Source organism: Lathyrus oleraceus, chromosome 4 (genome assembly GCF_024323335.1).
Source record: "Lathyrus oleraceus cultivar Zhongwan6 chromosome 4, CAAS_Psat_ZW6_1.0, whole genome shotgun sequence".
NCBI lineage: Eukaryota > Viridiplantae > Streptophyta > Magnoliopsida > Fabales > Fabaceae > Lathyrus > Lathyrus oleraceus.
The window spans coordinates 391,554,996-391,627,084 of NC_066582.1; the positions used below are offsets into that span (position 1 = coordinate 391,554,996).

The following is a 72,089-nucleotide window of genomic DNA, read 5'->3' on the forward strand; positions in this document are numbered from 1 at the left end:
ACTCAAAACAACGGGAATTGATCCCTATCACATCATCCCTCAGCTAAGTTACATCACTCAGCCTAAACAACCAAAAACTGCACAACAACAGCACAAAAATTCACCAATATCCACTTCTGCACAGCACAGTTCGCGCCGCGCAGCAGGGTTCGCGCCGCGAACGGTGCGTCACAGAACCCTTCTGGAATTTGCCAGTTCGCGCCGCGAACTGGGCTTCGCGCCGCGAATCGCACGCTAGCAGAACCCTCTGCTACAGAACCCAGATTTCAGATCTACAATGGTTTTTCCCTATTACGAAACCTATCCGATCCAACCCTCTACAGTCCAATTTACACCAATTAACCGTCCATATTCTCAACACCATTCATATCTTATTCGATTACACAAAACCTAACACGTTTACATCAAATTCCTACGAATTCTTCTCCATTCTATTCCAATTTCGTTCATCCAAAAAGATTCAAAATTCATCATAATCATCCAATTCAGAGGTAAATTAAAGGTCTATCACTACCCATGACATATTATCATATAATACCCGTTAAATCAACGATAAACCCCCTTACCTGAGTTAATCCGGCAAATTCTGCAGCTTCAAGCTCTTCCTCTTCTCTTGCTCTGCCTTTTGCCCTTTCTCTCTTTCAGCCGCTTCTCCTTTCCTTTTCACGTGAAAACCCTTGTTCCCAAAATTGGGACTTTTTATTCCAACTTATATATTCCAAGAAATAATTATTCCAATAATTATTACTCCAAAATAATAATAATAATAATCCAAATTTCTAATTATTCAATTAAATTAATAAATAAAATATTAATTTAAATAAAATAATTGTCTTATTTTAATTGGGGTGTTACACTAACACCTTCCCTCTATGTAACCAACCCCCTTACCTGTAATCTCTGACATTTTATCAGTTTTGATTTGAAAACTTCTTATTTTTGGGTTTTGTTTGTACTTTTCCCCCTTCCCTTGGAAACAATAAAAGTGTGGTGGCGACTCTGGTTTTATTCATCTCTAGCTTATCCATAGCTTGATGATCACAAATTTACCGCTATAGAAATTAAGCGGCGACTTTGCTGGGGAGTAGTCTCCAGTGGGTTTAGCCTACTTTTTGTGTGTATATATTTGTATATATGTGATGTTTGTATATATGTATGTGTGATATAATCTGCTTGTTGTGCTTGGTGATCTCTGAGTGGTGAGATAAGTTCTAGCCCGAACTTGAGTGCAATTAAGATAGGAGGATGGTATAGTCATGTTCGACTTGTGTGGAGTAGTCCTTAACAAGTTGGCTTGAGATCCATCTGCTCAGTGGAGACTCTTTTGGATTTGGAAATGTCACACAAGTATTTGTGGTTAGACATTACTATCTCTAATTTGGGTCCGAGAAGCTGAGGACCTTAGAACATTTAACCCATCTTAGCCTATTTAGGACGTAGTGCGGAGACTGTTCAAGTGTAGACTTGATAACAGTTATTACGCGGTACTACACTCAGACGAGTTTCTCTTGAGAATATTATGGGTCGATGAGTCAGTCATCTTAACCTGTAATATCCGATAGATGGAATTAAGACTCTGGGAACTTTTTAGAACATGATCTACAGGTTTTTATCCTTAGTTCACTCCTTTGGGATGGTTCTTACCCGGACTCCATGCTCGTGACTTACAACAAACCCTTGATTCTTGGTTGATCCAATTAAGTCTTGTCAATATTAATGGAACTTGGGTGTTGATAAGGTGTAAACCATAATCCACCAAAATGGATGTTTGATCTTGACAATGACTAAATTCATCCCTTGACATTTGTTTGTTTGCCTTATGTGTGGTCCCTTATTTGTGATTGTTGCATTCATGCATTCATGTGCATCATAACATTCATCACACGAAAAAATTCAAGGAACTGAGGTATTATTTGCAAATATTTTTAGACCATGGATTGTGGACGAAGGAACACTAAGAAGTACAGTTTCAGATGTCCCGACTTGAAAGAGTTAAGGAAGATATCATCTTTTGTATTAGATCCCTTGGACTTTAAACAACGTCATGGGAAGATTTTGTCTATCTTGTCTACTGATGTGGTTGAAGGACTTTTGAGTGTGTTGGTGCAGTTCTATGACCCTCTCTACCGCTGTTTCACTTTCCCAGATTTTCAGCTTGTGCCTACCTTGGAGAAGTATTCTCATCTTTAGGGGATACCTGTTTCTAGTAGAGTACCTTTTAGTGGATTGGAGGAGGTTCCTCGATCTAATCTTATTGCTGAAGCTCTTCACTTGAAGAAGTCTGAGATAGAGGCTCATTGGGTGAAGAAAGGAGGATTGTTTGGGTTGCCATCTGATTTCCTCATCAAGGAAGCTACTGCTTTTGCTCAAGCCGGTAGTGTGGATGCTTTCGAAGCTATCTTTGTGTTGCTCATTTATGGATTAGCTTTGTTCCCTAACATTGATAGTTTTGTTGATGTTAACGCCATTAGACTTTTCTTGATTGGGAATCTTGTGCCTACTTTGTAGGGTGATCTGTATTTCTCTTTGCATCTAAGGAATTCTAAGGGTGGTGGAACTATTGTCTGTTACATTCCTCTTCTGTACAAGTGGTTTATTTCGCACTTGCCTCATACGCCTGCTTTTGTGGAGAATAAACAATGTCTATGGTGGTCTCAGAGACTTATGTCTCTCACTAATGATGATATAGTTTGGTATGATATTTCTTTGAGCAGTTTGGAGATTATTGATAATTATGGTGAATTCTTTAATGTGCCTCTCATTGGTACACAAGGAGGAATTAACTACAACCCTTCTTTGGCTCGTCATCAACTTGGGTTCCCCTTGAGAGACAAACCTAATAACACTTTGTTAAAAGGTTTTTTCTATCAAGAGGGTAAAGATCCCCAACATTTGAAGCAGAAGATTGTGCATGCTTGGCATAATGTGCATAGGAAAGGAAGATCTGAGCTTGGCCCGTGCAATTGTGTAGCTTTGGAAGCTTACACCCTTTGGGTAAGAAGTGAGATTTGGAGTCGAAGATGCCTTATGCTTGTGAGAGACCTATGTCTATGGTTGTGGTTGAGCCATTAACTCTCCCTAACCAAGATGTAGAGGAGTTGGTAGATGCGCTCACCAAGATGAAGCAAGAGAAGGACATGTGGGAAGAGCGTTTTCGCGCTTTGAGTAAGAAGCATGAAGAGTTGCAGTTGGGGTCTAAGGATAAAGATGCACTTATTGAGCTACTTGAAGACCGAGTGACAAAGAGACAGAGAGATCCAGAGGTTTCATCTTCTAGCATGCCTCAACCTTCCGTTGCTTGGAAAAAGATTGTTGATCAGCTTGTCCTCGAGAAGACTCAGATGAAGGCTTCTTTTGAAACTGAGATTTGTCGCATTCGAAGGAAGTACGCGCCTTCATCTAGATCTTCTGACATTGTTGTTAGGGATCCTTAGGATGACTAGTCTTCTTTTCTCTTGTATTTTTTCATTTGGTTTATGAAATTGTACTCGGTGTAATCCTTCCAATTGTATAAATGAAAAGAGATTTTTGATCATATAAAAATTATTGCAATTGTTGATATATATATATATATATATATATATATATATATATATATATATATATATATATATATATATATATATATATATATATATATATATATTCAAATGATATAGTAAATTCCTTGAAATAAAAAATAAATAAAACAAATATTGTATTTCATGCATCATGTGCATAAGCAGGTTTCTCTTTTGCCAGATGTCTCATTAGTGTTTCTTCTGTGCTTTAGCCAAGTTGACTCATCGGTACAACACCCGCGCCAATCATCTCAAAATTATGGAGCATCTAGAGCAAGAGAACCGAAAGCTAAAGGACGAGATCGCCCACTTGACTGCCATGATGGAGTCAGTTCTTGCTGCTCAGAGTCAATTTTCTCCAACGCCTGCAACTCCTCTTCCTCATAGGACAATTATTTCAGAGGTGGCTACCTCTACCATGCCTGCTGCTACCGCTCATTTGGCACCCACTATGCATGTCGGATTCCCGTGAGGAATGCCACCAAACTTTATGCCTGAAGGCTTTGCGCCTACATTTGCTTCCATGCCGACATCTAGCCCGGTCATGTCTGTGCCACCTCCCATTGTGCATGCCTTACCTCGTGTAGAGGACACCATTTATCATTCCGAGCCGTCTGAGGGTCCGGATGTTTACGAGAAAATGGATGAAATGAAAGATCAGTTTCTTGAGCTGCGCAAGGAATTGAAGACGCTAAGGGGTAAGGACTTATTTGGAAAGAGTGTTGTTGAGTTGTGTTTAGTGCCCAACGTCAAGATCCCGGTGAAGTTCAAAGTGCTTGACTTTGGAAAGTATAAAGGGAACACTTGTCCACTCAGTCATCTAGTGATGTATGCTCGCAAGATGTCTACTCAGACCGACAACGATCAACTGTTGATTCACTACTTCCAAGATAGTTTGACCGGTGCTACGCTCCGTTGGTATATGGGATTAGACAGTGCACGCGTTCGTACTTTCAATGACTTGGGAGAGGCTTTTGTCAAGCAATATAAGTACAATATGGATATGGCGCCTGATAGAGACCAACTGAGGTTTATGTCTCAGAGGGATAAGGAGACGTTTAAAGAGTATGCGCAGAGATGGAGGGAATTGGCTGCCCAGATCACTCCTCCTTTGGAGGAAAAAGAGATGACAAAGATCTTCCTGAAAACTCTGAGTTCATTTTATTATGAACGCATGATTGCTAGTACCCCCAGTGACTTTACCGAAATTGTAAACATGGGGATGAGGCTTGAGGAAGGAGTCAGAGAGGGACGTTTTTCGAAAGATGAAGCATCGTCAAGTAAGAAGTATGACAACAATTTTGGGAAGAAAAAGGACAATGAAGCGAATGCAATTTCAAGTGGGAGGCAGAGGAGGCCTCAGATCAGAAGGAATCCACCATCCTGTCAACATCGTTATCAAGTATCTTCAGTTATCCCTGTGTTTTCTAATCAACAATCAACACCAGTTCAACAACAACCACAACAACGAGCAAACACCTACAACAACAACAATACCAACAACAATCATCATCAATAAAACTTCGAGAGGAAAAAGGCCTCTTTCGACCCGATTCCTATGTCTTATGCAGAATTATACCCGTCTTTGATTCTCAAGAACCTAATCCAACCAAGAAACTCGCCGCAAATTCCAGAACCACTTCCATGGTGGTACAAGCCTGAGCTCCATTGTGCTTTTCATCAAGGAGCACCCAGACATGATATAGAGAATTGTTATCCGCTCAAGGATGAGGTTCAGAAGCTGATGAAGAGTGGAATGGTGTCCTTCAAGGACCGTGCGCCGAATGTGAAAGCAAATTCGCTACCCGCCCATGAGAACTCTTCTGTGAATATGGTGGACGGTTGTCCTGGAGAGTTTAAGGTTTTTGATATGTGTTTTATCCGAAGATCCTTGATGCAGATGCATAAGGATATTTGATTGGTGAGTGATTGTGAACATGACCATGACAGTTGTGTTATCTGTAGTATTAACCCGAGAGGTTGCGAAGTTGTGTAAAGGGACATCCAGCGACTGATGGATGAAGGCATGATTCAAATTATTCAATCCCGTCATGTAGGTGACGATGTAAATTTCATAGTGCCCATTTTCAAGCAGCTAGAGAGATTGGTAATCTAGTACGATAGCAGCAACAGTAACAATGTCAGTAATAGATCAATATCGTCGTTGGTTATATGGTTAGCGGTCCCCGTCCCGTATTCATTTGATAAAGCTGTGTCGTACCAGTATAATGCTACAATGATAGAAGGTGGTCAAGAGGTCCCGTTGCCTACGACCAGCTTTGTAGTGAGCATTGCTGATGTTACCAAGGTGACCCACAGTGGTCGAGTTTTGGGCCGACGTTCCCAAAGGATAAGGAAGAATCAGTTGTTGGAAAGAAAGTGGAAGTGCCTGTTGTAGATCCAGTTGGTGCTTCAAAGGGTAAGTCTGGTGAATCCAGCAATTTGAAGGCCAACGATGATGATGAAGTACTTCAATTGATCAAAAGGAGTGAGTTTAATATGGTGGAGCAGTTGCTCCAAACCCCCTAAAAAATCTCAGTGTTGTCTCTGCTCATGAATTCTGAAGCACATAGAGAAGCACTGCAGAGAGTTCTTGAACAAGCGTTTGTAGAACATGATGTTATAGTGGATCAATTCGATCATATCGTGGCTAACATCACTTCGTGAAATAATCTTAGTTTATGTGATGAAGAACTCCCTGAGGAGGGCAAAAATCATAATTTGGCTTTGCACAATTCTATGAATTGCAAAGAGGATGCTTTGTAAAATGTGCTTGTTAACACCGGGTCACCACTGAATGTGTTGTCGAAGTCAACTCTGTTAAAGCTATCATACCAAGGAGCGCCTATGAGGTATAGCGGTGTAATCGTCAAAGCTTTTGACGGTTTGCGCAAAACGGTTATTGGTGAAGCGGACCTTCCAGTTAAGATAAGTCCGAGTGATTTTCAAATTACTTTTCAAGTAATGGATATCCACCCGACCTACAGTTGCTTGTTGGGAAGGCCATGGATCCATGAGGCGGGAGCTGTTACCTCCACATTGCACCAGAAGCTCAAATTTGTGAAGAATGGCAAGCTTGTGATTGTTGGTGGGGAGAAAGCGTTGTTGGTTAGGCACCTGACATCTTTATCTTATGTAGAAGCTGAAGATGAGGTTGGAACTCCGTTCCAAGCCTTGTCTGTTGCTGCTGAAAAGAGAGTTGGGGCACCTATGTCCTCATTGAAAGATGCCAATAAGATTGTAGAAGAAGGTAATTTTGATCAGTGGGGGCACACGGTAGAGGTCTCCGACAACAAAGGCATAACTGGTTTGGGGTTCCAGAAAGGATCATCAACTGCAAGGTCTGAAGATATGCAACTTAGCTTCCGTAGCGGAGGGTTCATTCATGGCAATGAACAACACTTAGCTACTGTGCTAGAAGATGACGAAGAGGAAGACTGCACCAATTTTGTGACGCATGGAAAGGCTTGCAACAATTGGACTACTGTTGATATTCCTGTTATTTTGCATTGATCTAAGTAATTGCTTTTATATGTTTTTAAAATCCTTCTCATATGCCTAAGGGAGAAGTGAACATCGTTTGGGCATTTTCAAATTGATCATTAATAAAATTAATTCTATTCATCCACATCTATGATGTTTGTTTTTACTTTTTGCTTTATTCTGAAAATGGTAATCACAAAAAACATAACTAAACAATATAATTGTCCATCTGCATAATATTTGGTCACAAATTCACGTCTCTAAAATCAAAATATCAAATCATTATGCAGGTTGGTTTCCTACCCCATTGAATACAATGATCCTTCTCCTTCTCCAAATTTTGAATTCCCTATATTTCAAGCCGAGGAGGAAAGTGATGTAGAGGTGAGTGATGAATTGTATCGTCTTCTTGAGCAAGATGAAAAGACCATTCAGTCGTTCGAAGAGCAGATTGAGCTAGTCAACTTGGGTTCCGAGGATGATGTGAAGGAAGTCAAGATTGGGTCTCGCCTGTGTCCAGATGTCAAGAAGGGGTTGGTTGATCCTCTTCGAGAGTATTCAGATGTGTTTGCTTGGTCCTATCAAGACATACCTGGTTTGGTTTCTGAGATCGTGGAGCATAGGTTACCGTTGAAGCCAGAGTGCCCGCCAGTCAAGCAAAAGTTGAGAAGAACGCATCCTGATATGACTGTGAAAATCAAAGAGGAAATGCAGAAGCAGATTGACGCCGATTTCCTTGTAACCACTAAATATCCGCAATGGGTGGCCAATATTGTGCCTGTGCCAAAGAAAGATGGAAAGGTCCGCATGTGTGTTGACTATAGAGATTTGAATAAAGCCAGTCTGAAAGATGACTTCCCTCTGCCACACATTGATATGTTGGTAGACAATACTGCTAAATTCAAAGTCTTTTCGTTTATGGATGGATTTTCCGGATATAATCAGATCAAGATTGCACCCGAAGATATGGAGAAGACCACATTCATTACACCTTGGGGAACATTCTGTTATAGAGTGATGCCTTTCGGTTTAAAGAATGCTGGTGCAACTTACCAGAGAGCAATGGCTACTCTTTTTCATGATATGATGCATAAAGAGATTGAAGTTTGTCGATGACATGATTGTTAAATCGATTGATGAAGAGGAACATGTTGAGCATTTGTTGAAGCTATTCCAGCGTTTGAGGATGTATAAACTCCGCTTGAATCCCAATAAGTGTATTTTTGGTGTTCGTTCTGGTAAGTTGTTGGGCTTTATTGTCAGTGAGAAGGGTATTAAAGTTGATCCTGCCAAGGTCAAAGCAATACAAGAGATGCCTGCGCCCAAAACTGAGAAGCAAGTCAGCGGTTTTCTCGGTCGCTTGAATTATATCTCCAGATTCATTTCCCACATGACTGCCACATGTGCACCTATATTCAAGCTTCTTCGGAAAGATCAGTTGTGTGTTATGACTGCCAGAAAGCTTTTAACACTATCAAGGAATATCTGCTTGAACCTCCGATTTTGTCTCCACCTGTTGAAGGAAGACCGTTGATCATGTATTTAACTATGCTTGAAGACAGTATGGGTTGTGTTCTTGGTTAGCAAGATGAGACTGGAAAGAAACAATTTTCAATTTACTACCTCAGTAAGAAGTTCACCGACTGTGAGACTCGGTATTCTATGCTTGAGAAAACTTGTTGCGCATTGGCTTGGGCTGCTAAGCGTTTGCGTCAATATATGTTGAATCATACCACTTGGTTGATATCCAAAATGGATCCGATCAAGTATATATTTGAGAAGCCTGCTTTAACTGGGAGGATTGCCCATTGGCAGATGTTGTTATCAGAGTATGATATTGAATACCGATCTCAGAAAGCGATCAAAGGTAGTATCTTGGCTGACCATTTGACTCACCAACAAATTGAAGATTACCAGTCTGTGCAATATGATTTTCCTGATGAAGAGATTTTGTACTTGAAAATGAAAGATTGTGATGAACCATTTCTTGAAGAAGGGCCAGAACCTGGTTCCCGTTGGGGCATGGTATTTAATGGAGTTGTTAATTAGTATGGTAATAGAATTGGGGAAATGATCATTACTCCTCAAGGCATGCATCTACCATTTATAGCTAGATTGACTTTCAAGTGTACAAATAATATGGCAGAATATGAAGCTTGCATTATGGGGCTTGAAGAGGCCATGAATCTCAGAATCAAGTATTTGGATGTCTTTGGAGATTCAGCTTTGGTTGTGAATCAGATCAAAGGTGAATGGGAGACAAATCAACCCGGTTTAATACCATACAGAGATTATGCGAGGAGGATTTCAACTTTCTATACGAAGGTTGAGTTTCATCATATCCCTCGAGATGAAAACCGGATGGCAGATGCCCTTGCAACATTGGCGTCTATGATTGTAGTAAAGTATTGGAATGAAGTTCCTAACTTGTCTATGATGTGTCTTGATAGGCCAGCCCATGTGTTTGCTGTTTAAGAAATCAAAGACGAGAAGTCGTGGTATTACGACATCAAATGTTTCCTCCAAAGTCAGATTTACCCGCCTGGGCATCTTTGGAAGATAAGAAGACTTTGAGAAGATTAGCCGGTAATTTCTCCTTGAATGGTGATATACTATACAAGAGAAACTTCGACATGGTTTTACTCAGATGCATGGATAGACACAAAGAAAACTTGTTGATGACTGAAGTGCATGAAGGTTCCTGTGGTACTCATTCCAATGGACATGCAATGGCAAAGAAGATGTTACGAGCAGGTTACTATTAGCTGACAATGGAATCTGGTTGTTGCAAATTTGTGAAGAAGTGCCACAAGTGTCAAATTTATGAGGATAAGATTCATGTTCCTCCGACACTGTTGAATGTTATCTCTTCCCATGGCCCTTCTCCATGTGGGGAATTGATATGATTGGGATGATTAAGCCCAAAGCTTCGAATTGACATCGTTTCATTTTAGTGGCAATTGAATACTTCACAAAATGGGTTGAAGTGCCATCGTATGCAAATGTAACCAAGCAAGTTGTGGTAAGGTTTATCAAGAATCAGATCATATACCATTATGGTGTGCTAAGTAAGATCATTACTGACAATGGATCGAACTTGAATAACAATATGGTGGAAGCTCTTTGCAAAGATTTTAAAATTGCACATCATAATTCTTCTCCCTACAGATCCAAGATGAATGGGGTTGTTGAAGTTGCCAATAAGAACATTAAGAAGATTATTCAGAAGATGGTTGTCGCGTATAAGGATTGGCATGAGATGCTCCCGTTTGCTTTACATGGGTATCGTACACCCGTCCGCACTTCAACAGGGGAAACCCCTTTTTCTCTTGTATATGGCATGGAAGCAGTGCTCCCCATAGAGGTTGAGATTCCTTCATTGCGTGTGCTCATGAAAGCCAAGTTGACTGAGGCTGAATGGTGTCAGACCAGGTTTAACCATCTGAATTTAATCGAAGAGAAGAGATTGACTGCCATGTGTCATGGTCAGTTATATCAGCAGAGGATGAAGAAAGCTTTTGATAAGAAGGTCAGACCTCGAGTGTTCAAAGAAGGTTACCTTGTGCTCAAGAAGATCTTGTCGTTCAAACCAGATTCTAGGGAAAATGGACTCCTAATTATGAAGGCACATATGCTATTAAGAGAGCCTTTTCGGGCGGTGCTTTGATTCTTACAACTATGGATGTTGAAGAGTTCACTCGTCCTGTGAATGCAGATGCAGTCAAGGAATACTTCGCCTAAAAAGAAAAGAACAACTCGCTAAGTTGAAAACTCGAAAGGGCGACTTAGGCAAAAAAGAGCGTCTCGGTGGATTGAAAACCCGAAAGGGCGATCCAGGCAAAAATTAGAGACATAAAAACAGAAAATTTTCCAGATAAATACCCCACCTTGGGGCGACTTATGCAAAAATTATGGCAAGTAACTACAGTCTGCTGATCGACCAGTATCGGAAACACCTTAGTTGAGCACGAGGGTTGGCATTGATTCATCATCCCAGTAGTGGTCAAGAGCACAGTTGATATCAAGAGTTGGTAGAAGGATTAAGGATCATTTGTATTCAATGTAACCCTTTTCCATGTAAATTACCATTTTCAACTTTGTAAAAATCTATGGAGTCTTGTCATTTACAGACTACCATCCCATTAAATAAAGTTGAGCTTTTGTCCAATTGTTTCAACTCTTATTTACTTCAGCCAATAGTTTAAATTTTATTATGATCATTTTGGAAATTTAAAATTTTTTAATCAAAATAATGTTTTTCTTAAAACATATAAAAACAAGAATTTTTCAAAGCAATTAAAAGGAAGCATCAACAACACTCCAAAGAGCAGCAAGTCCTTAAGTGCGAAACATCAGAGGTTCCCCAAGCAGTTAACCCTTTGGGTATCCCTAGTTGTTGTGTTGATCCGGTTCCCCTGCAAAATGTTTGTTCCCTAGAAGAGTTCTGATTCTTTTCCCCAGCTAAGTTGGTTGATTCAGTACCTTGCGGCATGTTAATTCCCCGGTAGTGTTTCTGTGTTCCCCAATGGAGATCGCGTTTCTTCAGCAGGGTTGATCTTCAGCAGAGTAAGATGTTTTTCCCAGTAGATCGCATTGGTTTCCCCACCAGTCACCACCCGACTCTCTCCTAGTCAGAGTTTCCTCCTAGTTTCTGAGTAGCTGTTTTGTGTTTATCTTCTGTATGGTTGTCTCCTAATTGATATGGCGTTGACCTAAAATTCCCTGCAGACTCGATAACTTCTCCTCTCCTCAGCAGAACTCCTCCCTCGGCTAGATTTGAGCCTTTGGTTTGGTGATCTCTCTGTTCTCTAGCAGTTGTCTCCCTCTCTTTGTGGATTGACCGAGGATTATATCGATGATTCAAATTCTTTGCGACACCTTTGTATCCTTCGAGATTCATTTTGACAGCATAATCATCATATACATCATATATATACATTCATATAATTTCATAATTACATATTGGCACCATCATATTTGATCGATTTGTCGATTTGAGATTCTCATTCTCTTTACGGAGGTACTTTATCCCCATACGAGTTCGATGTTTGTCCTCCCTCAATTGTAGAATGTTAGCCCCTTAAGCAGAAAGACTTTAACCATTCTCCTCTTCCCCACTGAGTTGTTTCCTCGTGGATGATTATTACTTCAGTTTCCTTCCCAGTTGATTATCTGGATGGAGTCACTCCCCTTGAGTTATGTCCTCATTGGGTTGAGTCTTGATTGACTGTTTCTTTCTAGCTCTTACCTAGATAGGTTCTTTGAGTCTCCTAAGAGCTTATTACCCAATAACTAGTAATATTTTTCTTAGTTTGTAGTTTGTTACTTCTTGCCCAATACCCGACAAAAGTACCCCTGTTTTCCCAGCAGTGGAGTTCCCAGTAGATTCATTTGTTTCTGATTCCCCAGGAAGTATATCCTTGATATGTTCATCCTAACCGGTGACGGATATGTTTCTCTCCCCTGCCTGAGTCTATTCTTGATATGTTCATCCTAACCGATGACGGATATTCTCATCTTTGGTGTTCTACCCAGTAAAAAGGTAGTTATAATCCATATTTTTCTCCCTAGAGAGTTAATCCTTGATATGTTCATCCTAACCTATGACGGGTTTCCTTCTCTTTGTGGTGTTCTACCCAGCAACCGGTAGTTGTAAACCCTACTTTCTCTCGTAGAGTCTATCCCTGACATGCTCATCCTAACCAGTGACAGATTTTCTCTTCGATGGTATTCTATCCAGTAACTGATAGATGTAATTCCTATTTTCTCCCCTCTCAGAGTCTATCCTTGATATGCTCATCTTAACCGGTGACGGATTTTCTCTTTGATGGTCTTTTATCCAGCATTCGATAGATGTAATTCCTACTTTTTGTTCAGTTGGTTTATCCTTGATATGGTCATCTTAACCGATGACGGATTTCCTCCTTGACAGTCTCAGACAAGTCTATCCTTGATATGTTCATCTTAACCGATGACGAATTTTCTTCCCTGTTGAGTCTATCCTTGATATGTTCATCTTTACCGATGACGGATATTCTCACCTTTGGTCTTCTGCCCAGTAATCGGTAGTTGTAAATCCTATTTTCTGCAGTTTCCCCAGCAAGACTATTCTTACCCAGTAACCGGTAATGAATACTCCCTCCTGGCATTTCCTCAGCGAGTCATCCTTGATATGTTCATCTTAATCGATGGTGGGTGTCCTCTCTATCAGATCTTTATTATCTCCTCACCCAGTAGTAGGTAGTAGATAATAGATTTCTGCTCCTCCTGTGTTGAAGTTTATTTCTTACCCAATCGAGTTAAGTGCGCGTTTCCTTAGTGAAATCGCTTTTCCTGCATGATTCAAGTACTTCAGTTTTATCCTGACTTACTCGTATCCCCTGCAGAGGTTGTTGTTCCCCGATTGAGTTTTTTTCCATGTTTGTATGGAATACCTCGAGTTCCCCAGCAATTTTAATTCATAGCTTGGCCTACACATAACCCCTTCATCCCCCAGAGTCTTTGTTTCCCCAGTGATTTTTCCTTAAAGAATGCATTATACTCTTGTGGACTTTCGGTCTTTGATTTCTTTTCCTTTGTCGCAATATTTCCCCACAAAAAATTTACTTTTGCATCCATATCACATGCATCATGAGGTCTCTTAGGGACCAAAATTTGTTTCTATATGTTGTTATTTAAGCCCATTCTACAGAGTCGACATGAAGATCTTAACCTTCGCCTCCTCAGTTAGAATGTCCTTAAATAGGGGCAGCTGTAAGACCCCAATTTTGACCCTAAGATCCCTCATGCAATTTCATCATAAGCATTAGCATTTGGATCATACCTTGGCATCCTCCTTACCCCTCTTTCATTGGGTTTGTTTTGGGAGAGATCACCAAGCACTATGTGATTGTATCATACTTGTATTTTATCATTTTACTAACCAAAATACCAAAAATATATCCTTGTCCTAATTCCTTTGTAGGTAGGGCATGATCTCCATTGATCTATCAAGATTCATATCTAGGGTTTAAGACCCTCATGACAAAGAGCACAACCATGAATTGATCCAAGAATGGTTATGAGTATCATATATGAGTTCCATTGATTCCTACATGTTATATTGATCAAATTTTCTTCAAGAGTTTGGAGGTGATTTGCCTTGGAAACCCTAGTTTGACTAGGTATCTTGAGTAACTTCTCCAACAAGCTATCTCACCAATTGATCAAATTTCTCAAGGGACACTTCAAAATTCATCATCTTATGCATATATGATCTACCATGAGCTAAGAAAGTCAAAATAATTGAAGGTTAGCAAGTTGGTTGATGGTGGTTGGCCAGATGAATTCATCTGATCAAAACTAGGTCTCCCTAGACCCTATCTCCTACAATTTTCACCATATGAAAATGATTCCAAGAGAAAAGTTACTCTAAATGACATTCCAAACAACTTTCATGTTGAGAACTAGAGCTAGGTTTGCTTGGAAATTCATTTTCTTTGTTGAAACATTATAGGTCATTTTGTTTAAACCCTAATTTGAAAGTCAACTTCCCAAGGCCATAACTTGCTCAATTTTTTATGAGATGAAAAATTTACAAGTTTCACAATCAAATTAAATATGTCTACTTCGACTTTGATGTTTGGAGTGAGAGCTGATTCAACTTTTATGAGCATGTGATATGAGGTTACATTATAGGTCATTTTTGACCTATACCATTGAACAAGTGATTTTTCCAAACTTCAAAAATGCATACCTCTATCATTCTAAATCCAAATGACATGAAATTGGCAACCATTTTGAAGGTCTTTGAAATATCTACAACTTTTATGAAGACACTTTTCTCATTTTAAGCTCACATAAAAAGTTAAGCAGTGTAGAATATTGAGGTATATGGCTTGACACTTGAAAATTTTCCAACATGTTGAAATTTTCAAACTTCCACCTCAAAATTCTCCATATTCCAAGCTCCAAATGAAAAAGTGTTGAACATCAAACTTGTTCCCCTTGATCCAAGCTTTCTAAAGAACCCAAGTTCATGCCTTTTTGATGAGGTTTGCTAAGTCTGCGCATGGATTTAATATGGATGCATCATTGGAAAGAATCAATTGCACAAACTTTAGTTCACAATGCCTTGCCATTCAAGCTTCATTCAGACCTCAATTGGAATCATTTTGGACCTTAAATGTATTACATCATGGGCCTGTACATGCACATGCGCTCGTGCCATCCACATTGCCAATTTTGGACAGATTTTGAAGTGTGCAAATATCATTCCCTTTGGCTATAAATAGAAGGCCTTGAGCTCATTTGAAGAAGACTTTGCGCGCCAGCTTTCCCCCATTGAAACCTTCTCATTCTAAAGGAAAACTTGAGATATTTCAATTTGAAATTTGAGTTTGAATCTCAACTGTTGGAGATTCAAGAACTTTAGGATCCAAAGCCTTGCAACCTCTCTAATCACTTCCTACTAGCTTCTCAAGTGTGATCAGGTCGTGTTTGGAGCAAGCAACATCAAGAACTGCATAGCTTTGAAGGTAATTTTCAGAAAACTTGATCTCTTTGATTCTCACTCAATTCTACTCATTTCTCTTGGATCTTTGGTTGTCTGAAGTCCTACCAATGTAGGCAAGAAGATTGAGTTGCTTAGAGGTCAAATCGAAGCAACTCAGTTGACACACCTCAAAATTCAACTCCTCATATCTTTCTATATATGTGGAGGAAGTTAAAATTATGGTCAGATTCGTGCTCTACGCCATTTTTTCTTTCAAATCATATCCTCCTTTTTTATTTTGGTGATGGTTGAGGGTGGACCAGTCCGGTGAGGTTCACCGGAGAAGAAGACCGGAGTTACAGCTCCGACGATGTGTTGGCATCTCTCCAGACCACATGATCCTTTTCAAATGTTTTAATCTCACGCGTTGGTTCTGAATACCATCCCTGCAGCGCATTAACTAGTGTCCATTGTGGAACGTGCGTTGAGGACCACTTGGTCTGCCACCTAAATTAATGAGGGAGATCAAGTGGTCCATGTTTTTTGCTATTTTCTGATTTTCATTTTAATCCTTTTATTTTCATTAATTCATATTAATTTTAATATTGATCCAAAAAATATGAGAGTTTCACCAAAAAAGTTCAAAAAATTTCCTCTTTTATATTTTGAATTAAAAATATTTTTTGGATCATTATTAATATTTTTCATGATTTAATTGATTTTGTGATTATTTTTCATTATTTAAAAATATTTTTAAGTCTTTAAAAATTCTGAATTTTTTTCTCCAAGGTCCTTTGACCTTGTTTGACCTATGATAAATCTCATGGCCATTTCTTTGGTGTTTTGATGAGGTTTTAGGAATTTGACAAACTATATTTAATATAAATGTATTATTTTAGTCTTTTTAATTTGAATAAATGTCAATTAAGTATGTTGACCATTTGTGATGACTTGTTTGAGTTTGACTCTTGTTGTTGGGCCTTGGTCAAGGTTGATTTGACTTTGTCAAGTTAATATCATTGGATTTAGGGGATTGATGGAATGTACATTCCATCTCCCAAAATGAATGGATGATGTTAATTTGGTAAAAGTCCTCCTTTGACCAATTTGAGTTTTGATCCATTCCCCTCCCTCTTCATCTCATTCCCATTCTTTATGCATTCATCTCATTTGATCTATGATATCTCAAAGTCCTAAGGCTAGTTGATTGAAAAATCAACATAAGTATGGATGAGATTAGGCCACCTCTTTTGCATATTCTTTTTGTGTGTGGTATGTTTCATGAGCATAGTCTATTATACTATGTCTCTAACATGCATTAACACCAAAATTATATTGCTCGACCTCAAATAGTTGTGACTTCTACATAAGTCCAATTACGAATTCTTAACATAGTGCTAAATTTGTGACATAAAAAGGCATAGCATTCTAGTTAGTGAGATTGTAAGTCTCCCCTCTTTCATGGTATTGTGTGGAAACTTGGCCTTTTTTCCTTCCTTTGGAAGATGTCTTGTCTAAAGGATCCATGCTTGTGACGAGTGGGTTGAGTGTTCTCCAAAGAATGACTTAAAAAATGAAAAGCAAAAGCAAAACAATACTAACTTCTAACTCATTAACAACTAACTTTTAATTTCAAGCCACTTATTTTAATGTCATTTAATTTTAGTCTTTATTCATTTGCCATTGTTCATACCATTCTAATTGTTTATGTTAATGCAATTTTCACTTTGTCCATTTGGACCATATTGTGTGATATATCTTGTTTGTGTATACTTTACTTGTTTGTGTGGTCTTTGACCATTAATGTACATAATAACAACAAAAAACCCTAAAAAAACTTGTGTGGACTATTGGCTTGATCTTGGACAAATGGACTTAGAATTTAGGCAACATTCCTATGCTAAAGGACTTGGCCAGTGCCAACTTTCTGTGAAACCAAGTGCTTGCAATCTGAAACTTCATCTGATACATCATTCAAGATCCCTTTGAGTTCATCTGCAACATGATCATTGTGAAGCTGTTATTTTGAACCTATGACTTGTGGAATTCATCTGTTACATGAGCTAATTTGAAGAAGATCATGGAGTGGCTAAAGCTTGGATGTGGCTATCTTTATTTGATGCCTTGCTCTTCAAGATTGATATAATTATGCATTTGTGTGTTGCTTGAATCTAAATGTCCAAGGGAATTTGGATTTCTATTGACATTCTTGTCTATTGGATTGCTACCCATTGGTCAGATCTTTTCAACCCTTAACTTTTAATTTTGTGCATAGGATTAGTCTCTTCATCTCCTCCCCATTTCTTTAATTTCAAAATCTCTCCCTCCTTTTAAAATTTTCTTTGTTTGAACTTGTTTTATTCTAAACTTTGACCACTTTGCAAAAAGATAGAAACTTTGGCCTTAAGCCATTGCATTTTCAAACTTCCTTTTCTTAATCAAACTTATAAATAGACTTAACTATACTTGACTTAAACTTTCTGTCGCATCTCGAAAAATACGATTCCTCGCGATGGTCACGGAAAAATGTTGTTCGAACAGAGTCGCCACCGAACTTTATTTATCCCAATGAAGGGATAGGGAAATATCGATAAAACCTTTGAAAAATAGAATAATGGTCGTCGCAACCATATTCGAGTTCGGGAGTGGATTATGTAAGGGGAAGGTATTAGCACCCCTTACGTCCGTTGTACTCAACGGAAACCTTTTAGTTCTAATTTGTATTTCGTGTGTTAATTTATGTTTGTCTGTTATCTTTGGGTTATAAGATATTGAGAATAGAAATGGATGGGAACCTCAGAAAAGGAAAGGGGAGGTTTTTTATTAATGTGCTCGCAAAGATACATCAATCTCTTGCCTACGTATCCTTAAATAAGGAAATTAGAGCATTCGTAGTTCGGGGAACTACAGTTGGTTGGTGTCTTTTAGTGAACAACTGTTTTAAATCGCGTTCTAAAGGCTAAAGGCTGGCTTGTCTACTCTCGGCGGAGGCTTAAGCATTGGTTTGTTGTGCGCACTAGAAAGGATTAACAGTGTTCTTTCTGAAAAGAGTTTTGGTCACACGGGGGTGACAAGTTGGATGAATGTGTTGGGTGCTTTGTTTGATTGGTTATGATCGCACGAGGGCGAGAAAAGGATAAATTTGATGTGTTGAGATGTTTTTAGGTTGGGTGACGATTACTCGGATAATCGAGTAAGACAACTCGCATCCTAACAGTCGGGAAAGGGAATAGAAGACTCTAGACCATTTTCTTTTTCATCCTTAATTGTGAAAGGGGTTGGATAATAATTAAGGTGTTTTGAATGGATGACGATTACTCGGATAATCAAGTAAAACAACTCGTATCCTAATAATCAGGAAATGGAATAGAAAACTCTAGACCGCTTTCTTTTTCATCTGAGTGATTACGAAAATAAGTTTGCGCATGGTTGATGTATTTTAGCATGAACGACAAATACTTGAATGACTGAGTAAAACAACTCATATCCAAACGTTTGAGGAGAGGAATCGAAGACTCAAGACCATCTCCCTTTTGCATAATTTGTTATGAAAGTAGTTTGATTAAGTTGTATGTTTGCGGAGAAATGACAATTGTTCGACTGACCGAGTAAGAAAACTCGTATTCGTCCAATTGAGGAGTGAAGTTGAAAACTCAAAGTCGAGTCCCTTTTCATTTATCTTATTGCAAAAAAATGTTTTGATTTAATCAGGGTATTTTAATTGAGTTTGAGAGAAGATACTTGACGTTGGATCGAGGTTTTAGATTTGTGTTTTGGATGAAGTGAATTTATTTAGTGTATTGCTCATCTACTCGATAAAAATCGAATAGGTCTCATTGTAAGAAAGCCCAAGAGTAAGCTATGTGAGGTTGATGGCGATGCTTTAAAAGCGATCGACTTACAAGGGTGTTTTGAATTGATTTGGGAAAGGCGCACTCGATATTGACCGAAGTTTGTATTTACATGTGCATATGGATCGAATTATGACAATGGTCTCAAAATGAGACTACTCATAAATTTTAGCTTATGCAACGTGACTGCAAAAATAACCAACAAGGAAATAAAAGAGTCTCATTGTAAGGTAGCCCAAGAGAAAGCCTTTTGTGTGCAAAAGTGACCTATGCTAAACAAAGGATAGTGGTCTTACAAACATGTCCCCCTAAGGTGGTGCCATGATGTCATTCTTACAATATGCATGTAAGTTACGGATGAAAATCCAAGTGTTTACAAAATATCACAAAGAGTAAAAGAAGACTTCCAAGCAAAGGTCCTAAGATGAAATCCTCTAAGTCCAAGTTGATTAAGAGTGGAGTGAATATTTTTGGTCTTTATCATTTTATCATGTTTTTGTTATTTTTTAATGTATGATGACAATAAAATAAATAACAAGTAAATAAACATGCATGATGAGTTTGTACAATGATGATGATGATGAGTACTTGAATATACATTACAAGGTAATGACATAAAAGTAAATCACAAGATACAGAATGGTAATATCACAATAATAATGGTTAGTGAATGTAAATGAACAATAAAATAAATTGCAAGGAAGTAAAGTGCAATAATGTAAATGTTGGAAGTTAGTAGTTACTGGTTAGTAATAATAAAATAAATTGCAAAGAATTAAAGTGCAATAATATAAATGTTAGTAGTTAGTAGTTAGTAGAATAACAATAAGCAAATGGATTAGCAAGTTAATATAGAGAATATGGTTTCATCTATGCATCAAATGACTCAAATATGGGTGAAATAGAGGCAATCTATAAATTTCTCAAAGTATCATGAATGATCTATTGATCAACCATTAATAGATTTGAAGTATTGAAGATTTAATCAACTCTAAACAACCATGGTCATGATCTAATAGAACTCATCAACCAAATAAATGTAACCAAAAGTCAACAATAAATATTAAATGATAACAAGAAACAATGCAAAGGAAATGGTTTCATCTATGTATCAAATGACTCAAACATGGTTGAAATAGAGGCAACCTATCAATGCCTCAAAGTATCATGAAGGATCTATTGATAAATCATTAATAGGTTTGAAACATTGAAGGTTTTATCAACCCTAAACAACCATAGCCATGATCTAATATATCTCATCAACCAAATAAATGTGAACAACAAGTCAACAATAAATAGCAAATGAAACAAAATACTAAGTTTGATTAAAGATATTGGATAAAAGTAGCAAGAGCAAGAAATCCCAAAAAAAAGGTGTAAACCAAAGTTAATCATTTTTACAAGCTTGAGTCTAAAACCTCTCAAAAGATCAACCAAGAATGAACAAACATTTTCAACATAAAAAAACAGAACCAAAAAGTTAACAAAGGTTAAGTTAAAATCATTACCAAAAAATGTTGAAAAATGGTAGGTTGAAGTGGTGTTGAGCTTGGATATAAAGCAAGGAGTTTGGGATGAAAGTGTTGATGGTGGAAGTATAGTGAAGGGGCTGAGTTAAGAGTGTTAGAGAGTAGGAAGTTTTGAAAAAAAATATGAAAGTGGGCAAAAAAGTTGGTAGGGTGACTTTTCTAAGAGAGGAAGATTTTTTTTTGTTTTGGCTTAGGTTTAGAGAGGTGAATAAATGGTACTTGGACAGAACTTTTGGGGGCTAGGAAGCATGAAAAATAAGGGGAAATAGTACCTCTATTTATAGGGAAGCAAAGGGGTTGAAGTGGGTGGACCAAAGGGTCCTTTGTGTAAAAAACAGGGTCATTTTCTGCTTTCTGCGCAGGTGTAACCGGTTACATGATTTGGGTAACCGGTTACATGGTCCCAAAAATGGCCAAAAATTCAGTTTTTGGTCTATGTAACCGGTTACATGATTTTTTTTTATTTTTTTTTAGAAATAATGAATGTATGCATGTGTAATAGCGTCATGGATCAGATGAAAGTTGTATCGGGGTAGGACAAAATTGAGGTATGACAACTGCCCCTATTTAATTACCTTGAACTAGAAAGTACGAATGACAGCAGTCTTCGTACATTCGCGGTGGAAGACAATTAAATACTTAAAAGACCCGAATTTTGTCCTTTGAAATGTAAGGAAGAAATGCAGAAACAAAATGCAGTGAGAAATATAGTAAGAAAAGGTTATCGAAAGGTAAAATAAAACAATCAAGACTCTTTAGGAATTATCGGAACAACATCTTGGATGCCATGATCGAGATATTCCAACAATAGAACGATACCTTAATTGTATCTAAGACTTTTTAAAATTAGTAGAACATTGTCTTGAACAGAAAACATGATATTCTCTGGGGATCAAACGGAGCAGTTTCTTACATGATATCATCAAGATATTCCAACAAGGGAATGATACCTCAATCGTATCTAAGATTCTCTGAGGATACTAAAGCAGTATCTTTAAAACAAATGAGATTCTTCAAATGAATGAAGCAGTATCTCAAACAGACAAATGAGATTCTTCGAATAAATGAAGTAGTATCTCAAACAGATAAATGAGATTCTTCAGATAAACGAAGCAGTGTCTCAAACAGAATCTGAAATGAGACTCTTCATATTGATGAAGTAGTATCTCAAACAGTAAAAATGAGATTCTCTGTATCGAGTCGGAGCAGCATCTTATATGATAGAATTAAGATATTCCAGCAAGGGAAAGATACCTTAATTGAATCTAAGACTCTCCGAGGATATTAGAATAGTATCTCAAAAAAATCTGAAACGAGACTCTTCATATTGATGAAACAGTATCTCAAACAGTAAAAATGAGATTCTATGTATCGTGTCGAAGCAGCATCTTATATGATATAATTAAGATATTCCAACAAGGGAGAGATACCTTAATTGAATCTAAGACTCTCTGAGGATATTAGAGCAGTATCTCAAAAAAATCTGAAATGAGACTCTTCATATTGATGAAACAGTATCTCAAACAGTAAAAATGAGATTCTCTGTATCGAGTCGAAGCAGCATCTTATATGATAGAATTAAGATATTCCGAACAAGGGAATGATACCTTAATTGAATCTAAAACTCTCTGAGGATATTAGAGCAGTATCTCTAAGAAAATCTGAAATGAGACTCTTCATATTGATGAAGCAGCATCTCAAACAGTAAAAGTGAGATTCTCTGTATCGGGTCAAAGCAGCATCTTATCTGATAGAATTAAGATATTCCAGCAAGGGAAAGATACCTTAATTGAATCTAATACTCTCTGAGGATATTAGAGCAGTATCTCTAAAAAAATCTGAAATGAGACTCTTCATATTGATGAAGCAGTATCTCAAACAGTAAAAACGAGATTCTTTGTATCGAGTCGAAGCAGCATCTCATATGATAGAATTAAGATATTCCAAACAAGGGAATGATACCTTAATTGAATCTAAGACTCTCTGAGGATACTTAGAGCAGTATCTCTAAAAAGATCTGAAATGAGACTCTTCATATTGATGAAGCAGTATCTCAAACAGTAAAAATGAGACTCTCTGTATCGAGTCGAAGCAGCATCTTATATGATAGAATTAAGACATTTCGAACAAGGGAATGATACCTTAATTGAATCTAAGACTCTCCGAGGATACTTAGAGCATTATATCTAGAAAACAAATGAGATTCTTCAAATTGATGAAGCAGTATCTCAAACAGAGAAATGAGATTCTTCAGATAAATGAAGCAGTATCTCAAATATTCGTCTGTTGGGGGAATTTTTAAGAAAAGACTCCTTTTGAGGGAGACATATTGGCAAAGCTCTGCAGGGGGGAAAGCTCATAAGAGACTTTTTATGGTAACCTTTGCTTGGGGAGCAATGCTAGCAAAGAAAATGTTGGGAATGTCATTATTAATCATAAAGTTGAAAAAATGGCTTACTGGAAAATGATTCCACGAGCACGTGCAGGGTAATAACTTTATTTGGAAATGAGAAATGTCCAAGATATACATGAATGATCCTGGATCCTGATATTTTGGTGTGATTTTTGTATGATGTTCCACTTTGGGTGGAAATACTATGCATGGGAGGATGCATGAGGCGTATGCAGTATGCAATTGCTAGGGTATTTGAATGTGCATGTAGGAATGCGAATGATTTTTTTATTTTGTTGAAATTCCCATTTTGTGGGAGTGTTATGCATGAGTATGTCGATGATTGATATGACTGTGTTTGATGAATCTTCCTGTTTGGCAGGAAATTGTGCATGAAATGATGCCTATGATGCATGTAGGAATGCAACTGGGTAATTGGATATGCCCCGGTTAGGACATTTCGCTTTGAGGTATGATGCCAACAGTATGGATTTTTCATCATTGGGGCGATCAATGGAGATCAAATTTTAATGCCCCTGCTAGGTGGTTTTGGGAATATATTTGGGTCGTTCCGAGTCATTGAAAGGTTCAGACTTTTCAACACGCGATGCTCCGTCCATGATTTATCAATGTTTCTGTTAGGAATGTGAGGGAGCCTTGCCCCGGTCTGGATATACCATGAGTACATTTATGAGAGGTATGAATCGGTAGTTGAAAGGAACACAACCGTCTATAATCGGTCCTACACCTTTATGAAAGACAAGAGTGAATCTTGGGGACTAAAGGATTCATCCGCTTATTGTTTCAAAAGCAATTTTACCACTTTATTCAAACATGCATTTTATTTTCTCCAATAGTTTTTAAAAGCGATGTTTATCAAAAATAAAAGGTTCTTTGCAAACAAACAGATAAAATAAAAAATGATTTGGGCAAACTTTGTTGAGAAAAATTATCTTTTATTGATTTGACCCTTAAATGGGTGATTGTACATAAAGACGCAATTCCTTAATGAGGTAATTGTTGTGCATAGAAACTAAAAGGCAATGAGAATTGAGTTCTTATTGAGTTTCCACACTACTATGATCCTTATGTCTTCGATAGCCCGAGCACTTTGCTTTTGAAAAGTGAGGTAGATCGATTCTTTGTCTTCGAGGGTATGTCAGATGTCCGTAGTACAACTTTTGCCTTGGAATTAATCCCTAACTTTTGCCTGGACCGCCCTTTCGAGTTTTCGATCCACCGGGATACCCATTTTTTCCTGAGTCGTCCTTTCGGATTTTCAACTCAGCGGGTCGAACTCTTTTATTTTTATCCCTAATTTTTTGCCTGGATCGCCCCTTCGGGTTTTCGATCCACCGGGATAGCCATTTTTTTGCCTAAATCGCCCTTTCAGGTTTTCGATTTAGCGGCTTTTATTATTCCTCTTTTTTAGGCGAATTACTTTTTAACAACATCAGTATTGGTGGGAAGCGGCAACTCATCACCGTCCATAGTTGATAGAATTAGAGCGCCTCCGGAAAAGGCTCTAACCACCACAAATGGGTCTTCATAATTTGGTGTCCATTTCCCTCTAGAGTCTTTGTGAATGGGCAAAATTTTCTTCAGTACTAAATCTCCCTCTTGAAACACCCTGGGACGAACTTTCTTGTCGAATTCCTTTTTAAGACGCCTCTGATAGAGTTGACCGTGATCTAACGCTTTCAGGCGTTTCTCCTCAATAAGGTTGAGCTCGTCATACCTTGATTGAACCCATTCCGCCTCGTCTAGCTTAGCCTCCATCAGGACTCTCATCGAGGGGATCTCTAATTCTATAGGGAGAACTGCTTCCATACCGTATACCAAGGAATAAGGAGTTTCCCATGTTGAAGTTCGTATCGATGTGTGATAGCCATGTAACACAAGAGGTAACATCTCGTGCCAATCCTTGTACGTAACAACCATCTTTTGGATGATTTTCTTGATATTTTTATTTGCAGTCTCAACAGCCCCATTCATCTTAGGTCGATAGGGTGATGAGTTGTGGTGCTCGATCTTGAATGTTGCGCATAACTCATCCATGGTCTTGTTGTTGAGATTGGACCCATTATTAGTGATGATTTTGTTGGGAATACCATATCGACATATGATGTTATTTTTCAAGAAACGGGCGACTACATGCTTTGTGACATTCACATAAGACGCGGCTTCCACCCATTTGGTAAAATAATCTATGGCCACTAAGATAAATCTGTGTCCATTTGACGCTTTGGGTTCTATCATTCCAATCATGTGTGATGCCCCACATAGAGAAAGGCCAAGGTGATGCTATGACATTCAGCGGGGTAGGCGGTACATGTATTTTGTCAGCATAGATTTGGCACTTGTGGCATGCTCTGGTGTAATGGTAACAGTCAGCTTCCATTGTCAACCAGTAGTAACCTTCCCTTAGAATTTTCTTGGCCATGGCATGCCCATTGGCGTGCGTACTGAAAGAACCTTCGTGTATGTCCCTCATAAGCTGATCTGCTTCGTGTTTGTCCACACACCTTAACAAAACCATGTTGTAGTTTTGCTTGTACAATACTTCTCCATTCAAGAGGAACTTTGATGCCAACCTCCGGAGGGTCCTTTTATCAAGGATGGAAGCCTCTAGCGGATATTCCCGCTTCTCTAGATACTGTTTGATATCAAAGAACCAGGGTTTACCATCTGGCTCTTCTTCCGTAGTCAGGCAATGAGCAGGTTCGTCAAAATGCCTAATCTCGATATGAGGCTGATGGTTGGGCCATATTAATTTATACATGGAAGCCAAAGTTGCTAAAGCATCTGCCATCTGATTCTCTTCCCGTGGAATATGAGAGAAAATGATTTCATCAAACTTTGGGAGTAGCTTCAGTACATAATCCCGGTATGGGATTAAGTTAGCATGCCTTGTTTCCCAATCACCTCTGATCTGATGTATGACTAAAGCGGAGTCCCTGAATACTTCTAGTATCTTTATCTTCAACTCAATAGCTTCTTCCAACCCTAGTATGCAAGCTTCATACTCGGCAATGTTGTTTGTGCAGGTAAAACAAAGCTTTGCGGTGAATGGTAGATGAAAATTCTTGGGAGACATCAGCACTGCCCCAATTCCATGGCCTATTGCGTTTGAGGCACCATCAAACATGAGCGTCCAGCCTGCTCTTGGCTCGAGGCTTTCCTCTAGTTTGGAGTCTTCAGCATCCTTAACAGCCATGATGTCCTCATCTGGAAAGTCAAATTTCAAAGATTGGTAATCCTCCAGTGGTTGATGAGCAAGATGGTCTGCTAGTATGCTTCCCTTGATCGCTTTTTGTGTAACGTATTGGATATCATATTCTGACAACAACATCTGCCATCGAGCAATCCTACCAGTGAGAGCCGGTTTCTCGAATATGTACTTGATGGGATCCATTTTAGATACCAGCCAAGTTGTGTGAGTTAGCATGTACTGCCTGAGACGCTTAGCAACCCATGTGAGTGCACAACAAGTCTTCTCGAGTAATGAATATCTGGTCTCACAATCATTAAATTTCTTGCTCAGATAATAGATGGCATGCTCTTTTCTACCAGTCTCATCTTGTTGTCCCAATACATAACCCATGGATTCATCGAGCACGGTTAGATACATGATGAGAGGTCTTCCTTCGGCAGGGGGCATTAGAATCGGTGGCTCTTGCAAGTATTCTTTGATTTTATCAAAGGCTATCTGACAATCCTCATTCCACTCCACGCCTTGATTCTTCCTCAGAAGCTTGAATATTGGTTTGCATGTTGCAGTAAGGTGAGAGATAAACCTGGCGATGTAATTTAGTCTCCCTAAGAAACCACGAACCTCTTTCTCAGTCTTTGGTGCAGGCATGTTCTGAATGGCTCGAACCTTGTCAGGATCTACTTCAATTCCCTTTTGGCTTACAATAAAGCCTAAAAGCTTTCCAGATCGAACCCCAAATGTGCATTTATTAGGATTAAGTCTCAACCTAAACTTCCTCAAACGAGTGAATAGTTTCTCCAGATTGGTGATGTGCTCTTCTTCTGTCTGGGATTTGGCAATCATGTCATTGACATACACCTCAATCTCTTTATGAATCATGTCGTGAAAGAGAGTCACCATGGCATGTTGATATGTTGCCCCAGCGTTTTTTAAACCAAACGGCATTACTTTGTAACAAAAGGTGCCCCAAGGAGTAATGAACGTGGTCTTCTCCATGTCTTCGGGATCCATCTTAATTTGGTTGTATCCTGAGAAACCATTCATGAAGGAAAACACGGAGAACTGAGCTGTGTTATCCACTAGTACGTCAATGTGAGGTAATGGGAAACCGTCTTTGGGACTAGTTCTGTTTAAGTCTCGGTAGTCTACGCACATGCGGACTTTTCCATCTTTCTTCGGCACCGGTACAATGTTGGCAACCCATTGTGGGTATTTAGCGACTTCCAGGAAACTAGCGTCAAACTGCTTTCTCACCTCTTCTCTGATCTAGAGAGCCATATCTGGTCGAGTTCTTCTTAGCTTTTGTTTGACAGCTGGGCATTCCTCTTTAAGGGGAAGCTTGTGGGTCACGATCTCAGTGTCTAATCCGGGCATGTCTTGGTATGACCAAGCAAACACGTCGTCATATTCGTGGAGGAGCTCTATCAGTCTTGTCTTCACTATATCTTGAAGCGCTGCGCCTACCTTTACTTCTCTCTTATCTTCTTCTGTTCCCAGATTGATAACTTCAACGTCTTCCTGGTGTGGTTGAATAGCCTTTTCTTCTTGTCTGAGTAATCTGGCTAACTCTTCAGGGAGTTCGCAATCTTCCCCCACTTCGTCTTCAGCTTGGTAGATTGGACAATCAAAGTCATATTGGACCATAGCAGTGTCGTTATCAATGGTCTCGGTGGTGTTTCTGCATGTTATGATTTATGCAATTTATTTAGAAAGTGTGTGCATAAAAATTGATTTCCATTTTGTAAATAGATCAAAACGAAAGACAAGGAACAAAAATTTGAATGCAAAACGTCATTTCATTAATGATAAAAAACTCTTGAAAAAGATAAAGGAGGCCCTACAACATGCCACTGTGCCTTAGGCAGAGCACATGGTTTTGTCTAAAAATGATAAAATTACTTTTGAAATATTTGGGGAACTTCCACAGCCTTCCAGTTTGTTAGTTCTTCATTAGGTGCGGCTTGACGCATCCAGCTAGACTCCCCCTCCTTGCGGTCTTCTTCACTGATCATTGCCACCTGCTTGCCAAAGATGTGGCCAGCGCTGGTGAATGTTTTCTCCACAGAAGGAATCTTCTCTTTGTCACATTGGTTACCAACTTTGTGTGATGATGGGTCATACCCCAAGCCAAACTTGTCTCGTTTCTCTTTCAATTCCACCACTTTACCCCAGTCTTGTGCATCTTCACTTTCCATAACGGCTTTAGCTCCTTGCCATGACGCCATGGATGGTCCGGATTTCGGGACTTCCAAGGTCTGTTGAACAGCCATCATGTTTACCACTTCCAGGGATTGGAATGGTGTCTCAGTGATTTCTCCATCCACCTCGATATATCGAAAAGATGTTAAGTGACTGACCAAGATATCTTCTTCTCCTCCAACCACAATCATCTTGTCATTTGTGATGAATTTTAGTTTTTGATGCAAAGTGGAGGTGACAGCACCTGCGGAGTGAATCCAGGGTCTCCTAAGTAAGCAACTGTAACCAGGATGTATATCCATGACCTGGAATGTAATATTAAAAAATGTTGGACCTATCTTGGTTGGTAAGTCAACCTCTCCTATCACTGCTCGCCTTGAGCCATCAAATGCTTTTACGATTAGGGTGTTGGGCTTCATACTTATCCCTTCCACTGGCAGTTTTATCAAGGTTGTCTTTGGCATGACGTTCAAAGAGGAACATGTGTCTACCAACACCCTTGACAGTATAGTATCCATGCACTTCAAGGAGATGTGGAGAGCCTTGTTATGGTTCTTTCCTTCAATCGGTAGTTCATCATCATTAAAACCCAAAAAATTTCCAGTAGTCACACAAGCTATCACGTCATCAAACTGTTCTATTGTTATGTCCTTGGTGATATGAGCGACGCTCAATACCTTCAACAGCGAATTCCTGTGTGCTTCAGAGTTAAGTAGGAGAGATAACATGGAAATTTTAGAAGGTGTTTGGTTTAGCTGGTCCACCACCTTGTAATCGCTTTTCTTGATTATTCTCAAAAACTCCTCAGCCTCCTCACGAGTGACACCAGCTTTAGGAGACAGGTGCATGTCTTGCATCCCCTGATTAGGAATGGGGATCTGGACAGCAACCTCTTTCCCTTTAGCTCTTTCAGAAGTATCAGCAGTTCTTAGTACGAACACTCGGCCGCTGCGCGTCATTCCTGCTGGGCCCATAATTGAAGTGACATTTGGTTCGTTAATCATTAGAGGTTTATCTTCCTGCCCCTTCTTAAAAGCTCTGGGTTGATATATCCATGGGACTGCCTTCTCATCTTTATATTCGAATGGTGCTGGGAACTCTATCACCAACGGGCTTATAGGTATTTCTACTTTGACCTCATTATAGGGGATATCTACCACGGCTATCTCTTCCTGACGCTTGCTCTTGACACGGTAAGTTATCTGTAACTCGCCTTGATCCAGCATTTGTTGTATAAAACTCTTCAACTCTTCATTGTTTTCTTCCTCAACCAGCTCTTCCAGGATCAGACCACTCTTCAGCAATTGTGCTCCTATTATGGTGATAGGGGTTTGAATCTCTTCAACCTTACGGATCAATTTGCCTTGATCACTCTCCTCAATGGCACTGACGGAAGCATCCTTATGCGTCGGCATAGGGTTGGTATTCACGTTCGGGCGTCTTGGAGTGAAAGAAACGGCCTTGGCTTCGATCAAGTCTTGTACTCGATTCTGAAATGCGAAACATTTTTCCAAAGTATGACCAGGTGCTCCCATGTGAAATTCACAATGGGCATTAGCGTCGTATCCAGGTGGATACAGAAAAACGACTGGTTTTAATTCCCTCAATGTTAGAAGGCCCTCCTTCTGCAGATATGTGAATATCTGACTATAGGGTACTGGTAGAGGATCAAGTTGTCTTCTTGGAGGTCTTGGCTTGAACTGTCTTGATGGTGCGGTATTTTGCTGATGATGATGTTGTTGATGTTGTGGTTGATACATTTGTTGTTGTTGCATTGGATGTTGATAGGATATAGGCACCACAGCGGCGACTTGACCATATGAAGCTTGTTGCTTCCCTTTATAGTTCTTGGATATGGCGTTTGTTTCACCTTCTCTTTTCTTTGGGAAGCCTCCAGAATATTTCTTTGGTGCACTAGATGTTGTCACTGCTCCAGGAATCTTTCCATCTCTCAACCCCTTCTCTATGCGGTCTCCAATTGTAACTAGGTGTGCGAAGTCAGATGCGGCACTGCTCACTAATCGATCAAAGAATGGGTCCTTCAAGGTGTCCACAAATATACCGGTCATTTCCTTCTCAGATAATGGTGCCTCTACCTGAGCAGCCAACTCTCTCCACTGTTGGACGTATTCTTTGAATGACTCACTCTCCTTCATAGCCATCCCCTGCAACTGCATTCAGTCGGGTGCCATATCTAAGTTGTATTTGTACTGACGGAGAAATGCGTCAGCCAAATCCTCCCAACTTTGAATTCGGCCCTGTTCTAAACTCATATACCATCTCAGAGATGCTCCACTCAAACTGTCTTGGAAACAGTGTACGAGTAGTTTGTCATTTTCGATATGAGAAACCATTTTCCTAAAATACATCACCAAGTGACTTCTTGGACAAGTCTGTCCTTTGTATTTCTCGAAATCAGGGGTTTTAAATTTAGTCGGGATGACTAAATTCGATACCAAACGCATGTTCATGGCAGAAGCACCGAAGATGTTGTTTCCTTCTATGGCTTTGATTTTCTTTTCCAGGGCACGGAGCCTATCTGCAGCAGGATCTGAGAGTATCTTGGGCTTTGGTTGATCGGGCATATAGAATGCATCATACTGGTCATCTCCAATCTCGGATCCATGATGAGTAGACGTATCAGAAGGTTCTGCATGATCTCCTCCTACCGGTATCTGAACCAATCTCTTCTTGGTGGGGACATAACTTTCGTCTTGGGGATTCGGACCTGGCACGCCATCGTTCCTTTTTGCCCTAGCTTCTTCCTCCTCGTTCCTCTCTCTCTGAGCGATTGCAAGCATTGTCTCCAACAGCTGATCCATCTTCTCCTGGATCGTATTGATGTATGTCCTCATGGTAACCTGGTTGGCCTCAACTTGTTCTAATGTCATCTTGTATTTGCTTCGCGTCTCGTACCGGTGTCGATTAGTCAGTGTGGCTGGATAAAGGGTAAAAAGGTTGGGTAAGTTTTTGATTTTCATGAAGTGTGATGCATAATGAAGATGCGGATGTTATGCATATTTTATTTCCAAGGAGTCATTCGAGTTTCATTAGTCGTTAGTAATTCGAAGAAACAAAGAAAATACTTATAATAGCAATAATGGAGTAATTTTTAAACGTCATTCATTCCAATACATAACATAGAGATCCAAAAAGGTCATAGTTCAAAAGTACATTTGTTAAAGGAACAAAATACAAGACATAAGCAAATTAAACAGCCGGCTTTCTGGCCTGAAGCTCTTCTAGTTCCTCATTGAATCTCTTCAACAACCCTTTGCAGAGCAGAACGAAATTGATTATGGTTGGAGAAGTGCTATCTTCTTTCAACTCTTCGACTGCGTCTCTCAACCTCCATGGCAATTCTTTAGCTGCCCAATTACAGAATCCTACCAGCCCATCGAGTTTTGCACGAAACTTATCCTTGTCCCCTTGTAAGAAGTCTATGGTCTTTTTAAAGGATTCATAATCTTCAATCACATAGTCTCGCTCTTTCACCCATATGGAGTTGTCTTGGCATAATGACTCTAACTGGTTCTTCCAATAGCTTACAGACTCCCTGGCATCTCTTACTTCTCGACACTTCTCCTCCCATACCATGGGTGACACCCTAAAAGCTTCAGTGGCTATTTTCTTGAGTCGACGCTCTTGATCTACTTCAGCTTTTGCACGACGAACAGAATTTGTGAGTTCTTTTTGTTGGTGTAAGCCCTAGAGGCCAATACTTTTGGTACTTGTATCGAATTATTTATTAATAATAAAAGGCTTTTTCTTTATTATGTTTGTTTAATAAAGTCCCTAGAATAGCTAGTCTGTTTAAATGTATCAAGTATGACTTAATCATGAGATCACATTAAACATAAGGACATTATTCTTAAAGTATCTGTAGTCGAGCTTTAGTGTGAAGTGGGATAACATTAAAGCATTAAGACTATTATGTTTGTAGACTGATGATCACATCTCATGGATCATGGATAAGGAGTTATCAAGTCTTAAACATGGGTATGAATATTAGGAGTAATATTTATACCGGATTGACCCGCTATGAGAATACTATATAGAAAGTTATGCAAAGTGTCATAAGTTATTCTCATGGTGATAATGGTGTATACCACTCTTCGACCTGAAACCACTATGGACCCTAGATGTAGAGTCGAGTGCTTTATTGCTGATCAAACGTTGTCTGTAACTGGATAACCATAAAGGCAGTTGATGGGTACTCCACGAAGCATGCTAAGGGACATGAGTGACCTAGATGGAATTTGCCCATCCTGCGTAACAGGATAAATGTCTATGGGCCCAATATTGAACTGGACAAGGATGACACGGTCTATGCCTTGTGTTCAATATAGACATAAGGGCAAAAGGGTAATTATGCACATAAGTATTATCACAGAAGGAATTGTCAGATCACTTGACATTTTCGTGTCTTGGGTAGCAGTGATGTGTTTCTAGATACCGCTCACTGTTTATTATGTTAAATACATGATTTAATATAATTGTCAATGTCGCGAGAACCTACAGGGTCACACACAAAGGACGGATTGATGAGAGATAGAGTAACTAAGGAATACTGTAAGGTACGGTGCCCTTTAGTGAATTATAGAACATCGTAAGGTACGGTGTACTTGAGTAGATTACGAAATATGGTAAGGTACCATGGGCTTAAGTGATTTTGGGCATATTATAAGATATGGGCCAAAATACACTTAAGTGGGCCTTTTAGCTTGAAGCCCACACAAGTGGTTCTATAAATAGAACCCTTGTGCAGAAGCATTAATTGCGGTTGCATTATTTTCGTTTTCTCTCACTCTCTCTCTCTCACTCAAAGCCTTCATTCGTACCAGCTAGCATTGAGATTGAAGGAACCCGTTCGTGTGGACTGAGTAGAGACGTTGTCATCGTTCAACGTTCGTGATCGCTTCGTGGATCTGCATCAAAGGTTTTGATCGTCACAAGAGATCTGCACCAAAGGTTTCAATCGTCACAAGAGGTAAATATTTTATCACTGATCATGACCATTCGTAAAGATCTTTAAAGGAGAAAATTTTAATTTCCGCTGCGTTTTGGACTGCAATTCTCCTTCAGTGGTATCAGAGCCACTTACGAAACCATGACTCGGATAGCTATTTATTTTCTGTATTAATATGATTAAAAGACAAAATGAATCAATTAATTAAACGGGTAATTAAATTTGGCGTCATGAGTGTACGAGTTGGATGATTGATGTTGACTATGCTTCGGTACCGACATTAGTATGGTGAAGCAGCGATACATCGATCATCCATAGGTTACGCAATTGAGACCGATCAACTTATATATGATATAAGTAATCCTAATGCAAAGTACGGTATATGTGATATACTGTTTCTGTTTCGTTCATTCAAACACTAAATGGTTGTTTTCCTTTGAGCGATCAATGGTCATTTGCTTCGGAATCCGACATTAGTATGGTGAAGCAATGACTTGTTGATCAATCATACTGAATCAACAATCGAGGTGTGTTTGACGGTCTGAAATTGGCGCATTAGGATTGGTGACGGCGCAAGGGTTGTGCCGTCAAAAATTTGTGAATTTAGGGCTTTTGGAAGAGGTCTGTAGACTGTTTCAAAGTTCTGTTATTTTGGCCGCGTGAAGCTCGTGACGAGCGTAACAAGCTGAATGCGTGACGGTCATAACAAGCCCGTGACGGTCGTAACAAGCCTGCGACGGTCGTCACATGCTTTGTGACGGTCGTCACACTCACAGATCCAAAATTGCCTGTGACGGTCGTCACACGCCTGTGACGGTCGTCACACTCACAAAGTCAAAATTTTGGGGTTTCTGTTTTGTGACTACGCAAGGGTTGTGTTGATGCAAAACAATGCCCATTTCAAATGAATTGTTCATTAAAAAGGAATTAAAATTAATAATAATAATAATAATAATATGTTTATTATTATTGCCTTGTGGTGATCAGTTATGCCCTTAGTCTTCCTTTATTTTGTTTTGGGTTTTTAAATACGACCTGCGTGTCGTGCCTCTCCTTTTAATCTCTTAATGTAACTTCTTTTCTCATCTCAATCCCTCGTATGTAAAACGAGTTTCTTCTGTAATGTAATGAAGAAAGAGAAGAAGACAATGTTATGAAGAAAGAGAAGAAGACAATGTTATGAAGAAAGAGAAGATTTCAATATCAAAGGAGGACAACCTTGAAGATCAAAGGAGGACAACCTTGAAGATCTTGCTTGGAGAATCTTAGAGAAGAATTCAATATTAAAGGAGGACAACCTTGAAGATCTTGCTTGGAGAAGCTTAGATCGTTATTAGGTTAGCTTAGGTTCTCTCATTGGCTTGGGAGAACAATTGCGCTAGGGGCCATAACTGTTTCATTGTGTATGTATGTTGATGCATGTGTATGTATGTTGATGCATGTGAGAGACGATTTATATGATAAATAAGCCGGTGAGATCAGAACAATTACAATTCCCTCAAATTAAATATTAAGTTTATGCTTTCCAAGTTTTAGCACTCATCAAGACTAGTATCGGATAATGTAGGTTTCGCCTACGCGAGGTGCATGTTCTATATTAGTAAGATGCGATGGGATAATTATAATATCCAACTGCTAAAACAATTGGTCAAACTTAACTGAATAAATTATAATAAGATTATATATGTTTAGAAGCAAGAGTTGGGAATGATCCATATGATGGATTGGAATAAAGAGTTATTCACCCAACTGAAATTTTCGAGAGTTGTATGAGATACAATTGGAAGGAGTTCCTACCTAAATAACCTAGTTTTATGTAATCCGCCTACGCGGACTTAGAACAAAGTGAAATATGGATCTCGACCCACTAAAAAAAAATCTTCCAACGGGATTTTCCGAATCAAATGATGAGGGTCATTTGTTTTGAGTAAAATAGTGGGAGCATATTTAATTAAAGGCCTAATTAAATATGTTATTGATACTTATATTTTCATTAATTCTTACGTAGATTACCATGACAACAAACACCTCTAACAACATCTTGCGATCAATCCTTGACAAGGAAAAATTGTCTGGGACAAATTTCCTGGATTGGCACCGAAACCTGAGGATTGTCCTCAAACATGATAAAAAGTTGTATGTCTTGGAGACTCCTGTTCCTGAAGAGGAACCTCCTAGTTCTGCACCTAAGGCAGAAAGAGATGCTTATAAGAAGCATGTCGATGATGCCAATGAAACTGCTTGTCTCATGCTAGCTACCATGAACTCAGAATTTCAAAAGCAACATGAGAACATGGCAGCGTTCGATATGATCGAACACTTGAAGATGCTTTATCAAGAGCAAGCAAGGCATGAGAGGTTTGAAGTTTCAAAAGCCTTTTTTCAAAGCAAGTTAGCTAAGGGAGCCCCTGTAAGTCCCCATGTGCTCAAGATGATTGGGTATGTGGAAAACCTTGAAAGGTTGGGTTTTCCCCTTGGAAAGGAACTTGCGACTGATTTGATCTTGCAATCATTGCCAAATAGGTTCAAACAATTTGTCCTAAATTTCAATATGAATGATATGGATAAACCTCTTCCTGAACTGCTAGGCATGTTAAGAACAGCTGAGCAGAATCTGAAGAAAAAAGGGAAGTCCATTCTGATGATCGGAAATGGAAAGAGACAGAGCAAAAGGCCCACCAAGCAGGGTCATAAAGGGAAAGGCAAGGAAGTTGCCAAACCCAGACCCACTGTTGCTGCTTTGAAGCCTAGTGGAGGCATAGCAAAGGCAGGCACCTGCTTCCATTGCGGTAAGACCGGACACTGGAAGAGAAACTGCCCAAAGTACCTGGAAGATACGAAGAATGGAGTAGAGACTTCAACTTCAGGTATTTTTGTTATTGAAATGAATTTATCTACTTCTGCATCATGGGTATTAGATACTGGATGCGGTTCTCACATTTGTACAAATGTGCAGGGGCTAAAAAGAAGTAGAGATTTGGCAAAAGGTGAAGTTGACCTACGAGTTGGCAATGGAGCAAAGGTTGCTGCTTTAGCCGTAGGAACTTATGTATTAACTTTACCTAGTGGTTTAATAATTCAGTTAGAGAACGGTTATTATGTACCTGCAATTAGCAGGAATATTATTTCCATTTCTTGTTTGGACAAGTTTGGTTTTTCATTTATAATAAAGAACAATTGTTGCTTAATTTTTTTGAATGATATATTCTATGCTACTGCACAAATGAGCAATGAACTGTATGTCCTTGATCTCGAAATGCCTATATATAACATTAATAATAAAAGGATGAAACCTAACGAGTTAAATCCAACTTACCTTTGGCATTGTCGATTAGGCCACATAAATGAGAAACGCATTTCCAAACTCCATAAAGATGGACTCTTGGACTCTTTTGATTATGAATCATATGAGACATGCAGATCTTGTTTAATTGGAAAGATGACAAAGTCTCCATTCACAGGAAAAGGTGAAAGAGCTAATGATCTTTTGGCCCTCATACATACTGATGTATGTGGACCACTGAACATACCAGCCAGAGGAGGTTTTCAGTACTTCATCACATTCACTGATGATTTCAGTAGATATGGTTATGTGTATTTAATGAAACACAAATCAGAGTCCTTTGAAAAGTTCAAGGAATTCAAGAATGAAGTACAAAACCAACTAGGTAAGAATATTAAAACTCTTCGATCAGATCGAGGTGGTGAGTATTTAAGCCTAGAGTTTGATGACCATCTGAAAGAGTGTGGGATCCTATCCCAACTCACTCCTCCTGGAACACCCCAATGGAATGGTGTATCTGAGAGAAGAAATCGAACCCTGTTAGACATGGTCCGATCCATGATGAGTCACGCCGATCTTCCAAACTCCTTTTGGGGACATGCACTATTGACAGCAGCTTACACACTTAACCGTGTTCCATCCAAAAAGGTTGAGAAGACACCATATGAGATATGGAGTGGTAAGAAACCACATATGTCTTACATAAAGATTTGGGGTTGCGAGGTTTATGTGAAACGACAAATTTCAACTAAGCTTGAGCCCAAATCTGACAAATGCTTATTTGTGGGGTATCCTAAAGAAACAAGAGGGTATTACTTCTACAATCCTTCTGAGGGCAAAGTGTTTGTCGCTCGAACTGGAGTTTTCCTAGAAAAGGATTTTATTTCCAAAGGAACCAGTGGGAGGAAAGTAGAGCTTGAAGAAATTCAAGAATCACAAAGCATAGATACACCTATGGAGGAATTAGAGCAGGAAACACAAGAAGTTATGGAAGAGCAACCTGCTCAAGTAGAACAAGACCAGCGTAGGTCAAGCAGGATACGTCAACTACCTGAGAGATATGGATATCTCATAACTGATCAAGGTGATGTATTACTCATGGATCAAGATGAGCTTGTGACCTACCAAGAGGCCATAACTGGTCCCGGGTCTGAGAAGTGGCTAGAAGCCATGAAATCTGAAATGGATTCCATGTACACAAACCAAGTTTGGACCTTGGTAGAGCCTCCTATAGGAGTTAACCCTATAGGATGCAAGTGGGTCTTCAAAAGGAAGACTGACATGGATGGTAAGGTACATACCTATAAGGCAAGACTGGTTGCAAAAGGATATAAACAAATTCATGGGATTGACTATGATGAAACCTTTTCACCAGTTGCAATGCTTAAATCTGTTCGGATTTTACTTGCTATCGCTGCATATCATGATTATGAAATATGGCAGATGGATGACAAAACTGCTTTCCTTAATGGAAATCTTCTTGAGGATGTGTACATGACACAACCTGAAGGATTTGACATACCAGAGGAAGCCCAAAAGATATGTAAGTTACAAAGATCAATTTATGGATTGAAGCAAGCTTCCAGAAGCTGGAATCTTCGTTTTGATGAAACAGTAAAACAATATGGATTCATCAAGAACGAAGATGAGCCTTGTGTCTACAAGAAGGTTAGTGGGAGCATAATCGTTTTCCTGGTATTATATGTAGATGACATATTACTCATTGGAAACGATATCCCTACCCTACAACAAGTAAAGTCTTGGTTGGGGAAATGCTTTTCTATGAAGGACCTAGGTGAAGCAGCCTATATATTAGGAATCAGAATCTATAGAGATAGATCACAAAAACTGCTTGGCCTAAGTCAGAGTACATACATAGACAAAGTATTGAGACGCTTTAATATGCATGATTCCAAGAAAGGATTCATACCTATGCAACATGGCATGTGTCTATCAAAAACACAATCCCCTTTAACTAAGGAAGAAAGGGATCGCATGAATAAGATTCCATATGCATCTGCAATAGGATCTATCATGTATGCCATGTTATGTACTCGACCAGATGTCTCGTATGCTTTAAGTGCAACGAGTAGGTACCAATCTGATCCTGGTGATGCTCACTGGGTAGCTGTCAAGAATATCCTTAAGTATTTAAGAAGGACTAAGGACTCATTCTTGATATATGGAGGTCAGGAAGAGTTGGCTGTAATTGGATACACCGATGCTAGCTTCCAGACAGATAAGGATGACTTTAGATCGCAATCTGGTTATGTGTTTTGCTTAAACGGTGGCGCTGTGAGCTGGAAAAGTTCAAAGAAAGATACAGTTGCTGATTCTACAACCGAGGTCGAGTATATTGCTGCCTCAAGTGCAGTAAAGGAAGTTGTTTGGATCAAAAAGTTCATTAGTGAACTTGGCATAGTTCTTAGCATTGTGGATCCCATTGGTCTCTACTGTGATAACAATGGTGCTATCGCACAAGCCAAGGAGCCTAGATCTCACCAACGATCCAAACACATACTTAGGCGTTATCATCTCATTCGAGAGATAATAGATAGAGGAGATGTGAGAATATGTAGAGTACCTACACTTGACAATATTGCTGACCCACTGACAAAGCCTCTTGCGCAGCAGAAGCATGATGGCCATACTAGATCTATGGGTATTAAGGGTATGCCTGATTGGCTCTAGTGCTAGTGGGAGATTGCTGGTGTAAGCCCTAGAGACCAATACTTTTGGTACTTGTATCGAATTATTTATTAATAATAAAAGGCTTTTTCTTTATTACGTTTGTTTAATAAAGTCCCTAGAATAACTAGTCTGTTTAAATGTATCAAGTATGACTTAATCATGAGATCACATTAAACATAAGGACACTATTCTTAAAGTATCCGTAGTCGAGCTTTAGTGTGAAGTGGGATAACATTAAAGCATTAAGACTATTATGTTTGTAGACTGATGATCACATCTCATGGATCATGGATAAGGAGTTATCAAGTCTTAAACATGGGTATGAATATTAGGAGTAATATTTATACCGGATTGACCCGCTATGAGAATACTATATAGAAAGTTATGCAAAGTGTCATAAGTTATTCTCATGGTGATAATGGTGTATACCACTCTTCGACCTGAAACCACTATGGACCCTAGATGTAGAGTCGAGTGCTTTATTGCTGATCAAACATTGTCTGTAACTGGATAACCATAAAGGCAGTTGATGGGTACACCACGAAGCATGCTAAGGGACATGAGTGACCTAGATGGAATTTGCCCATCCTGCGTAACAGGATAAATGTCTATGGGCCCAATATTGAACTGGACAAGGATGACACGGTCTATGCCTTGTGTTCAATATAGACATAAGGGCAAAATGGTAATTATGCACATAAGTATTATCACAGAAGGAATTGTCAGATCACTTGACATTTTCGTGTCTTGGGCAGTGATGTGTTTCTAGATACCGCTCACTGTTCATTATGTTAAATACATGATTTAATATAATTGTCAATGTCGCGAGAACCTACAGGGTCACACGCAAAGGACGGATTGATGAGAGATAGAGTAACTAAGGAATACTGTAAGGTACGGTGCCCTTCAGTGAATTATAGAACATCGTAAGGTACGGTGTACTTGAGTAGAATACGAAATATGGTAAGGTACCATGGGCTTAAGTGATTTTGGGCATATTATAAGATATGGGCCAAAATACACTTAAGTGGGCCTTTTAGCTTAAAGCCCACACAAGTGGTTCTATAAATAGAACCCTTGTGCATAAGCATTAATTGCGGTTGCATTATTTTCGTTTTCTCTCACTCTCTCTCTCTCTCTCACTCAAAGCCTTCATTCGTACCAGCTAGCACTGAGATTGAAGAAACTCGTTCGTGTGGACTGAGTAGAGACGTTGTCATCGTTCAACGTTCGTGATCGCTTCGTGGATCTGCATCAAAGGTTTTGATCGTCACAAGAGATCTGCACCAAAGGTTTCAATCGTCACAAGAGGTAAATATTTTATCACTGATCATGACCATTCGTAAGGATCTCTAAAGGAGAAAATTTTAATTTCCGCTGCGTTTTGGACCGCAATTCTCCTTCAGTGGTATCAGAGCCACTTACAAAACCATAACTCGGATAGCTGTTTATTTTCTGTATTAATATGATTAAAAGACAGAATGAATCAATTAATTAAACGGGTAATTAAATTTGGCGTCATGAGTGTACGAGTTGGATGATTGATGTTGACTATGCTTCGGTACCGACATTAGTATGGTGAAGCAGCGATACATCGATCATCCATAGGTTACGCAATTGAGACCGATCAACTTATATATGATATAAGTAATCCTAATGCAAAGTACGGTATATGTGATATACTGTTTCTGTTTCGTTCATTCAAACACTAAATGGTTGTTTTCCTTTGAGCGATCAATGGTCATTTGCTTCGGAATCCGGCATTAGTATGGTGAAGCAATGACCTGTTGATCAATCATACTGAATCAACAATCGAGGTGTGTTTGACGGTCTGAAATTGGCGCATTAGGGTTGGTGACGGCGCAAGGGTTGTGCCGTCAAAAATTTGTGAATTTAGGGCTTTTGGAAGAGGTCTGTAGACTGTTTCAAAGTTCTGTTATTTTGGCCTCGTGAAGCTCGTGACGAGCGTAACAAGCTGAATGCGTGACGGTCGTGACAAGCCCGTGACGGTCGTAACAAGCCTGCGACGGTCGTCACACTCACAGATCCAAAATTTCCTGTGACGGTCGTCACACTCACAGAGTCAAAATTTTGGAGTTTCTGTTTTGTGACTACGCAAGGGTTGTGTTGATGCAAAACAATGTCCATTTCAAATGAATTGTTCATTAAAAGGGAATTAAAATTAATAATAATAATAATAATAATATGTTTATTATTATTGCCTTGTGGTGATCAGTTATGCCCTTAGTCTTCCTTTATTTTGTTTTGGGTTTTTAAATACGACCTGCGTGTCGTGTCTCTCCTTTTAATCTCTTAATGTAACTTCTTTTCTCATCTCAATCCCTCGTATGTAAAACGAGTTTCTTCTGTAATGTAATGAAGAAAGAGAAGAAGACAATGTTATGAAGAAAGAGAAGAAGACAATGTTATGAAGAAAGAGAAAATTTCAATATCAAAGGAGGACAACCTTGAAGATCAAAGGAGGACAACCTTGAAGATCTTGCTTGGAGAAGCTTAGAGAAGAATTCAATATTAAAGGAGGACAACCTTGAAGATCTTGCTTGGAGAAGCTTAGATCGTTATTAGGTTAGCTTAGGTTCTCTCATTGGCTTGGGAGAACAATTGCGCTAGGGGCCATAACTGTTTCATTGTGTATGTATGTTGATGCATGTGTATGTATGTTGATGCATGTGAGAGACGATTTATATGATAAATAAGCCGGTGAGATCAGGACAATTACAATTCCCTCAAATTAAATATTAAGTTTATGCTTTCCAAGTTTTAGCACTCATCAAGACTAGTATCGGATAATGTAGGTTTCGCCTACGCGAGGTGCATGTTCTATATTAGTAAGATGCGATGGGATAATTGTAATATCCAACTGCTAAAACAATGGGTCAAACTTAACTAAATAAATTATAATAAGATTATATATGTTTAGAAGCAAGAGTTGGGAATGATCCATATGATGGATTGGAATAAGGAGTTATTCACCCAACTGAAATTTTCGAGAGTTGTATGAGATACAATTGGAAGGAGTTCCTACCTAAATAACCTAGTTTTATGTAATCCGCCTACGCGGACTTAGAACAAAGTGAAATATGGATCTCGACCCACTAAAAAAAAAATCTTCCAACGGGATTTTCCGAATCAAATGATGAGGGTCATTTGTTTTGAGTAAAATAGTGGGAGCATATTTAATTAAAGGCCTAATTAAATATGTTATTGATACTTATATTTTCATTAATTCTTATGTAGATTACCATGACAACAAACACCTCTAACAACATCTTGCGATCAATCCTTGACAAGGAAAATAGTGGGAGCATATTTAATTAAAGGCCTAATTAAATATGTTATTGATACTTATATTTTCATTAATTCTTATGTTGATACATGAATTGTGACCCATAAGTCATCCATTCAAGATAGAGAGACCTCTCATTGAATGAGCGTGTCTCACGATGATCGTTGTTCGGTGTGAAGTTTATAGCATCTGTCGCCATGCGGTCAAGATAAGCTCTGAAGGGCTCGGTCGCTTGATTATCTATAAGTGGGAGAAGGAGAAAGCACATGACAAAGCGTTGTCGCAATCATCCACATATTCTTAGCCGGAGAGGCGTGGAAAATGCTTGAGGATTCATGCCTGAAAATGGTTCAGATGAAATATTAGTAACGATGTAGCACAAATGTTATGAAATATTAGTAACAGTAAAGGTGCAAATATATTACTGCAAATAGACAGTTGCTTGTTGTCATATGTCTAGTCTTCCATAAACAAGTGTTATCTAACTTAGAATAGAGGTTAATCAATCAATAAGCCCCCTAGTTGTATTTATTAATCCTCTCCAAGTCAATGAAGTATCTCGAGTAGACGACATCGACATAATATGCACTTTTGTCCACGAATATGGACGTGCCAAAAAGATACAATAGGGATGACCTCAATGCACATACTCTATGATGTGCTACATGTGCATCATCACCATAAGCCTCAATTGTCGCATAAAGGTTGTATTTGTACAACCTTTATAGAAATCCAAACCTGACATGACATCATATGGTGTCATCCATCTCAATTGTAGAGTTAAACCAAGTGTCACTTAACTTAGAGTATAGGTAAACCAAACAAGAAGCCTCTAAATTGTACTCATTAATCTTCTCCAAGTCTATGAAGTATCTCAAATATATGACATCGACATAGTATGCACTTTTGTCTACGAATATGGACGTGCTGACAAGATATAATAGTATGATGTGTTACACGTGCATCATCACCATCAGCCTCAACGGACGCATAAGTGGTATATGTACATACTCTCTAGAAACTCAAACCCAACATGACATCCTCTAGTGTCATTCATCTCTTGTTAGGCATTGCCAGGGCCAACTCTTAAATATTGCACTATCATATCTAGTATCTCAAGTTTAGTGAGTCTGGAGTAGTTTAAAAATATCCCCCTGATGGAAAGATGTAGGAGTGATAACACATCAACAAGTGTGATGAGCATCTCACTGATCGAAAGATGGAATGAAGAAGTCTATAAGTGTCATCTCTCAATGAAAGCAGACAACAAACCATGCTTAAAAAATATACTCAATCCTGGATAGACCTTACAGCCTAGACAACTAATTGACATTTGCAAACCATGGTTCACCAGACTACGGTAGCTTCGCAATCTTCCTACCGGATTGATACATTTCAACAACTCGCAATGTTGTATAAAAAAAATATATCAACATCAGAATGTTTAAAAGAATAAATACATATTTATTTTACCTTTTCATCTCACATGTGTCTGGCAACATGGTCTGTATACAGATAAAACATTGAGGTGTCTGAGGAACTTCTTGGATAAGCATCTAGAACGACAGCAGCAGATTGGACTTCTGAGGCAGCAGGGGGCTCATGTCTTCAGGAGGACGATGTCGGAGACACGTGAACTCTATAAGACAATGCTTCAACATCAAATGAAGTGGCACCAACGGTTGGATGAGAGGGTCTAGCTCGTTCTCTTCGAATGGAAGCATGTTGGATCACTCTACCATACCTCAATCAGTGTATATTGTCATACATTTTACATGTAAATTACACACAAAAAATCATAATCAGAGAAATCAAACTCAAGGGACATAAGAGTCAAAATTATAAAAAACAATGCAGAAAAATAAAATTCAGAAGTTACCTTTTGCACGGCAGAACTCCAAAAACCTAAAAAAACAAAAACAGAGCAAGCCTAAGTGCGCTAAACACAAACTTCACAAAATCTACATGCATGTCTCCCTAAATAACATATTATGTGTCCTAATGTAATATAAATAACCTATTATGTGTTTAACTTCAAAGTAATACATCACAAAACAAAAAAGAGAGAAAGAAAACAAGAAACTTACGGAATGTGAGAAGTCGATCATTTTCGATTGAATGAAGTGAAGTAGAGATTGATTGATGTCCTGACTTGAACGCAATGCAACAGAAGTAGCAAAAAAATTTGAAAAATAATGAAAATGGAATTTGCTCACGATTTTAGGTTTTAAGTAAATTTTATGAGATAAAGAAGAATGAAAAAGGAAGATCTACCGCATTATATGAATCAAATGCATACAAAACTTAATCTCTAGAAAAAATACAAACCTTAACCTCCATTTATATTCATTTGATTGCATTGACTTTGATTGCATTTTGAATGCGTCCAAAGACTAAGTTCTAAATTTTGAGGGCATTATTGATTTTTCTTATGCGCACCACTAAGAGTGCCAAAATAATCCCCAAAATGAACCTCTCCAAGTCTAGTTTACATAGTTATGGCTAGACAAATTGAGTTTCACAAATTTGTTTACGATTAATCTTTACTATCTAATTCTTTGCAATCCATACATAAAAAAAAAAAAATCTTTGCAATCCAAGTAGATGTGTCATTCATGTTCTTTAATACACTTCTAGTACAGTGTGCATGAAATTGATCAAATCTAAGTATCATAAGACACTTCTATACATTTCTAGTACCACCCAACAAGAAAGCATTTGAGCTATTTATTTATTTTTTGGGAACATTCATTCATTAAAAGAAACTAGTCTAAATTTATGTTGATGATTATAAAAGCTATAGCTGAACATGATTTTCATAGGTCAAATCATCATTTAATAATTACTGGTATCAATCAGAGGTAAAATTGCCATTAAAGAAATATAACAGGTCTTCTGCTAGAGCTGTTCAAGACATGATTTGAAATAAAACAAGGTGAAAAAGACTCGAAAATAGAGTGAAATTTCAGACATGATCTAAACATTGTTCCGGGGCAGAACCAGCCACGTTTACGTTGGTCTCTTCTTCTTCTCCATTGGTTGTAGAAGTTCCTTGTGACTTGGCTTTCTCCATCACTTCTCCTGGTGGTGGATGGTCAAACTTGCATGTTGCACCAAACTTGCATGTGCCAGTTTTCAAATAATATGGGCAGAGCTCAACATCCTTCAAAGATATCAAACAAAAAAGTTATGGTATGTTAATACTCAATAGTTTTATACGAGGTATTGAATATGAAATTCACTAGTATCATGAATATCTGATAGAAGTTTGAGGCAAGTTAAGTTGATTATGCTACTAAAAACTGAAGCTAATGGATACAATGCCAATGCACAAGAGCCACTTCCTTTGGCACATTGTTTGAACACTCTACTCATGCAGTTTAACAATCAGCTTCTACTAAAAATGACTAGAAAACCTTCTACCACATGCAGTAAATGACAAACCAGAGTTATCATGCACTTTTTCAAAAATACAAAATCAATTTATTAATGTAAATTCTTAGAATTCGAGTTGGGCTTAATTTAGACTACCATCTTAGAATTTCAATTGGACATAAGTCAACTTTATAAAACCAACTTATAAGGTGAAGATCGTTCTCACTTATAAACTCATATTAAGACCTTATCTCATTCAATGTGGGACTATTGACACACCTCCATTACGCACATAAATGGACATCTGGAGCTTGACCCTAGTGGCCTCTTCCACATGCAGTACATGACAAACCAAGTAATCATGCACTATTTCAAAAATACAAAATCAATTCATCAATGGAAATCCATATTCAGGCCTTTTCTCATCCAATGTGAGACTCTTAACAGACCTCCATCATGCTCATAAATGGACATATGGAGTGTGACCCAACTGGCCTGATAGCTAAAACCTAATAAGGAGTGGCCCAACTGGCCTGATAGTGAAAACCTAATAAGGAGTGACCCAACGGATCTTGGACAAACTCTGATATACCAACTTAGAATTTATGTTGGAACTAATTCAACCTTACAAACCTGTTTTTCAGATGAGGATTGCTCACTTATAAACTTATATTTGGACCTTATCTCATCCAATGTGAAAGTCTTTACAGAAATAAAATGCAAAAATTTGCAATTTTGTAGCGTGTGCATGTGAAAACCATCAGACATACCTCTCTTCTTGGTAACCCTGCAGGAGTGAGTTTAACATTTGATTGCAGTTTTGACAGCGACGATGTTGAACGGTCAACTGGATGATGGTACTTGCATCTTTCCCCAAATTTACATATGCCGGTTTTCATAAAGAACTACATGTCATATCATTAAATAAAGATGTAAAAAAAGGAAATTAGATAGTGGCTTTGCATGTAGAGAGTTGAGCAAATAATATAAGCTTGCGTAATACACAGATAGATTGCCAAGCAGAAACAGAGCCCCTGGCTCCCAATGTTTTTCACCTAATTGACCCAAGCAGAGCAGTAAAAGCAACACATACAAGGCACACCTAATAAATATTGATTGATGAATTATAATGATATCACTGGAACAAAAGGAAAGTACGTACATCACATTCAATCATTCCAGGGCGCTGAGGATAGATATTCTCTGTCATTCCCACCTGAGCCTGTAAAACAAATAGCCACATGAGATGCATTAGACTTTAAGTATGTTCAATGTATGATAAGTCTTGGAAATAAATTTACAGTAACACGAGAATGGAAACTTTTCTAAGCCGGTAACATTCTCCCTAAGTAGAGCCACTGCAAAAATAGTACACTAAAAAAACAATAACTTAGAGGTCACACGTAAATCATGTTTAAGCCTCCGAAACATTCATTTGTTTTAAATGACCACTCCCATACCCCACAAGAATGAGCAGAAAATGTTTGATTACATTATTTGCAATTAGCACCAGTATATTCTCTCTGAGACAGTAAAAACTTCTACATTACCATTGGATTTGAAAGCCTTGGATCAAAAGCTTGATAAAAAGATGCAGCTGGATTAATAACTCCAATGTTAAGATTAGCAGCAGCTGAGGATGCCAAAACAGATGGGGCCAATGCAGACATAGCTGGATTAATTGCTGCACCAAAGTAAAAACATATGAAATGATTGTTTAAGAAAGATGAAAAAGTGTCAACATCCAACGTCATACATACCATTCATGTCGGGATGATTGTAGCGACAACTGGCACCGAACTTGCAACTGATTAATACAAGAACAGGTAAAAAATAGTAAGGACATTTAATCCATAAAATACTTCTGTTAACAACTTAAGCATTAACCAATTAAACAGAGATTAATATTTCCACTTCAAGAAAAAGAACCATCAATATTTACCTTCCAGTTTTCATGTAGAATGGACAATCCACTTCCCCCTGTTAGCAGAGATTTCAACAGTGAACAATGCTTAGGCAATGCCGACATCATATGTTTTAGCTATTATGCAACAGAGAATAATAAACACCAAAGAACTTAAAAGAAAACTAATACCTGTCTCACAGGAAGCCCTTTGCTATTATGCAACAGCGGAGAAATAAGAGACTTAGTTGGTTGTGCATCTCCTATTGCTCCGTCAAACACAGAAGAATTTGTTTGTGTCTGCTCAACGGTACGGCTCAATTCATCATAGAACTGAATCTGGATATCCTTGGGGTGATGGAATTTGCATGCAACACCATATTTACATTTTCCGGTTTTCAAGTAGAACTGCATAAATATATAAAAGAAGTAAGCCATATATAAATGATGTCTCAAGTATTCATACAAAAGATAACAAACAACAACACACTCTACTCAACATACACTCTTCTATTGGTTGAAATTCAAATGGATTCTGCTAAATCAAGTAGGCTCCACACAAATTTAATGGAAACCATATGAATTTCAATCAATAAAAGAGTGTGTTGCTAGCATAACTCAAAGAAAAATATCTAACCGCACAAGGGGGCTCTAGTGGCCTCTCGGGTAAACCAGAAACATCAGCATTTTCAGATGGAACATTTGGATGATTAAATTTGCACTTTGAACCAAACTTGCATTTTTGAGTTTTGAGAAAGAACTGCAATGTATTTGACCCAAAATGAATTAGAAATGATCAAATGCATCGGAAGGAAAAAGAACATTGTAAATTCTACTCACTGGACAATCTGGCTCTCCAGGTCTCTCAGGAAGAGTTTCACTTGGAACATTATTTGGAACCTAAATCAGTTAAGAATAAACAACGTGTATCATAACAAATCAGTAAACCCATTTTCTATAGAAGAATTCAAATTTCTAGGTGATTATAATTCACCTTTTGCAACCGAAACCAATTGGCAGAAGACGCATATCAGGAAAGATAAGAATGACAAGAAACACAGGTAACAATTAAGCTAATATATGAATTAACTGAAACACGGTTATCCTATCATAAGATTTAACAGAACCTCTACACACACCCTAAATTTCATTGGACACTGGATACTACTAGAACAAAAATATATTGACAAGTTTCATAGAAAAAAATATTGTTATTATACAGTTGACTACATTCACCATTGCATAGACAGATATATATGCTAAGTTACTTAACTTCAAATTAGTGAAATAGTTGTAAGCAATCATGTGACACCATAAAGAAACAGCTTCATTAATAAAAAAAGCTCTGTTGAAAGCGAAGAAATATAAAAGAGAGTTGCATTATGACAGAATTTAAATAGTATCACTCGCAGCTCCTAAGTCATAAGCTCTTATTCCAATTGACAGAACCCAGAAATCATAGTACGTTCTGCTGAATTTAGAAATACTAAGATCCTTCACTTCCACTGATATTACTGGATTACCAATACAGTTCCTGAATGAGACAGGTTTCTAAATATGACTCGGCTCAGTGAAAGAAGAAGGAACAAAATACAGTGAAGGAAAGAAGATAAGGCAAGAAAATGCAGCACACTAAAAAACTGTAACATCCTTTCCCATAATAAGGGGATCCCCTATCAAACCCTAAGAATTATTAAAAATATGTTGGGAAATTAAATTGTTTTAGACTTGCAAAGATATTTCCTTCACAATTGGCATGCCCAGTCAATTTCTACAAGCTCTGTATAAGTATTAGGATGTTGTATATTAAACTTCATAATATACATTCTTTCAGTGGAAACATGGTGTTCCCCAGAAACAAGAACCATGATTTGACAGGTCAAGTGCAACAGAAGTATACTAAACTAAACCATGGAGTGATAAGGTGGTTCAAGGAGAGGAATATAAGGGCTACAGATATGAAGGGTTATGGGTTCAACTCCCCCCACTAACATTTCTACAACTACTTTATATACTCTAAAAAAACATTGGGCTACCAGTAAATTGATGTGGGTAAAAAAGATATTCCAAGAATAGAAAATTTGAGGATGTATTACAGACGCAACGCAACTGATGTGATAACCAAAATGCCTTGCACATTGAATCCAACTTAGTTTTAATGAGAGGACCTAACATAATGCGGACTGCCATTTTATCAAAGAGTAGGTCCTGTCAAGAATTGATTTCTTCTAGCTTTGTTAACTTACAAACGTGAGTCTTTACTCAATATTGAGTTTCTCAAAACTCACCCAGCCAGTGAAATGTTTAAATCTATAATAAGTTTGAGGCAAAAAAATTGTACGCTCCATCTTGGGGCAAAACGTTGAGATACTATAGTTAGTTAGTTGTTTTCAATATTATTAGCCAGTATGTTGTCGCTCTACAGATACTATTGTCCTAGACATGTCTGTGCTACTTTTTATTAGATTATAATTCATTAATACCTCTACAGTTTAGAGCAACGACATACATAGAAATTAAGAGGTTTACTATGAATATACATATAAAAACGTTAAGAAATATAATTGTTCAAACTAGTATATAATATAAAATAATAAATTCATGTTGCAATAAGCAATAGTAAATGTACTATACAATAAAAATATAATTTTCATAGGCATAAATAATAACAATAGTCACCTCTTTCCAATCTGGGATTCCACCATCAGGAACCCAAATAGGATGATCAAACTTGCAGCTCTCTCCGAATTTACAGGTTCTTGTTAGCATATAGTGGGCACAATCCCTCTCTCCTGGCCTGTGAGGATAAATAGGCAAAGTGCTTCCGGTTTCGTATCTAGGGCGCTTGGCCAGTGAGTTTGTAGTGTACCAAGCTTCGTTTTGCCCAATTGTACTCAAAATGGTCGGATGGTAGAGTGCTATAGTACATAATAGAAGTGTATATACAGGGAAACCAAAGCAAATATATAATGTTACTTTATAAGTTTGACTAAGAAAATAATTTTGACAAAGAGCATAGGCTTAGTAACTATAAAGAATGTATTTCATTTAAAAACTGAGATTACTAAAGTTCATTAAGGTTGTATAAAAACATAAACTATATGTTTGTCATAATTATATCAAAATAATGTATATAAATATGGTGTATAAACCAACATAATCTAGAAAATATGTAAAATAGCAAGACAGTGTCTTGGTTAGAAAGTAAAGAAACACTCAAATAAGAAGGCAACTATAGAAGTTTTTTTTCCATCGCTATTACTGTCACTGTTCACAACTTCTCATCACCTAGCTCTCTCAAATTTAAATCACCACACACCTTCTATGGGTCTATACCTTTGGCTCTCTGCTAATGTTCTACACCGGCAACAAATTCTCACTGCGCAATTCGCTCTAGAGCTATAGAGTAACAAATTTGAACAAAATGATTTCTGCTCTGCAATATGCTATTTAGTAAGAGTATAATCAAATAGTGGCTATAGTACTATATAGTTGCGGAATTTGAACAAATTGTTATTTACTGCGATCTGTAATCAACAACACTTCTAAGTACTACATAAACCCCCACCTAACCCAATGGCACGAGAGTCATAATCATAGAAAATTAAATTAGAAACATTCAAAATACATATAAAAATGAAAAGGTTAACTACTTAATATACAATAACCAATTCACACACGAGAATTCAAGAGTTACACCATGTAGCATCAGTGGCAGATCTTAACCTTATATATATATATTATTATTTCCAAATATACACCAAGCATTTATTATTACATTTATAACCTTACAAAACTAACAAGTTCATCCTACTTCATTTTAATTGATTGATTTACTTCAATTTAAAACAAGATCTAACTCCAAAACCGTTCCAACAATCAATCAATCAATCATCAAACAGAAAAAGAAAACTTCAAAACCTAAAAGATTCTAATCCAAACTAACTAACATAAGAGGGGATGAAACAAACTAACTAACCGTCAGAGGATCGTTTAAGACCAAGTGAAGCAGAGGCAACATTCGCGGCGGTGAAAGCGGACGCCCAAGGGTTAGTATGACATAAGAAGTTAGCAGTTGAAGAAACACCAGGCGGAGCAATGTCGATGGCGGCGGCAGCGGCGGCTGCTTCGGCGGTGCGACGATAGTGAGCGAGGAACATTGTATCCGGGTTGTAAAATCGGGTCGGGGAAGTGGATGGGGCTCCGGATACAGTGTAGTTTGTAGGGCTGTAGGAAGCGTAGATGCGATTTTCCATTTAATTTAGAAGAAGAATGAGAAAAGGATGTGAGTGTCACGTGAAAGAGGTTCGGTTCGTATCTGTTGAGTCAAAACTCATAGGAGAAACATGAGAATGATTGCAGCAAATAATGCATTTTTTATTTTAGGCTTCTTAATTACTGGTACTGGATTTTGTTTCACTCGCTTAATTATCCATTTTTCGTTTTTTTATTCCAATTTTATTTGTTTTTTTATTATTCTTAATTTTCCTTTTTAGTTTGGAAAATAATAGGGTGTTTTTTTAATGAAGTTTTAATTGAAGCATACTAATCATTCCAATTTTGTTAAAAGTAATTGGAATTTTAATTGAAGCATCTTAATTACCTCAGTTTTGTTATCACTATTATCCAAACTATCATGTCAAAATACACTTATATATTTCTTTATTATTTGACATGTATGTACGTATATTTTTTTATCTAAAGAAAATCAAGTAAATTTAAAACACAATGAAAGGACAATGAAAATTCAAACAAGTTGCCATTGATTTTTAAAATGTCTCTAAAATATGTATTTGAGTTTTAAGGGTGAAATTGGTTGAAAAAATGTTTGAATGTAAAAGGTTGAAATGTAAAAGAACTTAGAAAATTGTTAAAAATATAAATAACTTCAAAGGTAAATAAAAATATGACAGACGAATTTAGTATTGAAAATTTAAGGAGAATTAAATTGTTTGGTCTTAAAATTACATAATTGCAAAAAAAATTAAAGATCAAAAGAATTTACTGATGATACAATATTAATTAAAATTTTGATCAAAATTATTCATCAAACTCAGAAGGTAGATATTTGGGTGATTGTTTGAGGGCAGTATTTGTCGAAATCTAATGGTAAACTCTGGTAGGATTGATGTCTTGATGCTTTGGTCTAAGGAGGGAGTGGAACATGAAAACACATTAATGCTTTAGTCAGCTATCAAAGGTAGGCGGTGATTTTAAGCTTAAAAAATGTGTCCCTTAGTGATGGTAGTGATAAGTTTATAGAGACTTGAAGATCTGATATTTAGTTTGAATCACCGAAAAGTGTTATTGGACCTTATAACATAGGCGGTTTTTAGGCCTTTTAACCATGAAGGGACAAAAGCCCCCCCCCCCCCCCCCCCCACCCCCCCACCAAGTTTTAGTTGACGTAGTAAAGTAATGGCATGAGTTTGGTGTTTCATCAGGGATGTGAGTTGCATATGGACATTTCGGTCTGATTATGGTGTTTGCTGATTAAAAATTCCTTAGTAGGACCATTGTCGATGGAATTTCTTGTATTTATGATTGGTGTGAGGATGAAATTGACATTGAACATAGTCTTTTTTTACTTTAATGCGTCTGTATATGTGTTGGCATCGCGTAGGACTCATTGATGTTGAGCTTTAGTCATGATTTACCTTTTGTGTCTCTACTTTTATTGACATTATATCATCTTTGATAACAAGTCATCGAACAAGACATAAATGTTTCATTCTCTAATTCAGAGAGTAGTCCTTGGATCAATGTGGATGTGGTGTCATTACCCATTGACTTTAGTGGCAAGTTGAGAAGTTTGCGTACCAAAGAGTGTCAAGATTGTTTCTCCTTCAAGTGTATGAGCTTGAAAGGGGTTCTGGTTTTTCCTCAGTTTTGGGTCTTGACTCTCATTCGACCAAGCGTAAAAGCTTGGTTAGAGGTCCCGACTTATTATCCTGCACAACATAAATTTGTTCCAATTATAGATAAAATTGTTAGTCTATCACTTTATAAGTTTATTAGTTGAGGAAAAGCTAAATGATTTGATTTGTTTGATTGGTTATATATGGGTCACTCATGAATCCATTTTAGTGAACTTTATGGCTCCTTTGTCTTTGTATAAGGGCCTTGATAAATGATCATTTTTTCCATTTTCCTATGACAACAAAAACAAATTGAACTCTTGAGCCCCTTATACAAAGAAAATAAAGTTTTTGGCTAACTTTCAACCAAACAACGAACAAGGAGAGAAGCGGTGAGTCTTTCTTCCAAATGACAGATTAAAATGGTTAGTCTTCTTTCCAAACAACAATTTGGAGTGGTTAGTCTTCAAGCTTTAAACCGAGATTTTACACGATTTAATCTCAAACCTAGGTGAGCTTTTAATCCAGACTGAACTTGAACTGCATCGGGGGTTTTACGGGCTGCCCACAAATCTAGGAGATTTTATATCGGGCTTATCTCCAACATTAGTATGTTTTTAACCAGGTTGAGCGTACGAACTGAATAAAGGTTATATACAGGCTAACCACCAACCAACATGAGATTTTAATACCAGGCTGATCTAGAACCTATGAAATCTTTTAAACAGTTTGAGCCTTCGAACCAAAACGACAACTTAGTAATTAGATCGTCAAACCAAAGCTTTTAAGGGTTTAACTTTGAACACAAATAAATAATCCCTAAATGGATAAATTATTCAACCAAAATAGAAATAAATGCTTCTTGATGAATTTACAATATTACCCTTCCAGAATTACACAAATGTCTCACTCGCAAAAGACTTGTCTCGAAAGCACTACGACTAAATTTCTAAGTGAGAGAAAATGAGAAAATATATGTTAGAGAGAGAGAGATAGAGATAGAGATAGAGAGAGAGAGAGAGAGAGAGAGAGAGAGAGAGAAAGAGAAGTGAGATAAGAGACCTCTATTTATCGGCTAGAGGTTGACAAAAAAACGAAAAAAATTTATGGCCAAGATTAATGAGGCAATCGATTGGCATCATGTACCAATTGATTGGTTAGCCTAAAATTAACCGATTAGAAAAGTTAAAAAAGAAAGAAAATATATATAATCGTTGACATTCATTAAAGCATCGTCCTAAGCGATTAGGGAGCATTTTTCCACTAACCTAATCGATTGGGTATAAGTGCCAATTAATCGGCTGGTACAAAAGTTTCCCATAACTTCTTCAGACAACTGCCAAGGATGTGGTGTCATTACCCATCGACTTTGGTGGCAAGTTGAGAAGTTGGTGTACCAGAGAGTGTCAAGATTGTTTCTCCTTCAAGCGTAGGATCTTGGAAGGGGTTCTAGTTTTGCCTCAATTGAGGGTCGTGACTTTTGTTCGACCAAGCGTAGAAGCTTGGTTAGAGGTCCCGACTTATTATCCTGTATAACATGAATCTATTCCAATTAAAGATAAAAATGTTAGTCCATCACTGTATAAGTTTATTTGTTGAGAAAATTATAAATGATCTTATTTGTTTGATTGGTTATATGGGCCAGACATGAATCCATTTTAGTGGATTTTGTGGCTCCTTTGTCTTTGTGTAAAGGCCTTGGTAAACAATCATTTTTGCGATTACATAAGTTGGTTTAACAAATATTGAATGTTAATGCTTCAAAGAACTAGAAGTTGGTTTAACCAATATAGATTATATTATTCCATTTTTTTGGAATAGTAAGTGTTAAGGTCCTCTTCATCGGAATCGAGAGATTGAGTGAGGGAGATTAATTATTGAATTATATGGTCATTTTCCCCCAACCGAAGAGAAAAGTGAGCGAGGTGACTCTGTTTTTATCAAGGTTATTCTTAGCCCACATTCATTTGCAAAAATGTCTTATAATTTGTACAGAATATTGCACTCAAAATCAGAAATATCATCTAATCAGTGACATGAATCTCATAATTAAAATGTGTTTCTCTTGTAGGGAAAACTACATGTGGCAGTGAGGATAAGATTATTGGCTTAAAACTTTGATGATTTTACGCTTGTTGTTTTCCTTTGACACATTGCAAGTGTACGGATATATCAAAGTAATATAAATGGGTTATCGTTTCTTAGAGATAAATTTGAGTGCCAAGTTCTATTATATCTGTGTTTATCTAAGAAGGTTAACTTTTATGGTTGTTTTGCGAAAAGTTCAAAATTGGTTTTAGTAATAATCACAAAGAAGGATCTAAGAATGATTTTTGTTTATGACTTACTCATACAAAATCGATTCATATAACGAGAATTTTGTTTGTAGAAAATAATAGAAATTAGCAGTAATGTCTACTTTCGTCAGTGTATTACTATGTCCTAAACTAACGAGATACCTATTTTTGTAGCATATTTCGTTCGTTTAGAAACCTTTAAAGTGCATACTTTAAAACAATAAAGTATTTCTGAGTTGACTCTGCGACACTTTTGGCGCCTCAGATTCAAATTTCCAAAATTTCCAAATCAGACATCAGTTATACCCTTTCAGCATATATAATTGATGCTCAAGTCGTTCCTACTTTGTAACGAACATGCTCGTTTAAAAAAAAATATTACAACGAAAAGGTAAGTCTCATTATTTACATTCGTTAGATAACTTGCATATCAAGAAAATTATCAACTCTATTCATTATGAGAAAAAAAGTAATTCGTAGAAAAATAGGAAACATGAATAACACATACTTTCGTTGGCATATTATTCTATCTTAAACCAACAAACTATCTACTTTTATCAGCGTAGTTTGTTTGTTTAGGATCAATTTTTAAGCACAACTATTTGAAAATTAAACTTTCTCAATTGAGTTTGAGACATTTTCGTAGCCTCAAACTCAAATGTCTTATATTTCTAGTTGAGATACCAACTCACACCCTTTTAGTATGTGATCGGCGTTTAAGGAACTCTTACTTTCTAGCGAAATTTAACGTTAAAAGCAACAATCCATAACATGTTTTATATTTTTCTCATAATGAAATTCTAGAGAATCTACATGAGGTCTGACATAGGACAGTCGTCATGATCCTAAATCCTAAAGAAATCTACTCAAACATGCTTAAAACTAAACTAAAAAAGACATCAGACTACACAAGCATATTCATAATAGTAAGATTGAAATCAAAACATGTAATGCAATGAAATGTAATACAAGATTTTGCTCCAAGGAGACTTCAACAAAAGTACAACGACAACACTTTGCAAAATATAAAATGCAGAAAAGTAATAATACATGAAATTATACTAATCTACAAAAAATTGGCAGGTCCTACACTCATGGTTATAAGACTTATTTATAGCCCTAAGTGCATAATGATGAACATAAATTTGTGTAAATATGCCATAATGGTAAAAGAAAACAACTGGTACTATTGAGACTTGAAGAGGCAAGAGAAAACAACAGATAAAAATGGAATTTGATGCTCATGTTGGGACTATTAAGTTCGTAACACCCATTACGGTTGGTTGTAATGGCCTCTTCTCTATGTATTGACAGCCAAAATTTGAAGGGAAGGTATGCACCAATTACAACCAGCGACGCTTATTGGACATATGACTCTACGCCCAATATGGGGAAGTTGAATTGTGGGTTTCATAAAAACTTGAGTTTTAAAAACTTTTTGAATCATATTTTGAGTTTAAATTCATTTCAAAAAGATTTCATAAATAAGCATCGGAAATTAAAGGTGCGGAAAGTAAAACACGGAAATTTAAAGAGTTTAAGGGATATAGAGAAGACACCATAAATTATGTGAATTCATTCAAAATACTTAGTCTTTTCTCCAAGATTTTATCTTGAGAGTATCCAATAAAATTAAGAGCATTTATTATGTTGAACTCTCAAGCATCCTTATACAAGAAAAATGAAGTTTTTTGCTAACTTTCAACCAAACAACGAACAAGGAGAGAAGTGGCGAGTCTTCCTTCTAAACGAAGGATTGAAGTTGTTAGTCTTCTTTCCAAACAACAACTTAGAGTGGTTAGTCTTAAAGCTTTAATGACTATCCAACTTTTGGGAAGGACAACCGGTTAAGGGTTATCCAACTTACTCTAATTAAATGATTCTTCATTCATGTATAACTTTATCTTTTTCTAGGGATTAGGCATTTAGTTGCCTTTGATCTGAATAATTTGGTGAGAGTTATCCAACTTAGTAAGTGCAATTTCCTTTTACTATATTTATTTATTTATTTATTATTTTCTAACTCAACTCTATCAACACGGAAGGTACAAATATCAAATTGTGTCAACCATCAAATTATGAACTACAAAAAAGGCGGTAAAGCAAATTAGACTATAATTAAAAATAGGATAAATCAATTATAATCACAAGGCTTTAGGCGTTAGGATAAGAATGATAACTACTTTTCTCCAATTCCTTAAACCTAGACCTTACGTCTCATGGACTAACCACTTTTTCACATAATGCATCAGATCAAAAGTTTAATTTTTTATTCAATTTTCATGATTCATCAATATAGATAGATTTCCATAGTAACATATATGACAACACACAATAGCATATATTACAACACATACATATAAAATTTTAAAAAAAAACAATCAAACTAAAAAAATATAGAATTCCTCCAATCTAAATAGTCAAGAAAAAGGTGAGAGAAAGCTCACAATGTTTTAGGGTAGTGACGTTGAAAATTGACTTGAATCTGTTGCTCCACTTCTATGCTTTAACCTATTGTTGATAAGCTTTATTGAATCATATAGTCTAATAAGATATGATGGTGCTCTTTTTTGTGCAACTCTTTTTAAATTCCTACACAAAAGCAAAATAAATCACACAACTCCGTGGGTTTCGTCCCACACAAAGCTTCTTTAAGGTCATTAGCTTGATCATTTTCACCTCTAAACAAATGCTTCCTTCAGGCTATTGTCAGTGTACCTGATTGCTTTTAGGTTCCCTTTCAAGTTCTTAACTTTTTCTCCATCAATTTCTTAAGATAAGATTTATGAACAAATTCGGCAGTTTCAATTTCACCTTCGAAACCGCCTTGTGAGTCAGCACTTCCGATTTTTTTCTTTGGGAGGTAGAATTTGTATCTAATAGTTTGTCATGAGCTTTAGCTCCTCCGTTTGTACCTACCTTTTTTGTGCTTTCTACCAACCTATCTCGAGGTTCTTCAAATGGATGTTTTTTAACACATTCATCGCTTATGCCGATACTGAAACAAGAGTCTTAAAAAAAGGAAGAATTTTTCATAATTTTGAAAAACTTAAACTTAATCTTCTTGTCCCTTACTTCAAAGGTGATGTTTCCTTTTTTGTATGTCAATTGTAACACTAGTTATATCTAGGAAAGGTCTACCTAAAATAATTAGGATTTGAGAATTCTCCTCCATCTCCATTATCACAAAATCGGTGGGTATATATAGTTGGTCGATCCTTATTGGTATGTCCTTCAGTATTCCTACCAGATACTTTATGGATCTTCTGGCCAATTGTAATGACATTTTGACCTTTAAACACCTAAATTGAGTCTTTTAGATATTTAAAGGGGAATCAAGATGTCATTTTCTATTAAGTCACAAAGATCTCTTTCAAAAATTGTAGTTCCTATAATGTGGGGAATTGTAAAACTTTATGGATCCCTCGGTTTTAGAACCAACTTCTTTTAGATAATGGTGTTAAATTCTTCAGTAAGTGCTATAGTCTCGTTATCATCACATTTTTTTCTTGTTAGATAGGATTTCTTTAAGAAACTTTGCATACGAAGGAACCTCGGATAAATCATCTGTGAATGGAATGTTAATGTGGAGTTTTTCTAGAAATTTCACATATTTCTTAAATTATAGCTCTATCTTGGCCTTCGCAAGCCTTTGTGGAAACATAATTGGTGGTTTATATGGAGATGAAGCTACATAAGATTCTTCTTTTTCCTCTTCTTTAACATCCTCCTTTGCAAGTGGTGTTGGCTCGCTCTCTTTGATTTTACCTTCGTCATTTATACTTGCATCCTCTAACTAGTTACCACTTCTTAGTGTCATAACATTTAGATGACCTTTTAGGTTTTGTTCGGGTTATCCCAGGAATGTTCCAGTCGGAGAAAATGAAGTTGCTTGTTGCTAAGCCACTTGGGTGATTTAGTTTTCCAAAATTGTTATAGGTAGCTATATAGTCTACTTTATATGCCAATTGTCTCAAGACTTCATTTGTGTGCATGTTTTGATTTTTGAACTCCTTGTTTGGCTTGGTTTGAGTTATAATGAAATTTCCATTAGTAGTCTGAGGTTGGACTTCTAGGGAGAAATGGTCCCATTTGTCCTTGAAAGTCAATAGGTCCCGTGGCTGGTTGGAGGAGTTATTCTTATAGGAAAAATTCAGGTGGTATCTTCATCTAGGGTTATAGGTATTGGAATAAATATTACCTTTCTGGTCATCGTTAGTATAATTAACAGTATCTTGGCGAATTCCTCATGTGGTCATCACATGGAATGCAGTACCAATGTGATAGGCTACTCCGCATATCTCACAAGTTAGGGTAGCATGAGCTACATCTTTAACACTCGGACTATCAATTTACTGGTACAAAATAACCCCTTAGTGTTAATATGGTAAAATGCGCTAACTTCATATATTCCTCCTTTTTACTCAGGTTTTTTATAAGAGTGTACTTCTTCCCCACTAGTAGTGGTTGTGAGCCATGTCCTCTATAAGGGATATGCCTAATCATAGTATTTCTATATTAGGGACCCTTTCGCAACAACGTCTAAGGCCATTCTCGTTAAGTAGAGAAGGCCATTATAAAAGGTGTGGAATATAAGCCATTTTTCCAGCCCATGGTGTGGACAAAGTCTCATCATTTCCTTGAATCAATCCCAAGATTCAAAGCAAATAATTTGGTTCCTTAATTGTGATGTTTTGTTAAGTAGAAAATATCGGGCAAGAAACATAACTTTTTATTCATTTCATATCGTAATTGAATTTGATGACAGAGGTTGTAGCCACACTCTGGCTATATCTCTTAAGGAAAATGGAAAAGTCTTAATCAAATTGTGACTGGGTCTACCCTATTCATTTTGGGGGAAAAAGTTGGTGGGGAGTGATTTTTAGAGGGAATGATTTGTTTTGGTTTAGGTTTAAGGAGAGGGTTTGCTTGATGTTTTGACAGAACTTTTGGGGCTGCAAGCATGTGAAAATGAGGGGGAAATAGTGTCCTATTTATAGGGAAAACAAGTGGGTAGGTGGGTGAAAAGGAGGAATCATTTTGAGTAAAAAAAGAGTTACTATTGTTGTCTACATAGTGTAACCGGTTACTAGGATCCAGGGTAACCGGTTACACATATCAAAATTGAAGGAGAAGGGCGATCCAAAATGCAGCGGAATTTAAAATTTCTCCTTTAGTGATCCTTACGAATGGGCATGATCAGTGATAGAATTGTTACCTCTTGTGGAGATTGTAACCTTTGATACAGATCTACGGAGCGATCACGGACGTTGAACGATGACAACGCCTCTACTTAGTCCACACAAACGGATTCCTTCAATCTCAGTGCTAGCTGCTAAGAATGAAGGCTTTGAGTGAGAGAGAGAGAGAGAAACGAAATTGCAACTGCACAAATGCTTCTACACAAGGATTCTATTTATAGAACCACTTGTGTGGGCTGCAAGCTAAAAATCCCACTCAAGTGTATGTGGCCCATATCTTATAATATGCCAAAATCACTTAAGCGCATGGTACCTTACCATATTTCGTATTCTACTTAAGTACACTGTACCTTACGATGTTCTACAATTCACTTAAGGGCACCGTACATTACAGTATTCCTTAGTTACTTTATCTCTCATCAATCCGTCCTTTTGTGTGTGACCCTATAGGTTTTCGCGGCATTGACAATTATATAAATCATGTATTTAACATAATAAATAGTGAGCGGTATCTAGCAACACATCACTGTTACCCAAGACACAAAAATGTCATGTGATCTGACAAATCCTTTTGTGATAATACTTATATATACAATTACCCTTTTGCCCTTATGTCTATATTGAACACAAGACATAGACCGTGTCATCCTTGTCCAGTTCAATATTGAGCCCATAGACATTTATCCTGTTATGCAGGATGGGCAAATTCCATCTAGGTCACTCATGTCCCTTAGCACGCTTCGTGGAGTACCCATCAACTATCTTTATGGTCATCCAGTTACGGACAATGTTTGATCAGCAATAAGGGACTCGACTCTACATCTAGGGTCCATAGTGGTTTCAGGTCGAAGGGTGGTATACACCATTATCACCATGAGAATAACTTATGACACTTTACATAACATTCTATATAGTATTCTCATAACGGGTCAATCCAGTATAAATATTACTCTTAATATTCATACCTATGTTTAAGACTTGATAACTCCTTATCCATGATCCATGAGATGTGATCATTAGTCTATATACATAATAGTCTTAATGCTTTAATGTTATCCCACTTCACAATAAAGCTCGACTATGGATACTTTAAGAATAATGTCCTTATGTTTAATGTGATCTCATGATTAAGTCACACTTGATACATTAAACAGACTATCTATTCTAGGGACTTTATTAGACAAACATAATAAAGAAAAAGCCTTTTATTATTAATAAATAATTCGATACAAGTACCAAAAGTATTGGCCTCTAGGGCTTACACCAACAATCTCCCACTAGCACTACAACCAATCAGGCATACCCCTAATGCACATAGATCTAGTATGGTCATCATGCTTCTGCTGCGCAAGAGGCTTTGTCAGTGGGTCAGCAATATTATCCAGTGTAGGTACTCTGCATATTTTCATATCTCCTCTACCTATTATCTCTCGAATGAGATGATAACGCCTAAGTATGTGTTTGGATCATTGGTGAGATCTAGGCTCCTTAGCTTGTGCGATGGCACCATTGTTATCATAATAGAGACCAATAGGATCCACAATGCTAGGAACTATGCCAAGTTCACTAATGAACTTTTTGATCCAAACAGCTTCCTTTGCTGCACTTGAGGCAGCAATATACTCGGTCTCGGTTGTAGAATCAGCAATTGTGTCTTGCTTTGAACTTTTCCAGCTCACAGCGCCACCGTTTAAGCAAAACACATAACCAGATTGCGATCTAAAGTCATCCTTATCTGTCTAGAAACTAGCATCGGTGTATCCAATTACAACCAACTCTTCCTGACCTCCATATATCAAGAATGAGTCCTTAGTCCTTCTCAAAAACTTAAGGATATTCTTGACAGCTACCCAATGAGCATCACCAGGATCAGATTGGTACCTACTCGTTGCACTTAAAGCATACGAGACATCTGGTCGAGTACATAACATGGCATACATGATAGATCCTATTGCAGATGCATATGGAATCTTATTCATGCGATCCCTTTCTTCCTTAGTTGAAGGGGATTGTGTTTTTGATAGACACAGGCCATGTTGCATAGGTATGAATCCTTTCTTGGAATCATGCATATTAAAACGTCTCAGCACTTGTCTATGTACGTACTCTGACTTAGGCCAAGCAGTTTTTGTGATCTATCTCTATAGATTCTGATTCCTAATATATAGGCTGCTTCACCTAGGTCTTTCATAGAAAAGCATTTCCCCAACCAAGACTTTACTTGTTGCAGGGTAGGGACATCGTTTCCAATGAGTAATATGTCATCTACATATAATACCAGGAAAATGATCATGCTCCCACTAACCTTCTTGTAGACACAAGGCTTATCTTCGTTCTTGATGAATCCATATTGTTTTACCGTTTCATCAAAACAAAGATTCCAGCTTCTGGAAGCTTACTTCAATCCATAGATTGATCTTTGTAACTTACATATCTTTTGGGCTTCTTCTGGTATGTCAAATCCTTCAGGTTGTGTCATGTACACATCCTCAAGAAGATTCCCATTAAGGAAAGCAGTTTTGATATCCATCTACCATATTTCATAATCATGATATGCATCGATAGCAAGTAAAATTCGAAAAGATTTAAGCATTGCAACTGGTGAAAAGGTTTCATCATAGTCAACCCCATGAATTTGTTTATATCCTTTTGCAACCAGTCTTGCCTTATAGGTATGTACCTTACCATCCATGTCAGTCTTCTTTTTGAAGACCCACTTGCATCCTATAGGGTTAACTCCTACAGGAGGCTCTACCAAGGTCCAAACTTGGTTTGTGTACATGGAATCCATTTCAGATTTCATGGCTTCTAGCCACTTCTCAGACTCAGGACCAGTTATGGCCTCTTGGTAGGTCACAGGCTCATCTTGATCCATGAGTAATACATCACCTTGATCAGTTATGAGATATCCATATCTCTCAGGTTGGTGACTATCCTGCTTGACCTACGTTGGTCTTGTTTTACTTGAGCAGGTTGCTCTTCCACAACTACTTGTGTTTCCTGCTCTAATTCCTCCATAGGTGTATCGATGCTTTGTGATTCTTGAATTTCTTCAAGCTCTACTTTCCTCCCACCGATTCCTTTGGAAATAAAATCCTTTTCTAGGAAAACTCCAGTTCGAGCGACAAACACTTTGCCCTCAGAAGGATTGTAGAAGTAATACCTTCTTGTTTCTTTAGGATACCCCACAAATAAGCATTTGTCAGATTTGGGCTCAAGCTTAGTTGAAATTTGTCGTTTCACATAAACTTCGCAAGCCCAAATCTTCATGTAAGACATATGTGGTTTCTTACCACTCCATATCTCATATGGTGTCTTCTCAACCTTTTTGGATGAAACACGGTTAAGTGTGTAAGCTTCTGTCAATAGTGCATGTCCCCAAAAGGAGTTTGGAAGATCGGCGTGACTCATCATGGATCGGACCATGTCTAACAGGGTTCGATTTCTTCTCTCAGATACACCATTCCATTGGGGTGTTCCAGGAGGAGTAAGTTGGGATAGGATCCCACACTCTTTCAGATGGTCATCAAACTCTAGGTTTAAATACTTACCACCTCGATCTGATCGAAGAGTTTTAATATTCTTACCTAGTTGGTTTTGTACTTCATTCTTGAACTCCTTGAACTTTTCAAAGGACTCCGATTTTTGTTTCATTAAATACACATAACCATATCTACTGAATTCATCAGTAAATGTGATGAAGTACTGAAAACCTCCTCTGGCTGGTATGTTCAGTGGTCCACATACATCAGTATGTATGAGGGTCAAAAGATCATTAGCTCTTTCACCTTTTCCTGTGAATGGAGACTTTGTCATCTTTCCAATTAAACAAGATCTGCATGTCTCATATGATTCATAATCAAAAGAGTCCAAGAGTCCATTGATCGCGACTTAATGAGTCGAATTTGGGGTACAAACTGCAAGTGCACAGTTCTATCGCGTAGTTTTAAAAGATATCGATCCCATAGGGACTTATGAATCGATATACCGTTTTCTAAGGTTACTTCGTAAGGCTAAGGCGGATAATACTTTGATTGTTTGGGGGAAAAGTTAAAACTAAAATAAGATCTAAATTAAATATTAATTAAGCGGATATCGGTATGTAGTTCGTCGTAATTAGGGAATCAATTCTTCGTTGGTTTCTTGGTTTTAAAACAAATCCATTCGGTAGACACTATTGATTAAAAGTCTTATCTCAAACTCTCGCTCTGTTGAATAAACCATGATTTTATATTAACGTAGCTGTCACTTATTAGTTAAGTCCAAAATCACTTTTTGAAAACAATAGAATCCGTAGAAACTCTTTTTAAGAAAACACTAAACGTTTAAACATCCTTGTCTCAAACTCTCGCTCTGTTGACTTAGATTATATAATTAAATTCAAATGCTTAACTCTCGTCCTCACATTCAACCTTTAAAAATACTTTTTGAAAAAGATTAGATTTTAATTAACTCTAAAAATTGCTTTCGCCCTGATCTAGAATTAATGTCCAATTTACACTGTCCAGTTAAAAACTCAAACTCTCGTTCTATTGATTTTAAGTTCTTTATGTCTTTTACTTTCGTACAAAACCTTGTTATTAAACCTGTAAATTGAGACCGTAAAAAGAGTGATTTTATTTTTAAATGTAATTAAACCAACTTAATTTTGATTCCTTCATTCCGCTTACTCTACATACCGATACCTAAATAAATTAGCCAGACATGCTTAACAGATCTAAATAATCAGCATGCATAAATAATTCCATCTCAGGCAAATAATATAAATAAACAGTGAAGCAGAGCATATATAAATTCAAACAATAATTAAAGAACCTGAATAATTTATAGCAATCTTGAACACTCCACCACAGACCGGTTGGATTTGTTCTTGAATTCTTCAATCGGACAGGAAAATAAAAGTGAAGGAATAAAAATCTAGGGTCTAACGTAAGGTTAGATCTAGTAAAAGATACACAATAGTTTCCGGTGTAGAAACTATTGTGCGAAAAATTAATTAAGTGCTGAAAGATTAACTGGAAAGGAAAGTAAAAATAAGAATTGCAATTAAAAGCAAAAACAGTAAAGGAAAAATAATGGTATGCTTGCACGGCTGGAAGAAGAAAATTGAACGAAGCGGAGAGACTCGCAGGGTTTGCCAAAAGCTACTATTTATATTGGTCACTTGTTGTAACTGTTTCCAAAGGTCTTCCATGTAAAGAGTCTTCACGTTGCAAATGGTCAAGCGTAACAATAGGCCTCAACGTCTTTGTTGTGCTTCTGAAGCCAAAAATATAGGGGAATGGTGTGACGTCCGTCACACCATGTGTTACGCTCGTAACACAAGTAGGTAGGGCGTGACGCTCGTCACAGCTTGTGTGACGCTCGTCACAGCTTGTGTGACGCTCGTCACGGGCGCAGCGCCTTGCTTTTCGGCTGGGCTTTGGCTTGGTGGAATTTGCTTCTTTTCATTTCTTTTTGCACCTCCTTTTCTTCCTTTTTCACTTGTGCTTCAAATAAGCTACCTGAGATAAATAGAAAGAAAATACCGAGTAATATCGAATAAAATGAAGTAAATTGAAGTAAATAATAATATAATTTAATTAAATCGAGTCCTAGAATGTGATATTATTTCATGTTATCAAACTCCCCCATACTTAGACCTTTGCTTGTCCTCAAGCAAAATACAGTATAGAACTCGTTTTCATTCTAGCGAAAATCACATTAAGCCCTTTATCGTTTCGCGCACATAGTGGAGTGACCGGTTAGTGATTTTGATCCCCTTTTTAGCTTGAAGCTCTGGTACATGAGTAGGATAACTTCGTTATTTAGTCCATTGCGAATTGCGGGGGATCGGACCGTAGTCCTCCCTACCAAGTTCAGTACCAGATACCTGCTGAACCAACTCATAATGGGTCTTTCGTATTATGTTTTTGTATGATCTGCAACCTTTAGATTAAATGATCTGGTAAGGATCACCTAACTTAATTAGTGCATTTCCTGATATATATATATATATATATATATATATATATATATATATATATATATATATATATATATATATATATATATATATTTATTTATTTTGGGAATCATTCACTTATATTCATCGGCCCTCCACGTAGTTTGCTATTAAGATGGTGCTGACTTCTTGTATAAACTACTCGGGGTTACTATAAAGTTAAAAATCCAGGGGCTTGTATAACAGTTGCCTTTCTGATCTAACAAGTTGAGGTTTGTTTAGAGTGTTGGGGCGGTAATAGTTTTTGTCTTAATTTGTTCAAGTTCGATAAAATAAGCAATCTTTATACTTACTGAGTGTGTTGAATTTTTGTTATGGCTCATGAAATTTTTTGAGGGAATAGATAATAGAAAATTTTCACACTAGGGACTTAATATATTATAAGATTTTTTTTTTTTATATTCAAGGGAAATAACAATGAAAAGAAAGGTACATACTTGAAGAAGGGAGGATAGAAAGAACACGGTCCCCCCCCCATACTTAAATGAAACATTGTCCTCAATGTTTCAAGGAAATCAAAAGAAATACAAAAAGAAAAGGAAATTAAATCAATGTTGCCTTCCGCCTCTTGTTCTTGGACCTGGTGATCGTTGACGTACTTCTAAGTCGTCAAACCTGCTGAGCAACTCAGTGAACCGCTGATCGGTTATAGCATTCCTCGCTTCCTGTTGTTGTTGCATTTGGCGCATCATTTACATCATTTCGAGATTCTGCGCTTGCATACCATCAATAGCATCCATGATGTCGTCGTTGGTTGCAGGTCTTCTTCGTCGACGACGTCGTGAGGATGGGCCAACTGCATTATCGGAAGGGTTAAGCGGGACTGATAGTTGTGCAGGAGCATGATCACCTAGCTCCATTTCTTCGAACTCGTCTGTAGACGGGTTTGCATGTGAAGGCTCGGTAGCTTCGGGAGCATTCAGATCATAAAGGTGGCGGTTGGGGTTGGTGACATCCGTTAGGGTAATGTTGGGTAGAACAACGCTTGGGACTACCTGGTTATTTACCATAAGGTAATATTTTCCGCCTACTCTGTTCTTAATTAGGCGGCTGGACCAACAGTAGCCTATATCCATAAATAGGGGAGGTAAAGATTCTAAAGTTTGGAGTCGGTCCCCTAGGTTTAAGCCAAGTGCTATGGCGGTGATTAATCCACCAATTACAAAAGGTTGACGGCCTCTAGCACATAAGGTACAGATATGATGAAATAGGAAGGAGGCGGCGTTTACCTTAGTATCCGGTTCGAAGACGCATTCGAGGAAGAATAATTCCTTTGCGTTGACTTTGCTGTTGTTCGATCTTCCAAAAACTGTGTTTTGCAGGATGCGGATAAAGTACCGGATAGTTGGGTTATGTATATGGGAAACAAGGAGCTCTTCCCAGTTGTTGGCATCTACACCGGATATTTTCCTAAAGAGGTCGAAGGCGTGTATGTTCCACTGGGAATTCGGAGGGATTCTCGGGTGGACTTGACCTTCTACAGGGAACTGTAGCATGGTACTCAATTGGTTTTGGGATAAGGAGTATTCGGTGTTGAACATACGGAAGGTTGCGGTACCGGTTAAGTACTTGTCTTCACCGGTGGGAGTGTTGTACGCATATGAACTTAAAAATTCTAAGGTTAGGGAGGGGTAGGTAGGTTGATTATGCGTGCATAGAAAGGTTAAATCAGCAAGACGGAGCATCCATTCTATACCTTAAAGTAATCCTAATTCTTGTAAACAAGTTAGATCAGGATACCTGGTAGAGGTGACACCTCGTTGTTGGAAACGCTTGAACTGCTCCCTTTGATAATTATCATCTTCGGATCGGAAGATGATATTTCCGAAAGCTTGGTTGCCCGCCATATCGATAAGTGGTTTGAAAGAGGTAATTAGGGGAGAAGGGAAATGAAAATTGATTTTAGAGAATGGTTTATGGTGTATGAAGAAAGGTATGGTGGGTATTTAAAGGAAAAAAATTTGGAAGTTGGAAAGGGAGTGGTTGAAAAGTAAATAAATGTGGGTAAATGTGAATAAATGGGGAAGGTAAAAAGGTGAAGTGGTGTAACGGTCGGCTCCCAACGGTTAGTAACGTTAACATGGTCAGACGGTGTCACGCTCGTGACAGGGGCGTTACGGGCGTCACAGGCACTTGGTGTGACGTCCGTGATAGATTGTGTGACGCTCGTCACACAGTCTTTCTGGCACGTTACTGCTTGCGTTCTTTATAATAATTATAGTAATTTATTTTTATTATTTTATTTTGCTTCAGTTTATTTTATTCGGCTATTGTGATACTTTAAATTGCCTTGCACGCTATTCTACTTTCCATAATATATATATATATATATATATATATATATATATATATATATATATATATATATATATATATATATATATATATATATATATATATATATATATATATATATATATATATATATATATATATCTTTAATAAGTTATGTAGGTAGCATACAGTAAAGAGCATTATTGCTAGATATTGCATAATTCATAGTAAAGTAAAATAAATCAATAGCTTCATAAAATAATCATAATGTAACATTGGAGGAGAAAACAACAAAAAGAATGCGAAAGAGAAACAAATACGAACATAATTTGAAATAACATTAATGAATAATCTAACTAAAACTAAATAACTAAGAAAAACAACTTCTATCCATCTGCATGATCTCTGGCCGGAGGAGCAAAGGAGTTAACACGGTTTAGCAACTCGTGGAACTGATTTGTCATACTGTTCATGTATCCCAGAAATTCTTGTCCCATGTTAGCTAACTCTTCTCTGAGGGCGTCTTGTTCTGACATCAAAGCTTGAATGGTGGTGTTATAATCAGCTCCGGGCATATGATGTCTAAGATCGGGTATCGCCGATTCTTCGGTCGGGGCAGGTTGAGGAGGATGATCAATATCATAATAACCAGATGGTGTCTGAGGGTCAGATTCAGCATAAGGGATCTGGTCATCACAAATCTCATAGTCCTGGATGGATTCAGTAGATCTAGCTGGAGAGGGTGTTGCGTTCAGATTGTAGAGCTAGTTATTGCGGTTATGAACACTAGTCCTAGGACTGGGCAAGGTGAATAGGCAAAGAACTTGGTTATTAATTATAAGCTCAAACTCTTCAGATCCTAGGTTTGCTATAAACATAGTGTTGAAGAGGAAGGGTATACTCATAATCGTAATGCCACAAAAAGGGCTTAAGTCAAGCATAGGTTGACGTAATCCGATAGCATTACCAATCATGGTTATCAAACCGCCTATTCGAATTGGTGCTCGTTCATCTTGGATAAGGTGGTCAAAATTTGCCAACATAAAAGTGGCACCGTTTACTGGACGGTTCTGGGAAGCACAAAATATGATGAAGAGCTCATCACGTGAAACTGAGGTACTGTTTGACTTCTTCCCAAATAAGGTGTGGGTCAGGATCTCATGGAAATAACGGAAGGCCGGGTTATGTATGTTCCCAGAGAGAAACTCATGTTCCTCGGGATCGTCATTTCCAGTCAAGCTTCCCCAAAAGTGTTCAAGTTCTCTATATTCAAAAAGTTCTTCTTGGCTCACTGTGAATGTATCAAGGGAGGCAGGGAAACCTAAAAGGTTGGTAAAGTCTTGAATATTAAATTGATACTCCATGTTAAACATTCTGAACTGGATGAAACCTCTGCTTATTCCTTTCCCATGGCTGGGTAGATAGATCAGGGAGCTAAGGAATTCTAGTGTTAGTCTCCGGTAGGTGACGAAATGTCTACGGATAGGAGAGGTTTCCCACCCAATCTGACTCAACAAATACAGGATACTTTCTCTTAGTCCAAGGGCAGTCATTGCCCAGTCATCAACATACAAACTAGGCAACATCTCTCTCGTGGCTAGTTCCTCAAACCTTTGTTTCTGAGCTTTCCCTCTGAATTTGATACCCATACGATCAATTTGTCCCACCAGGTTAGTGTTAGCTAGAGAAAAAGAAAACAAGGGTTTTAGTCAGGATTTGGCCAAATGCCGAAAGAAGAAGAGAAAAGTTTTTAATAAATTAAAATAAATTAAGAAAGAATACTAAATAGAATTTAAAAGAATAATTAAGGAAGAAATGAAAATATAAATATTTGTGGGTTGTCTCCCACTAAGCGCTTTGTTTAATGTCGCAAGCTCGACATAAAAACTATCAATTATAATCTATAAATTCTGGAGGCATTTCGTCTAAGTGCAAGACTTGCGAATCTTCATTGTTTTCTGCATAGTGATAATGTTTTAGACGTTGCCCGTTTACGGTAAATGGTTCCATAGATTTGCCTTTAATTTCTACCGCTCCACTGGGAAAGACATTGGTGATATGAAAAGGACCTGACCATCTAGATCGTAGTTTTCCCGGGAATAACTTTAGCCTAGAGTTAAATAAAAGGACTGTATCGCCTAGTTTGAAGATTTTCCTTGATATGCGCTTGTCATGCCATTGTTTTGTTCTTTCTTTGTAGATTCTGGCATTTTTGTAAGCGTCTCT

General features: G+C 37.6%; 2 protein-coding genes across 3 annotated transcripts; one reads left to right on the top strand and one right to left on the bottom strand.

Moving 5' to 3' along the window:
* Positions 1-35,729: 35,729 nt before the first annotated feature.
* LOC127137682 (uncharacterized) lies at positions 35,730-37,871 on the top strand (the record flags this gene model as incomplete). Its single annotated transcript, XM_051064118.1, has 3 exons — positions 35,730-35,847; positions 35,941-36,311; positions 37,380-37,871. Coding segments are annotated over 3 exons (981 nt in total), but the record flags the coding sequence as incomplete, so codon positions are not given.
* Positions 37,872-45,764: 7,893 nt separating this feature from the next.
* LOC127075617 (zinc finger CCCH domain-containing protein 37) lies at positions 45,765-52,613 on the bottom strand. Of its 2 annotated transcripts, XM_051017066.1 has the most exons (11): positions 52,209-52,613; positions 50,909-51,147; positions 49,070-49,129; positions 48,867-48,989; positions 48,422-48,637; positions 48,269-48,306; positions 48,087-48,133; positions 47,877-48,010; positions 47,489-47,548; positions 47,097-47,231; positions 45,765-46,114 (listed from the first exon to the last, which is right to left on the bottom strand). In XM_051017066.1, exons 1-11 carry the CDS (start codon positions 52,483-52,485, stop codon positions 45,917-45,919), a joined length of 1,527 nt encoding a protein of 508 aa, XP_050873023.1. In that variant the 5' UTR covers positions 52,486-52,613; the 3' UTR covers positions 45,765-45,916. The 2 variants fall into 2 exon arrangements, with proteins under 2 accessions (XP_050873023.1, XP_050873024.1); XM_051017067.1 differs by lacking the exon at positions 50,909-51,147 and having other exon boundaries at positions 52,209-52,599.
* Between the last annotated feature and the right edge of the window lie 19,476 nt (positions 52,614-72,089).

Bases quoted from the DNA above. Each gene is read 5' to 3' on its own strand.
- LOC127075617 (XM_051017066.1), bottom strand. From the start codon at position 52,485: ATGGAAAATCGCATCTACGCTTCCTACAGCCCTACAAACTACACTGTA. The intron at 49,130-50,908 runs GTGACTATTGTT...TAACTGATTTAG, and splicing joins GAATCCCAGATTGGAAAGAG to GTTCCAAATAATGTTCCAAG. The intron at 47,232-47,488 runs GTACGTACTTTC...TATGACATGTAG, and splicing joins CTGGAATGATTGAATGTGAT to TTCTTTATGAAAACCGGCAT.